The sequence below is a fragment of the Macaca mulatta genome, chromosome 5, assembly GCF_049350105.2.
Source record: "Macaca mulatta isolate MMU2019108-1 chromosome 5, T2T-MMU8v2.0, whole genome shotgun sequence".
Taxonomy (NCBI): Eukaryota; Metazoa; Chordata; class Mammalia; order Primates; family Cercopithecidae; genus Macaca; species Macaca mulatta.
This window is the reverse complement of record NC_133410.1, coordinates 86015434-86087522: the sequence shown is the minus strand read 5'-3', so window position 1 is coordinate 86087522 and position 72089 is coordinate 86015434.

The following is a 72089-nucleotide window of genomic DNA, read 5'->3' as shown; positions in this document are numbered from 1 at the left end:
TTTCCTTTTTCACCATAGTCCTCTATGGGCTTCCAAATATCACATTGCCAATTGCACAAGAACTGTCTTAGCGAGAGGCATCTTGAGGGGGAAAGCTGTAACTCTGTGAGATGATTTCACAGAACACAAAGAAGTTTCCAGAAAGCTTCTTTCTCTTTGTTATCGGAGGATATTTGCTTTGGCCCTATAGCCTTCAAAGGGATCCGAAACATCTGTTCTCAGATTCCACAGAAATAAGGCTAGCAAAGAGATCCACGAAATACTGATGTAACCCTGAGAGATGAATTAACAGAACACTAAGCAGTTTCTCAGAAAGCATCTATCCAGATTTCATCTGAGGATATTTCCTTTTTCACCTTTGCCCTCTAAGGGTTTCCAAATATGACTTTGCCAATTCCACAAGAACTGTCTTAGCGAAAGGCTTCTTGAGGGGAAAGCTGTAACTCTGTGAGATGATTTCACAGAACACAAAGAAGTTTCTCAGAAACCTTCTTTGTCTCTGTTATCGGAGGATATTTCCATTGGCCATATAGTCTTCAAAGGGATCCGAAATATCTGTTCTCAGATTCCACAGAAATAAGGCTAGCAAAGAGATCCAGGAAATACAGATGTAACTCTGTGAAATGAATCAACAGAACACTAAGCAGTTTCTCAGAAAGCTTCTTTCCAGATTTCATCTGAGGATATTTCCTTTTTCAACCTAGCCCTCTATGGGGTTCCAAATATCACTTTGCCAATTCCACAAGAACTGTCTTAGCGAAAGGCTTCTTGAGGGGAAAGCTGTAACTCTGTGAGATGATTTCACAGAACACAAAGAATTTTCTCAGAAAGTTTCTTTCTCTTTGTTATCAGAGGATATTTCTTTTGGCCCTATAGTCTTCAAAGGGATCCTTAATATCTGTTCTCAGATTCCACAGAAATAAGGCTAGCAAAGAGATCCACGAAATACAGATGTAACTCTGTGAGCGGAAGTCACAGAACACTAAGCAGTTTCTCAGAAAGCTTCTTTCCAGATTTCATCTGAGGATATTACCTTTTTCAACATAGCCCTCTATGGGCTTCCAATTATCACTTTGCCAATTCCACAAGAACTGTCTTAGCGAAAGGCTTCTTGAGGGGAAAGCTGTAACTCTGTGAGATGATTTCACAGAACACAAAGAAGTTTCTCAGAAAGCTTCTTTCTCTTTGTTATCGGAGGATATTTGCTTTGGCCCTATAGCCTTCAAAGTGATCCGAAATATCTGTTCTCAGATTCCACAGAAATAAGGCTAGCAAAGAGATCCACGAAATACTGATGTAACCCTGAGAGATGAATTAACAGAACACTAAGCAGTTTCTCAGAAAGCATCTATCCAGATTTCATCTGAGGATATTTCCTTTTTCACCTTTGCCCTCTAAGGGGTTCCAAATATGACTTTGCCAATTCCACAAGAACTGTCTTAGCGAAAGGCTTCTTGAGGGGAAAGCTGTAACTCTGTGAGATGATTTCACAGAACACAAAGAAGTTTCTCAGAAACCTTCTTTCTCTCTGTTATCGGAGGATATTTCCTTTGGCCATATAGTATTCAAAGGGATCCGAAATATCTGTTCTCAGATTCCACAGAAATAAGGCTAGCAAAGAGATCCACAAAATACAGATGTAACTCTGTGAGTGGAAGTCACAGAATACTAAGCAGTTTCTCAGAAAGCTTCTTTCCAGATTTCATCTGAGGATATTTCCTTTTTCACCATAGCCCTCTATGGGCTTCCAAATATCACTTTGCCAATTCCACAAGAACTGTCTTAGCGAAAGGCTTCTTGAGGTGAAAGCCGTAACTCTGTGAGATGATTTCACAGAACACAAAGAAGTTTCTCAGAAAGCTTCTTTCTCTTTGTTATCGGAGGATATTCCCTTTAGCCCTATAGTCTTCAAAGGGATCCGAAATATCTGTTCTCAGATTCCACAGAAATAAGGCTAGCAAAGAGATTCACGAAATGCAGATGTATCTCTGTGAGATGAATTAACAGAACACTAAGCAGTTTCTCAGAAAGCTTCTTTCCAGATTTCATCTGATGATATTTCCTTTTTCACCATAGCCCTCTATGGGCTTCCAGATATCACTTTGCCAATTCCACAAGAACTGTCTTAGCGAAAGGCTTCTTGAGGGGAAAGCTGTAACTCTGTGAGATGATTTCACAGAACACAAAGAAGTTTCTCAGACAGCTTCTTTCTCTTTGTTATCGGAGGATATTTCCTTTGGCCCTGTAGTCTTCCAAGGGATCCGAAATATCTGTTCTCAGAATCCACAGAAATAAGGCTAGCAAAGAGATCCACGAAATGCAGATGTATCTCTGTTAGATGAATTAACATAACACTAAGCAGTTTCTCAGAAAGTTTCTTTCCAGATTACATCTGAGGATATTTCCTTTTTCACCATAGCCCTCTATGTGCTCCCAAATATCAGTTTGCCTTTTCCTCAAGAAATTGGCGACAGGCATCTTGAGGGGAAAGCTGTAACTCTGTGGGATGATTTCACAGAACACAAAGAAGTTTCTCAGAAAGCTTCTTTCTCTTTGTTATCTCAGGATATTTCCTTTGGCCCTACAGTCTACAGAGGGATCCGAAATATCTGTTCTCAGATTCCACAGAAATAAGGCTAGCAAAGAGATCCACGAAAGACAGATGTAAATCGGTGAGTGGAAGTGACAGAACACTAAGCGGTTTCTCAGAAAGCTTCTTTCGAGATTTCATCTGAGGATATTTCCTTTTTCACCATAACCCTCTATGGGCTTCCAAATATCACTTTGCCAATTCCACAAGAACTGTCTTAGCGAAAGGCTTCTTGAGGGGAAAGCTGTAACTCTGTGAGATGATTTCACAGAACACAAAGAAGTTTCTCAGAAAGCTTCTTTCTCTTTGTTATCGGAGGATATTCCCTTTGGCCCTGTAGTCTTTGAAGGTATCCGAAATATCTGTTCTCAGATTCCACAGAAATAAGGCTAGCAAAGAGATCCACGAAATACAGATGTAACTCTGTGACTGGAAGTCACAGAACACTAAGCGGTTTCTCACAAAGCTTCTTTCCAGATTTCATCTGAGGATATTTCCTTTTTCACCATAACCCTCTATGGGCTTCCAAATATCACTTTGCCAATTCCACAAGAACTGTCATCGCGAAAGGCTTCTTGAGGGGAAAGCTGTAAATCTGTGAGATGATTTCACAGAACAGAAAGAAGTTTCTCAGAAAGCTTCTTTCTCTTTGTTATCGGAGGATATTTCCTTTGGCACTACAGTCTACAGAGGGATCCGAAATATCTCTTCTCAGATTCCACAGAAATAAGGCTAGCAAAGAGATCCACGAAATACAGATGTAACTCTGTGAGATGAATCAACAGAACACTAAGCAGTTTCTCAGAAAGCTTCTTTCCAGATTTCATCTGAGGATATTTCCTTTTTCACCATAGCCCTCTATGGGCTTCCAAATATCACCCTGCCAATTCCAGAAGAACTGTCTTAACGAAAGGCTTCTTGAGGGGAAAGCTGTAACTCTGTGAGATGATTTCACAGAACACAAAGAAGTTTCTCAGAAAGCCTCTTTCTCTTTGCTATCGGAGGATATTTCCTTTGGCCCTATATTCCTCAAAGGGATCCGATATATCTGTTCTCAGATTCCACAGAAATAAGGCTAGCAAAGAGATATACGAAATACAGATGTAACTCTGTGAGTGGAAGTCAGAGAACACTAAGCGGTTTCTCAGAAAGCTTCTTTCCAGATTTCATCTGAGGATATTTCCTTTTTCACCATAGCCCTCTATGGGCTTCCAAATATCACTTTGCCAATTCCACAAGAACTGTCTCAGCGAAATTCTTCTTGAGGGGAAAGCTGTAAGTCTGTGAGATGATTTCACAGAACACAAAGAAGTTTCTCAGAAAGCTTCTTTCTCTTTGTTATCGGAGGATATTTCCTTTGGCCCTATAGTCTTCAAAGGGATCCGAAATACCTGTTCTCAGATTCCACAGAAATAAGGCTAGCAAAGAGATCCACGAAATACAGATGTAACTCTGTGAGTGGAAGTCACAGAACACTAAGCAGTTTCTCAGAAAGCTTCTTTCCAGATTTCATCTGAGGATATTTCCTTTTTCACCATAGCCCTCTATGGACTTCCAAATATCACTTTGCCAATTCCACAAGAACTGTCTTAGCGAAAGTCTTCTTGAGGGGAAAGCTGTAACTCTGTGACATGATTTCACAGAACAAAAAGAAGTTTTTCAGAAAACCTCTTTCTCTTTGTTATCGGAGGATATTTCCTTTGGCCCTATAGTCTTCAAAGGGATCCGAAATATCTGTTCTCAGATTCCACAGAAATAAGGCTAGCAAAGAGATCCACGAAATACAGATGTAACTCTGTGAGTGGAAGTCAGAGAACACAAAGCACTTTCTCAGAAAGCTTCTTTCTAGATTTCATCTGAGGATATTTCCTTTTTGAACATAGCCCTCTATGGGCTTCCAAATATCACTTTGCCAATTCCACAAGAACTGTCTTAGAGAAAGGCTTCTTGAGGGGAAAGCTGTAACTCTGTGAGATGATTTCACAGAACACAAAGAAGTTTCTCAGAAAGCTTCTTTCTCTTTGTTATCGGAGGATATTTCCTTTGGCCCAATAGCCTTCAAAGGGATCCGAAACATCTGTTCTCAGATTCCACAGAAATAAGGCAAGCAAAGAAATCCACGAAATAGTGATGTAACACTGAGAGATGAATTAACAGAACACTAAGCAGTTTCTCAGAAAGCTTCTATCCAGATTTCATCTGAGGATATTTCCTTTTTCACGTTTGCCCTTTAAGGCGTACCAAGTATGACTTTGCCAATTCCCCAAGAACTGTCTTAGCGAAAGGCTTCTTGAGGGGAAAGCTGTAACTCTGTGAGATGATTTCACAGAACACAAAGAAGTTTCTCAGAAAGCTTCTTTCTCTTTGTTATCGGAGGATATTTCCTTTGGCCATATACTCTTCAATGGGATCCGAAATATCTGTTCTCAGATAACACAGAAATAAGGCTAGCAAAGAGATCCAAACTACAGACGTAAATCTGTGAGATGAATTAACAGAACACTAAGTAGTTTCTCAGAAAGCTTCTTTCCAGATTTCATCTGAGGATATTTCCTTTTTCAACGTAGCCCTTTATGGGCTTTCAATTATCACTTTGCCAATTCCACAAGGACTGTCATAGCCAAAGGCTTCTTGAGGGGAAAGCTGTAACTCTGTGAGATGATTTCACAGAACACAAAGAAGTTTCTCAGAAAGCTTCTTTCTCTTTGTTATCGGAGGATATTTCCTTTGGCCCTACAGTCCACAGAGGGATCCGAAATATCTGTTCTCAGATTCCACAGAAATAAGGCTAGCAAAGAGATCCACGAAATACAGATGTAACTCTGTGAGTGGAAGTCACAGAACACTAAGCAGCTTCTCAGAAAGCTTCTTTCGAGATTTCATCTTAGGATATTTCCTTTTTCACCATAGCCCTCTATGGGCTTCCAAATATCACTTTGCCAATTCCACAAGAACTGTCTTAGCGAAAGGCTTCTTGAGGGGAAAGCTGTAACTCTGTGAGATGATTTCACAGAACACTAAGAAGTTTCTCAGAAAGCTTCTTTCTCTTTGTTATCGGAGGATATTTCCTTTGGCCCTATAGTCTTCAAAGGGATCCAAAATATCTGTTCTCAGATTCCACAGAAATAAGGCAAGGAAAGAGATCCACTAAATACAGATGTAACTCTGTGAGATGAATTAACAGAACACTAAGCAGTTTCTCAGAAAGCTTCTTTCCTGATTTCATCTGAGGATATTTCGTTTTTCACCATAGCCCTCTATGGGCTTCCAAATATCACTTTGCCAATTCCACAAGAACTGTCTTAGCGAAAGGCTTCTTGAGGGGAAAGCTGTAACTCTGTGAGATGATTTCACAGAACACAAAGATGTTTCTCAGAAAGCTTCTTTCTCTTTGTTATCGGAGGATATTTCCTTTGGCCCTACAGTCTACAGAGGGATCCGAAATATCTGTTCTCAGATTCCACAGAAATAAGGCTAGCAAAGAGATCCACGAAATACAGATGTAACTCTGTGAGTGGAAGTCACAGAACACTAAGCAGCTTCTCTGAAAGCTTCTTTCGAGATTTCATATGAGGATACTTCCTTTTTCACCATAGCCCTCTAAGGGCTTCCAAATATCACTTTGCCAATTCCACAAGAACTGTCTTAGCAAAAGGCTTCTTGAGGGGTAAGCTGTAACTCTGTGAGATGATTTAACAGAACACAAAGAAGTTTCTCAGAAAGCTTCTTTCTCTTTGTTATCGGAGGATATTTCCTTTGGCCCTATAGTCTTCAAAGGGATCCGAAATATTTGTTCTCAGATTCCACAGAAATAAGGCTAGCAAAGAGATCCACGAAATGCAGATGTAACTCTGTGAGATGAATTAACAGAACACTAAGCAGTTTCTCAGAAAGCTTCTTTCCAGATTTCATCTGAGGATATTTCCTTTTTCACCATAGCCCTCTATGGGTTTCCAAATATCACTTTGCCAATTCCACAAGAACTGACTTAGCGAAAGGCTTCTTGAGGGGAAAGCTGTAAGTCTGTGAGATGATTTCACAGAACACAAAGAAGTTTCTCAGAAATCTTCTTTCTCTTTGTTATCGGAGGATATTTCCTTTGGCCCTATAGTCTTCAAAGGGATCCGAAATATCTGTTCTCAGATTCCACAGAAATAAGGCTAGCAAAGAGTTCCACGAAATGCAGATGTATCTCTGTGAGATGAATTAACAGAACAGTAAGCAGTTTCTCACAAAGCTTCTTTACAGATTTCATCTGAGGATATTTCCTTTTTCACCATAGCCCTCTAAGGGCTTCCAAATATCACTTTGCCAATTCCACAAGAACTGTCTTAGCGAAAGGCTTCTTGAGGGGAAAGCTGTAACTCTGTGAGATGATTGCACAGAACACAAAGAAGTTTCTCAGAAAGCTTCTTTCTCTTTGTTATCGGAGGATATTTCCTTTGGCCCTATACTCTTCAAAGGGATCCGAAATATCTCTTCTCAGTTTCCACAGAAATAAGGCTAGCAAGGGATCCACGAAATACAGATGTAACTCTGTCAGATGAATTAACAGAACACTAAGCAGTTTCTCAGAAAGCTTCTTTCCAGATTTCATCTGAGGATATTTCCTTTTTCACCATAGCCCTCTATGGGCTTCCAAATATCACTTTGCCAATTCCACAAGAACTGTATTAGCGAAAGACTTCTTGAGGGGAAATCTGTAACTCTGTGAGATGATTTCACAGAACACAAAGAAGTTTCTCAGAAAGCTTCTTTCTCTTTGTTATCGGAGGATATTTCCTTTGGCCCTACAGTCTTCGAAGGGATCCGAAATATCTGTTCTCAGATTCCACAGAAATAAGGCTAGCAAAGAGATCCACGAGAGACAGATGTAACTCTGTGAGTGGAAGTCAGAGAACACTTAGTGGTTTCTCAGAAAGCTTCTTTCCAGATTTCATCTGAGGATATTTCCTTTTTCACCATAGCCCTCTATGGGCTTCCAAATATCACTTTGCCAATTCCACAAGAACTGTCTTAGCGAAAGGCTGCTTGAAGGGAAAGCTGTAACTTTGTGAGATGATTTCACAGAACACAAAGAAGTTTCTCAGAAAGCTTCTTTCTCTTTGTTATCGGAGGATATTTCCTTTGGCCCTATAGTCTTCAAAGGGATCCGAAATATCTGTTCTCAGATTCCACAGAAATAAGGCTAGCAAAGAGATCCACGAAATACAGATGTAACTCTGTGAGTGGAAGTCACAGAACACTAACCAGCTTCTCAGAAAGCTTCTTTCGAGATTTCATCTGAGGATATTTCCTTTTTCACCATAGCCCTCTTTGGGCTTCAAACTATCACTTTGCCAATTCCACAAGAACTGTCTTAGCGAAAGGCTTCTTGAGGGGAAAGCTGTAACTCTGTGAGATGATTTCCAGAACACAAAGAAGTTTCTCAGAAAGCTTCTTTCTCTTTGTTATTGGAGGATATTTCCTTTAGCCCTAGAGTCTTCAAAGGGATCCGAAATATATGTTCTCAGATTCCACAGAAATACGACTAGCAAAGAGATCCACGAAATACAGATGTAACTCTGTGAGATGAATTAGCAGAAGACTAAGCAGTTTCTCAGAAAGCTTCTTTCCAGATTTCATCTGAGGATATTTCCTTTTTCACCATATCCCTCTATGGGCTTCCAAATATCACTTTGCCATTTCCAGAAGAACTTAGCGAAAGGCTTCTTGAGGTGAAAGCTGTAACTCTGTGAGATGATTTCACAGAACACAAAGAAGTTTCTCAGAAAGCTTCCTTCTCTTTGTTATCGGAGGATATTTCCTTTGGCCCTATAGTCTTCAAAGGGATCCTAAATATCTGTTCTCAGATTCCACAGAAATAAGGCTAGCAAAGAGATCCACGAAATACAGATGTAACTCTTTGAGTGAAAGTCACAGAACACTAAGCGGTTTCTCAGAAAGCTTCTTTCTAGATTTCATCCGAGGATATTTCCTTTTTCAACTTAGCCCTCTAGGGGCTTCCAAATATCACTTTGCCAATTCCACAAGAACTGTCTCAGCGAAATTCTTCTTGAGGGGAAAGCTCTAACTCTGTGAGATGATTTCACAGAACACAGAGATGTTTTTCAGAAAGCTTCTTTCTCTTTGTTATCGGAGGATATTTCCTTTGGCCTTATAATCTTCAATGGGATCCGAAATACCTGTTCTCAGATTCCACAGAAATAAGGCTAGCTAAGAGATCCACGAAATACAGATGTAACTCTGTGAGTGGAAGTCACAAAACACTTAGCAGCTTCTCAGAAAGCTTCTTTCCAGATTTCATCTGAGGATATTTCCTTTTTCACCATAGCCTTCTATGAGCTTACAAATATCACTTTGCCAATTCCACAAGTACTGTCTTAGTGAAAGGCTTCTTGAGGGGAAAGCTGTAACTCTGTGAGATGATTTCACAGAACACGAAGAAGTTTCTCAGAAAGCTTCTTTCTCTTTGTTATCGGAGGATATTTCCTTTGGCCCTATAGTATTCGAAGGGATCCGAAATATCTTTTCTCAGATTCCACAGAAATAAGGCTAGCAAAGAGATCCACGAAATACAGATATAACTCTGTGAGTGGAAGTCACAGAACACTAAGCGGTTTCTCAGACAGCTTCTTTCTAGATTTCATCCGAGGATATTTCCTTTTTCACCATAGCGCTCTATGGGCTTCCAAATATCACTTTGCCATTTCCACAAGAACTTAGCGAAAGGCATCTTGAGATGAAAGCTGTAACTTTGTGAGATGATTTCACAGAACAGAAAGAATTTTCTCAGAAAGCTTCTTTCTCTTTGTTATCGGAGGATATTTCCTTTGGCCCTATAGTCTTCAAAACTAACCGAAATATCTGTTCTCAGATTCCACAGAAATAAGGCTAGCAAAGAGATCCACGAAATACAGATGTAACTCTGTGAGTGGAAGTCACAGATAACTAAGCAGTTTCTCAGAAAGCTTCTTTCCAGATTTCATTCGAGGATGTTTCCTTTTTCACCATCGCCCTCTAGGGGCTTCCAAATATCACTTTGCCAATTCCACAAGAACTATCTCAGCGAAATTCTTCTTCAGGGGAAAGCTGGAACTCTTTGAGATGATTTCACAGAACACAAAGAAGTTTCTCGGAAACCTTCTTTCTCTTTGTTATCGGAGGATATTTCCTTTGGTCCTATAGTCTTCAAAGGGATCCGAAATATCTGTTCTCAGATTCCACAGAAATAAGGCTAGCAAAGAGATCCACGAAATACAGATGTAACTCTGTGAGTGGAAGTCACAGAACACTAAGCAGCTTCTCAGAAAGCTTCTTTCCAGATTCCAACTGAGGATATTTCCTTTTTCACCATAGCCCTCTATGGGCTTCCAAATATCACTTTGCTAATTCCACAAGAACTGTCTTAGCGAAAGGCTTCTTGAGGGGAAAGCTGTAACTCTGTGAGATGATTTCACAGAACACAAAGAAGTTTCTCAGAAAGCTTCTTTCTCTTTGTTATCGGAGCATATTTCCTTTGGCCCTACAGTCTAGAGAGGGATCCGAAATATCTGTTCTCAGATTCCACAGAAATAAGGCTAGCAAAGAGATCCACGAAATACAGATGTTACTCTGTCTGTGGAAGTCACAGAACACTAAGCAGCTTCTCAGAAAGCTTCTTTCCAGATTTCATCTGAGGATATTTCCTTTTTCACCATAGCCCTCTATGGGCTTCCAAATATCACTTTGCCAATTCCACAAGAACTGTCTTAGCGAAAGGCTGCTTGAAGGGAAAGCTGTAACTTTGTGAGATGATTTCACAGAACACAAAGAAGTTTCTCAGAAAGCTTCTTTCTCTTTGTTATCGGAGGATATTTCCTTTGGCCCTATAGTCTTCAAAGGGATCCGAAATATCTGTTCTCAGATTCCACAGAAATAAGGCTAGCAAAGAGATCCACGAAATACAGATGTAACTCTGTGAGTGGAAGTCACAGAACACTAACCAGCTTCTCAGAAAGCTTCTTTCGAGATTTCATCTGAGGATATTTCCTTTTTCACCATAGCCCTCTTTGGGCTTCAAACTATCACTTTGCCAATTCCACAAGAACTGTCTTAGCGAAAGGCTTCTTGAGGGGAAAGCTGTAACTCTGTGAGATGATTTCCAGAACACAAAGAAGTTTCTCAGAAAGCTTCTTTCTCTTTGTTATTGGAGGATATTTCCTTTAGCCCTAGAGTCTTCAAAGGGATCCGAAATATATGTTCTCAGATTCCACAGAAATACGACTAGCAAAGAGATCCACGAAATACAGATGTAACTCTGTGAGATGAATTAGCAGAAGACTAAGCAGTTTCTCAGAAAGCTTCTTTCCAGATTTCATCTGAGGATATTTCCTTTTTCACCATATCCCTCTATGGGCTTCCAAATATCACTTTGCCATTTCCAGAAGAACTTAGCGAAAGGCTTCTTGAGGTGAAAGCTGTAACTCTGTGAGATGATTTCACAGAACACAAAGAAGTTTCTCAGAAAGCTTCCTTCTCTTTGTTATCGGAGGATATTTCCTTTGGCCCTATAGTCTTCAAAGGGATCCTAAATATCTGTTCTCAGATTCCACAGAAATAAGGCTAGCAAAGAGATCCACGAAATACAGATGTAACTCTTTGAGTGAAAGTCACAGAACACTAAGCGGTTTCTCAGAAAGCTTCTTTCTAGATTTCATCCGAGGATATTTCCTTTTTCAACTTAGCCCTCTAGGGGCTTCCAAATATCACTTTGCCAATTCCACAAGAACTGTCTCAGCGAAATTCTTCTTGAGGGGAAAGCTCTAACTCTGTGAGATGATTTCACAGAACACAGAGATGTTTTTCAGAAAGCTTCTTTCTCTTTGTTATCGGAGGATATTTCCTTTGGCCTTATAATCTTCAATGGGATCCGAAATACCTGTTCTCAGATTCCACAGAAATAAGGCTAGCTAAGAGATCCACGAAATACAGATGTAACTCTGTGAGTGGAAGTCACAAAACACTTAGCAGCTTCTCAGAAAGCTTCTTTCCAGATTTCATCTGAGGATATTTCCTTTTTCACCATAGCCTTCTATGAGCTTACAAATATCACTTTGCCAATTCCACAAGTACTGTCTTAGTGAAAGGCTTCTTGAGGGGAAAGCTGTAACTCTGTGAGATGATTTCACAGAACACGAAGAAGTTTCTCAGAAAGCTTCTTTCTCTTTGTTATCGGAGGATATTTCCTTTGGCCCTATAGTATTCGAAGGGATCCGAAATATCTTTTCTCAGATTCCACAGAAATAAGGCTAGCAAAGAGATCCACGAAATACAGATATAACTCTGTGAGTGGAAGTCACAGAACACTAAGCGGTTTCTCAGACAGCTTCTTTCTAGATTTCATCCGAGGATATTTCCTTTTTCACCATAGCGCTCTATGGGCTTCCAAATATCACTTTGCCATTTCCACAAGAACTTAGCGAAAGGCATCTTGAGATGAAAGCTGTAACTTTGTGAGATGATTTCACAGAACAGAAAGAATTTTCTCAGAAAGCTTCTTTCTCTTTGTTATCGGAGGATATTTCCTTTGGCCCTATAGTCTTCAAAACTAACCGAAATATCTGTTCTCAGATTCCACAGAAATAAGGCTAGCAAAGAGATCCACGAAATACAGATGTAACTCTGTGAGTGGAAGTCACAGATAACTAAGCAGTTTCTCAGAAAGCTTCTTTCCAGATTTCATTCGAGGATGTTTCCTTTTTCACCATCGCCCTCTAGGGGCTTCCAAATATCACTTTGCCAATTCCACAAGAACTATCTCAGCGAAATTCTTCTTCAGGGGAAAGCTGGAACTCTTTGAGATGATTTCACAGAACACAAAGAAGTTTCTCGGAAACCTTCTTTCTCTTTGTTATCGGAGGATATTTCCTTTGGTCCTATAGTCTTCAAAGGGATCCGAAATATCTGTTCTCAGATTCCACAGAAATAAGGCTAGCAAAGAGATCCACGAAATACAGATGTAACTCTGTGAGTGGAAGTCACAGAACACTAAGCAGCTTCTCAGAAAGCTTCTTTCCAGATTCCAACTGAGGATATTTCCTTTTTCACCATAGCCCTCTATGGGCTTCCAAATATCACTTTGCTAATTCCACAAGAACTGTCTTAGCGAAAGGCTTCTTGAGGGGAAAGCTGTAACTCTGTGAGATGATTTCACAGAACACAAAGAAGTTTCTCAGAAAGCTTCTTTCTCTTTGTTATCGGAGCATATTTCCTTTGGCCCTACAGTCTAGAGAGGGATCCGAAATATCTGTTCTCAGATTCCACAGAAATAAGGCTAGCAAAGAGATCCACGAAATACAGATGTTACTCTGTCTGTGGAAGTCACAGAACACTAAGCAGCTTCTCAGAAAGCTTCTTTCCAGATTTCATCTGAGGATATTTCCTTTTTCACCATAGCCCTCTATGGGCTTGCAAACATCACTTTGCCAATTCCAGAAGAACTGTCTTAGCGAAAGGCTTCTTGAGGGGAAAGCTGTAACTCTGAGAGATGATTTCACAGAACACAAAGAAGTTTCTCAGAAAGCTTCTTTCTCTTTGGTATCGGAGGATATTTCCTTTGGCCCTATAGTCTTCAAAGGGATCCGAAATATCTCTTCTCAGAATCCACAGAAACAAGGCTAGCAAAGATATCCACGAAATACAGATGTAACTCTGAGAGATGAATTAACAGAACACTAAGCAGTTTCTCAGAAAGCTTCTTTCCAGATTTCATCTGAGGATATTTCCTTTTTCAACATAGCCCTCTATGGACTTCCAAATATCACTTTGCCAATTAAACAAGAACTGTCATAGCGAAAGGCTTCTTGAGGGGGAAGCTGTAACTCTGTGAGATGATTTCACAGAACACAAAGAAGTTTCTCAGAAAGCTTCTTTCTCTTTTTTATCGGAGGATATTTCCTTTGGCCCTATAGTCTTCAAAGGGATCCGAAATTTCTGTTCTCAGATTCCACAGAAATAAGGCTAGCAAAGAGATCCACGAAATACAGATGTAAGTCGTTGAGTGGAAGTCACAGAACACTAAGCAACTTCTCAGAAAGCTTCTTTCGATATTTCATCTGAGGATATTTCCTTTTTCACCATAGGCCTCTATGGGCTTCCAAATATCACTTTGCCAATTCCAGAAGAACTGTCTTAGCGAAAGGCTTCTTGAGGGGAAAGCTGTACCTCTGTGAGATGATTTCACAGAACACAAACATGTTTCTCAGAAAGCTTCTTTCTCTTTGTTATCGGAGGATATTTCATTTGGACCTACAGTCTACAGAGGGATCCGAAATATCTGTTCTCAGATTCCACAGAAATGAGGCTAGCAAAGAGATCCACGAATACAGATGTAACTCTGTGAGTGGAAGTCACAGAACACTAAGCAGCATCTCAGAAAGCTTCTTTCCAGATTTCATCTGAGGATATTTCCTTTTTCAACGTAGCCCTCTATGGACTTCCAAATATCACTTTGCCAATTCCACAAGAGCTGTCATAGCGAAAGGCTTCTTGAGGCGAAAGCTGTAACTCTGTGAGATGGTTTCACAGAACACAAAGAAGTTTCTCAGAAAGCTTCTTTCTCTTTGTTATCGGAGGATATTTCCTTTGGCCCTATAGTCTTCAAAGGGATCCGAAATATCTCTTCTCAGATTCCACAGAAATAAGGCCAGCAAAGATATACACGAAATACAGATGTAACTCTGTGAGTGTAAGTCACAGAACACTAAGCAGTTTCTCAGAAAGCTTCTTTCCAAATTTCATCTGAGGATATTTCCTTTTTCACCACATCCCTCTATGTGCTTCCAAATATCAGTTTGCCTTTTCCACAAGAACTTAGCGACAGGCATCTTGAGGGGAAAGCTGTTACTCTGCGGGATGATTTCACAGAACACAAAGAAGTTTCTCAGAAAGCTTCTTTCTCTTTGTTTTCGGAGGATATTTCCTTTGGCCCTATACTCTTCAAAGGGATCCGAAATATCTGTTCTCAGATTCCACAGAAATTAGGCTAGCAAAGAGATCCACGAAATACAGATGTAACTCTGTGAGTGGAAGTCACAGAACACTAAGCGGTTTCTCAGAAAGCTTCTTTTCAGATTTCATCTCAGGATATTTCCTTTTTCACCATAACCCTCTATGGGCTTCCAAATATCACTTTGCCAATTCCACAGGAACTGTCTTAGCGAAAGGCTTCTTGAGGCGAAATCTGTAACTCTGTGAGATGATTTCACAGAACACAAAGAAGTTTCTCAGAAAGCTTCTGTCTCTTTGTTATTGGAGGATATTTCCTTTGGCCGTATAGTCTTCAAAGGGAACCGAAATATCTGTTCTCAGATTCCACAGAAATAAGGCTAGCAAAGAGATCCATGAAATACAGATGTAACTCTGTGAGTGGAAGTCACAGAACACTAAGCGGTTTCTCAGAAAGCTTCTTTACAGATTTCATCTGAGGATATTTCCTTTTTCACCATAGCCCTCTATGGGCTTCCAAATATCACTTTGCCAATTCCACGAGAACTGTCTTAGCGAAAGGCTTCTTGAGGGGAAAGCTGTAACTCTGTGAGATGATTTCACAGAACACAAAGAAGTTTCTCAGAAAGCTTCTTTCTCTTTGTAATCGGAGGATATTTCCTTTGGCCCTAGAGTCTTCAAAGGGATCCGAAATATCTGTTCTCAGATTCCACAGAAATTAGGCTAGCAAAGAGATCCACGAAATACAGATGTAGCTCTGTGTGTGGAAATCAGGGAACACTAAGCGGTTTTTCAGAAAGCTTCTTTACAGATTTCATCTGAGGATATTTCCTTTTTCAACATAGCCCTCCATGGGCTTCCAAATATCACTTTGCCAATTCCCCAAGAACTGTCTTAGCGAAAGTCTTCTTGACGGGAACGCTGTAACTCTGTGAGATGATTTCACAGAACACAAAGAAGTTTCTCATAAAGCTTCTGTCTCTTTGTTATTGGAGGATATTTCCTTTGGCCCTATCGTCTTCAAAGGGATCCGAAATATCTGTTCTCAGATTCCACAGAAATAAGGCTAGCAAAGAGATCCACGAAAGACAGATGTAAATCGGTGAGTGGAAGTCACAGAACACTAAGCGGTTTCTCAGAAAGCTTCTTTCGAGATTTCATCTGAGGATATTTCCTTTTTCACCATAACCCTCTATGGGCTTCCAAATATCACTTTGCCAATTCCACAAGAACTGTCTTAGCGAAAGGCTTCTTGAGTGGAAAGCTGTAACTCTGTGAGATGATTTCACAGAACACAAAGAATTTTCACAGAAAGCTTCTTTCTCTTTGTTATCGGAGGATATTTCCTTTAGCCCTAGAGTCTTCAAAGGGATCCGAAATATCTGTTCTCAGATTCCACACAAATAAGGCTAGCAAAGAGATTCACGAAATACAGATGTAACTCTGTGAGATGAATGAACAGAACACTAAGCAGTTTCTCAGAAATCTTCTTTCCAGATTTCATCTGAGGATATTTCCTTTTTCACCATAGCCCTCTATGGGCTTCCAAATATCACTTTTCCAATTCCACAAGAACTGTCTTAGCAAAAGTCTCCTTGAGAGGAAAGCTGTAACTCTGTGAGATGATTTCACAGAACACAAAGAAGTTTCTCAGAAAGCTTCTTTCTCTTTGTTATCGGAGGATATTTCCTTTGGCCCTATAGTCTTCAAAGGGATCCGAAATATCTGTTCTCAGATTCCACAGAAATAAGGTAGCAAAGAGATCCACGAAATACAGATGTAACTCTGTGAGTGGAAGTCACAGAACACTAAGCGGTTTCTCAGAAAGCTTCTTTCCAGATTTCATCTGAGGATATTTCCTTTTTCACCATAGCCCTCTAAGCGGCTTCGAAATATCACTTTGACAATTCCACAAGAACTGCCTTAGCGAAAGGCTTCTTGAGGGGAAAGCTGTAACTCTGTGAGATGATTGCACAGAACACAAAGAAGTTTCTCAGAAAGCTTCTTTCTCTTTGTTATCGGAGGATATTTCCTTTGGCCCTATAGCCTTCAAAGGGATCTGAAATATCTGTTTTCAGATTCCACAGAAATAAGGCTAGCAAACAGATCCACGAAATACAGATGTAACTCTGTGAGATGAATGAACAGAACACTAAGCAGTTTCTCAGAAAGCTTCTTTCGAGATTTCATCTGAGGATATTGCCTTTTTCACCATAGCCCTCTATGGGCTTCCAAATATCACTTTGCCAATTCCAGAAGAACTTAGCGACAGGCTTCTTGAGGGGAAAGCTGTACCTCTGTGAGATGATTTCACAGAACACAAAGAAGCTTCTCTGAAAGCTTCTTTCTCTTTGTTATCGGAGGATATTTCCTTGGGCCCTATAGTCTCCAAAGGGATCCGAAATATCTGTTCTCAGATTCCACAGAAATAAGGCTAGCAAAGAGATCCACGAAATACAGATGTAACTCTGTGAGTGGAAGTCACAGAACACTAAGCGGTTTCTCAGAAAGCTTCTTTCCAGATTTCATCTGAGGATATTTCCTTTTTCAACATAGCCCTCTAAGGACTTCCAAATATCACTTTGCCAATTCCACAAGAACTGTCTTAGCGAAAGGTTTCTTGAGGGGAAAGGTGTAACTCTGTGAGATCATTTCACAGAACACAAAGAAGTTTCTCAGAAAGCTTCTTTCTCTTTGTTATCGGAGGATATTTCCTTTGGCCCTATAGTCTTCAAAGGGATCCGAAATATCTGTTCTCAGATTCCACAGAAATAAGGTAGCAAAGAGATCCGCGAAATACAGATGTAAGTCTGTGAGTGGAAGTCACAGAACACTAAGCGGTTTCTCAGAAAGCTTCTTTCCAGATTTCATCTGAGGATATTTCCTTTTTCACATAGCCCTCTAAACGGCTTCGAAATATCACTTTGACAATTCCACAAGAACTGCCTTAGCGAAAGGCTTCTTGAGGGGAAAGCTGTAACTCTGTGAGATGATTTCACAGAACACAAAGAAGTTTCTCAGAAAGCTTCTTTCTCTTTGTTATCGGAGGATATTTCCTTTGGCCCCATAGTCTTCAAAGGGATCTGAAATATCTGTTTTCAGATTCCACAGAAACAAGGCTAGCAAAGAGATCCACGAAATACAGATGTAACACTGTGAGATGAATGAACAGAACGCTAAGCAGTTTCTCAGAAAGCTTCTTTCCAGATTTCATCTGAGGATATTTCCTTTTTCACCATAGCCCTCTATGAACTTCCAAGTATCACTTTGTCAATTCCACGAGACCTGTCTTAGCGAAAGGCTTCTTGAGGGGAAAGGGGTAACTTTGTGCGATGATTTCACAGGACACAAAGAAGTTTCTCTGAAAGCTTCTTTCTCTTTGTTATCGGAGGATATTTCCGTGGGCCCTATAGTCTTCAAAGGGATCCGAAATATCTGTTCTCAGATTCCACAGAAATAAGGCTAGCAAAGAGATCCACGAAATACAGATGTAAATCAGTGAGTGGAGGTCACAGAACACTAAGCGGTTTCTCTAAAAGCTTCTTTCCAGATTTCATCCGAGGATATTTCCTTTTTCAACATAGCCCTCTATGGACTTCCAAATATCACTTTGCCAATTCCCCAAGAACTGTCTTAGCGAAAGGCTTCTTGAGGGGAATGCTGTGACTCTGTGAGATGATTTCACAGAACACAAAGAAGTTTCTCAGAAAGCTTCTTTCTCTTTGTTATCAGAGGATATTTCCTTTGGCCCTATTGTCTTGAAAGGGATCCGAAATGTCTGTACTGGATTCCACAGAAATAAGGCTAGCAAAGAGATCCACGAAATACAGATGTAACTCTGAGAGTAGAAATCAGGGAACACTAAGCGGTTTTTCAGGAAGCTTCTTTCCAGATTTCATCTGAGGATATTTCCTTTTTCACCATAGCCCTCTATGGGCTTCCAAATATCACTTTGCCAATTTCACAAGAACTGTCTTAGCGAAAGGCTTCTTGAGGGGAAAGCTGTAACTCTGTGAGATGATTTCACAGAACACAAAGAAGTTTCTCAGAAAGCTTCTTTCTCTTTGTTATCGGAGGATATTTCCTTTGGCCCTATAGTCTCCAAAGGGATCCGAAATATCTGTTCTCAGATTCCACAGAATTAAGGCTAGGAAAGGGATCCACGAAATACAGATGTAACTCTGTGAGTGGAAGTCACAGAACACTAAGCGGTTTCTCAGAAAACTTCTTTCCAGATTTCATCTGAGGATATTTCCTTTTTCACCATAGCCCTCTAAGGAATTCCAAATATCTCTTTGCCAATTCCAAAAGAACTGTCTTAGCGAAAGGTTTCTTGAGGGGAAAGGTGTAACTCTGTGAGATGATTTCACAGAACACAAAGAAGTTTCTCAGAAAGCTTCTTTCTCTTTGTTATCGGATTATATTTCCTTTGGCCCTGTAGTCTTCAAAGGGATCCGAAATATCTGTTCTCAGATTCCACAAAATTAAGGCTAGCAAAGAGATCCACGAAATACAGATGTAACTCTGTGAGTGGAAGTCACAGAACACTAAGCGATTTCTCAGAAAGCTTCTTTCCAGATTTCATCTGAGGATATTTCCTTTTTCACCATAGCCCTCAAAGGGCTTCCAAATATCACTTTGCCAATTCCACAAGAATTGTCTTAGCGAAAGGTTTCTTGATGGGAAAGGTGTAACTCTGTGAGATGATTTCACAGAACACAAAGAAGTTTCTCAGAAAGCTTCTTTCTCTTTGTTATCGGAGGATATTTCCTTTGGCCCTATAGTCTTCAAAGGGATCCGAAATATCTGTTCTCAGATTCCACAGAAATAAGGCTAGCAAAGAGATCCACGAAATACAGATGCAACTCTGTGAAATGAGTGAACAGAACACTAAGCAGTTTCACAAAAATCTTCTTTCCAGATGTCATCTGAGGATATTTCCTTTTTCACCGCAGCCCTCTATGGGCTTCCAAATATCACTTTGCCAATTCCACAAGAACTGTCTTAGCGAAAGGCTTCTTGAGGGGAAAGCTGTAACTCTGTGAGATAATTTCACAGAACACAAAGAAGTTTCTCAGAAAGCTTCTTTCTCTTTGTTATCGGAGGATATTTCCTTTGGCCCTATAGTCTTCAAAGGGATCCGAAATATCTGTTCTCAGATTCCACAGAATTAAGGCTAGCAAATAGATCCACGAAATACAGATGTAACTCTGTGAGTGGAAGTCACAGAACACTAAGCGGTTTCTCAGAAAGCTTCTTTCCAGATTTCATCTGAGGATATTTCCTTGTTCACCATAGCCCTCTATGGGCTTCCAAATATCACTTTGCCAATTCCACAAGAACTATCTTGGCGAAAGGTTTCCCGAGTGGAAAGGTGTAACTCTGTAAGATGATTTCACAGAACACAAAGAAGTTTCTCAGAAAGCTTCTTTCTCTTTGTTATCGGAGGATGTTTCCTTTGGCTCAATAGTCTTCAAAAGGATCCGAAATATCTGTTCTCACATTCCACAGAAATAAGGCTAGCAAAGAGATCCACGAAATACAGATGTAACTCTGTGAGATGAATGAACAGAACCCTAAGCAGTTTCTCAGAAAGCTTCTTTCCAGATTTCATCTGAGGATATTTCCTTTTTCACCATAGCCCTCTATGGGCTTCCAAATATCACTTTGCCATTTCCAGAAGAACTTAACGAAAAGCTTCTTGAGGGGAAAGCTGTAACTCTGTGAGATGATTTCACAGAACACAAAGAAGTTTCTCAGAAAGCTTCTTTCTCTTTGTTATCGGAAGATATTTCCTTTTGCCTTATAGTCTTAAAAGGGATCCAAAATATCTGTTCACAGATTCCACAGAAATAAGGCTAGCAAAGAGATGCACGAAATACAGATGTAACTCTGTGAGTGGAAGTCACAGAACACTAAGCGGTTTCTCAGAAAGCTTCTTTCCAGATTTCCTCCGAGGATATTTCCTTTTTCACCATAGCCCTGTATGGGCTTCCAAATATCAGTTAGCCATTTCCACAAGAACTTAGCAAAAGGCTTCTTGAGGGGAAAGCTGTAACTCTGTGAGATGATTTCACAGAACACAAAGAAGTTTCTCAGAAAGCTTCTTTCTCTTTGTTATCGGAGGATATTTCCTTTGGCCCTATAGTCTTCAAAGGGATCCGAAATATCTGTTCTCAGATTCCACAGAAATAAGGCTAGCAAAGAGATCCACGAAATACAGACGTAACTCTGTGAGTGGAAGTCACAGAACACCAAGCGGTTTCTCAGAAAGATTCTTTCCAGATTTCATCGGAGGATATTTCCTTTTTCAACATAGCCCTCTATGGGCTTCCAAATATCACTTTGCCAATTCCACAAGACCTGTCTTAGCGAAAGGCTTCTTGAGGGGAAAGCTGTAACTCTGTGAGATGATTTCACAGAACACAAAGAAGTTTCTCAGAAAGCTTCTTTCTCTTTGTAATCGGAGGATATTTCCTTTGGCCCTATAGTCTTCAAAGGGATCCGAAATATCTGTTCTCAGATTCCACAGAAATAAGACTAGCAAAGAGATCCACGAAATACAGGTGTAACTCTCTGAGGGGAAGTCAGAGAACACTAAGCGGTTTCTCAGAATGCTTCTTTCCAGATTTCATCCGAGGATATTTCCTTTTTCACCATAGCCCTCTATGGGCTTCCAAATATCACTTTGCCATTTCCAGTAGAACTTAGCGAAAAGCTTCTTGAGGGGAAAGCTGTAACTCTGTGAGATGATTTCACAGAACACAAAGAAGTTTCTCAGAAAGCTTCTTTCTCTTTGTTATCGGAGGATATTTCCTTTGGCCCTATAGTCTTCAAAGGGATCCGAAATATCTGTTCTCAGATTCCACAGAAATAAGGCTAGCAAAGAGATCCACGAAATACAGAGGTAACTCTGTGAGTGGAAGTCACAGAACACTAAGCGGTTTCTCAGAAAGCTTCTTACCAGATTTCATCTGAGGATATTTCCTTTTTCACCCTAACCCTCTGTGGGCTTCCAAATACCACTTTGCCAATTCCACAAGAACTGTCTTAGCGAAAGGCTTCTTGAGGGGAAAGCTGTAACTCTGTGAGATGATTTCACAGAACACAAAGAAGTTTCTCAGAAAGCTTCTTTCTCTTTGTTATCGGAGGATATTTCCTTTGGCCCTAGTGTCTTCAAAGGGATCCGAAATATCTGTTCTCAGATTCCACAGAAATAAGGCTAGCAAAGAGATCCACGAAATAGAGATGTAACTCTGTAAGTGGAACTCACAGAACACTAAGGGGTTTCTCAGAAAGCTTCTTTCCAGATTTCATCCGAGGATATTTCCTTTTTCACCATAGCCCTCTATGGGCTTCCAAATATCACTTTGCCATTTCCAGTAGAACTTAGCGAAAAGCTTCTTGAGGGGAAAGCTGTAACTCTGTGAGATGATTTAACAGAACACAAAGAAGTTTCTCAGAAAGCTTCTTTCTCTTTGTTATCGGAAGATATTTCCTTTTGCCTTATAGTCTTAAAAGGGATCCGAAATATCTGTTCTCAGATTCCACAGAAATAAGGCTAGCAAAGAGATGCACGAAATACAGATGTAACTCTGTGAGTTGAAGTCACAGAACACTAAGCGGTTTCTCAGAAAGCTTCTTTCCAGATTTCATCCGAGGATATTTCCTTTTTTCAGCATAGCCCTCTAGGGGCTTCCAAATATCACTTTGCCAATTCCACAAGAACTGTCTCAGCGAAAGGCTTCTTGAGGGGAAAGCTGTAACTTTGTGAGATGATTAGACGGAACACAAAGAAGTTTCTCAGAAAGCTTCTTTCTCTTTGTTATCGGAGGATATTTCCTTTGGCCCTATAGTCTTCAAAGGGATCGGAAATATCTCTTCTCAGATACCACAGAAATAAGACGAGCAAAGAGATCCACGAAATACTGATGTAACTCTGTGAGTGGAAGTCACAGAACACTAAGCGGTTTTCAGAAAGCTTCTTTCCAGATTTCATCCGAGGGTATTTCCTTTTTCACCATAGCCCTGTATGGGCTTCCAAATATCAGTTTGCCATTTCCACAAGAACTTAGCGAAAGGCTTCTTGAGGGGAAAGCTGTAACTCTGTGAGATGATTTCACAGAACACAAAGAAGTTTCTCAGAAAGCTTCTTTCTCTTTGTTATCGGAGGATATTTCCTTTGGCCCTATAGTCTTCAAAGGGATCCGAAATATCTGTTCTCAGATTCCACAGAAATAAGGCTAGCAAAGAGATCCACGAAATACAGATGTAACTCTGTGAGTGGAAGTCACAGAACACCAAGCGGTTTCTCAGAAAGCTTCTTTCCAGATTTCATCCGAGGATATTTCCTTTTTCACCATAGCCCTCTATGGGCTTCCAAATATCACTTTGCCAATTCCACAAGACCTGTCTTAGCGAAAGGCTTCTTGAGGGGAAAGCTGTAACTCTGTGAGATGATTTCACAGAACACAAAGAAGTTTCTCAGAAAGCTTCTTTCTCTCTGTAATCAGAGGATATTTCCTTTGGCCCTATAGTCTTCAAAGGGATCCGAAATATCTGTTCTCAGATTCCACAGAAATAAGACTAGCAAAGAGATCCACGAAATACAGATGTAACTTTCTGAGATGAATGAACAGAACACTAAGCAGTTTCTCAAAAAGCTTCTTTCCAGATTTCATCTGAGGATATTTCCTTTTTTACCATAGCCCTCTTTAGGCTTTCAAATATCACTTTGCCATTTCCACAAGAACTGTCTTAGCGAAAGGCTTCTTGAGGGGAAAGCTGTAACTCTGTGAGATGATTTCACAGAACACAAAGAAGTTTCTCAGAAGGCTTCTTTCTCTTTGTTATCAGAGGATATCTCCATTACCCTATAGTCTTCAAAGGGATCCGAAATATCTGTTGTCAGATTCCACAGAAATAAGGCTAGCAAAGAGATCCACGAAATACAGATGTAACTTTCTGAGATGAATGAACAGAACACTAAGCAGTTTCTCAAAAAGCTTCTTTCCAGATTTCATCTGAGGATATTTCCTTTTTTACCATAGCCCTCTATGGGCTTCCAAATATCACTTTGACAACTGCACAAAAACTGTCTTAGCGAAAGGCTTCTTGAGGGGAAAGCTGTAACTCTGTGAGATGATTTCACAGAACACAAAGAAGTTTCTCAGAAAGCTTCTTTCTCTTTGTTATCGGAGGATATTTCCTTTGGCCCTAGAGTCTTCAAAGGGATCCGAAATATCTGTTCTTAGATTCCACAGAAATAAGGCTAGCAAAGAGATCCACGAAACACAGATGTAACTCTGTGAGTGGAAGTCAGAGAACACTAAGCGGTTTCTCAGAAAGCTTCTTTCGAGATTTCATCTGAGGATATTTCCTTTTTCTCCATAGCCCTCTATGGGCTTCCAAATATCACTTTGCCAATTCCAGAAGAACTGTCTTAGCGAAAGGCTTCCTCAGGGGAAAGCTGTAACTCTGTGAGATGATTTCACAGAACACAAAGAAGTTTCTCAGAAAGCTTCTTTCTCTTTGTAATCGGAGAATATTTCCTTTGGCCCTATAGTTTCCAAAGGGATCCGAAATATCTGTTCTCAGATTCCACAGAAATAAGGCTAGCAAAGAGATCCACGAAATACAGATGTAACTCTGTGAGATGAATGAACAGAACACTAAGCAGTTTCTCTGAAAGCTTCTTTCCAGATTTCATCTGAGGATATTTCCTTTTTCACCATAGCCTTCTATGGGTTTCCAAATATCACTTTGCCAATTCCACAAGAAATGTCTTAGCGAAAGGCTTCTTGAGGGGAAAGCTGTAACTCTGTGAGATGATTGCACAGAACACAAAGAAGTTTCTCAGAAAGTTTCTTTCTCTTTGTTATCGGAGGATATTTCCTTTGTCCCTATAGTCTGCAAAGAGATCCGAAATATCTGTTCTCAGATTCCACAGAAATAAGGCTAGCAAAGAGATCCACGAAATACAGATGTAACTCTGTGAGATGAATTAACAGAACACTAAGGAGTTTCTCAAGAAGCTTCTTTCCTGATTTCATCTGAGGATATTTCCTTTTTCACCGTAGCCCTCTATGGGCTTCCAAATATCTCTTTGCCAATTCCACAAGAACTGTCTTAGCGAAAGGCTTCTTGAGGGGAAAGCTGTAACTCTGTGAGATGATTTCACAGAACACAAAGAAGTTTCTCAGAAAGCTTCTTTCTCTTTGTTATCGGAGGATATTTCCTTTGGCCCTATAGTCTTCAAAGGGATCCGAAATATTTGTTCTCAGATTCCACAGAAATAAGGCTAGCAAAGAGATCCACGAAATGCAGATGTAACTCTGTGAGATGAATTAACAGAACACTAAGCAGTTTCTCAGAAAGCTTCTTTCCAGATTTCATCTGAGGATATTTCCTTTTTCACCATAGCCCTCTATGGGTTTCCAAATATCACTTTGCCAATTCCACAAGAACTGACTTAGCGAAAGGCTTCTTGAGGGGAAAGCTGTAAGTCTGTGAGATGATTTCACAGAACACAAAGAAGTTTCTCAGAAATCTTCTTTCTCTTTGTTATCGGAGGATATTTCCTTTGGCCCTATAGTCTTCAAAGGGATCCGAAATATCTGTTCTCAGATTCCACAGAAATAAGGCTAGCAAAGAGTTCCACGAAATGCAGATGTATCTCTGTGAGATGAATTAACAGAACAGTAAGCAGTTTCTCACAAAGCTTCTTTACAGATTTCATCTGAGGATATTTCCTTTTTCACCATAGCCCTCTAAGGGCTTCCAAATATCACTTTGCCAATTCCACAAGAACTGTCTTAGCGAAAGGCTTCTTGAGGGGAAAGCTGTAACTCTGTGAGATGATTGCACAGAACACAAAGAAGTTTCTCAGAAAGCTTCTTTCTCTTTGTTATCGGAGGATATTTCCTTTGGCCCTATACTCTTCAAAGGGATCCGAAATATCTCTTCTCAGTTTCCACAGAAATAAGGCTAGCAAGGGATCCACGAAATACAGATGTAACTCTGTCAGATGAATTAACAGAACACTAAGCAGTTTCTCAGAAAGCTTCTTTCCAGATTTCATCTGAGGATATTTCCTTTTTCACCATAGCCCTCTATGGGCTTCCAAATATCACTTTGCCAATTCCACAAGAACTGTATTAGCGAAAGACTTCTTGAGGGGAAATCTGTAACTCTGTGAGATGATTTCACAGAACACAAAGAAGTTTCTCAGAAAGCTTCTTTCTCTTTGTTATCGGAGGATATTTCCTTTGGCCCTACAGTCTTCGAAGGGATCCGAAATATCTGTTCTCAGATTCCACAGAAATAAGGCTAGCAAAGAGATCCACGAGAGACAGATGTAACTCTGTGAGTGGAAGTCAGAGAACACTTAGTGGTTTCTCAGAAAGCTTCTTTCCAGATTTCATCTGAGGATATTTCCTTTTTCACCATAGCCCTCTATGGGCTTCCAAATATCACTTTGCCAATTCCACAAGAACTGTCTTAGCGAAAGGCTGCTTGAAGGGAAAGCTGTAACTTTGTGAGATGATTTCACAGAACAGAAAGAAGTTTCTCAGAAAGCTTCTTTCTCTTTGTTATCGGAGGATATTTCCTTTGGCCCTATAGTCTTCAAAGGGATCCGAAATATCTGTTCTCAGATTCCACAGAAATAAGGCTAGCAAAGAGATCCACGAAATACAGATGTAACTCTGTGAGTGGAAGTCACAGAACACTAACCAGCTTCTCAGAAAGCTTCTTTCGAGATTTCATCTGAGGATATTTCCTTTTTCACCATAGCCCTCTTTGGGCTTCAAACTATCACTTTGCCAATTCCACAAGAACTGTCTTAGCGAAAGGCTTCTTGAGGGGAAAGCTGTAACTCTGTGAGATGATTTCCAGAACACAAAGAAGTTTCTCAGAAAGCTTCTTTCTCTTTGTTATTGGAGGATATTTCCTTTAGCCCTAGAGTCTTCAAAGGGATCCGAAATATATGTTCTCAGATTCCACAGAAATACGACTAGCAAAGAGATCCACGAAATACAGATGTAACTCTGTGAGATGAATTAGCAGAAGACTAAGCAGTTTCTCAGAAAGCTTCTTTCCAGATTTCATCTGAGGATATTTCCTTTTTCACCATATCCCTCTATGGGCTTCCAAATATCACTTTGCCATTTCCAGAAGAACTTAGCGAAAGGCTTCTTGAGGTGAAAGCTGTAACTCTGTGAGATGATTTCACAGAACACAAAGAAGTTTCTCAGAAAGCTTCCTTCTCTTTGTTATCGGAGGATATTTCCTTTGGCCCTATAGTCTTCAAAGGGATCCTAAATATCTGTTCTCAGATTCCACAGAAATAAGGCTAGCAAAGAGATCCACGAAATACAGATGTAACTTTTTGAGTGAAAGTCACAGAACACTAAGCGGTTTCTCAGAAAGCTTCTTTCTAGATTTCATCCGAGGATATTTCCTTTTTCAACTTAGCCCTCTAGGGGCTTCCAAATATCACTTTGCCAATTCCACAAGAACTGTCTCAGCGAAATTCTTCTTGAGGGGAAAGCTCTAACTCTGTGAGATGATTTCACAGAACACAGAGATGTTTTTCAGAAAGCTTCTTTCTCTTTGTTATCGGAGGATATTTCCTTTGGCCTTATAATCTTCAATGGGATCCGAAATACCTGTTCTCAGATTCCACAGAAATAAGGCTAGCTAAGAGATCCACGAAATACAGATGTAACTCTGTGAGTGGAAGTCACAAAACACTTAGCAGCTTCTCAGAAAGCTTCTTTCCAGATTTCATCTGAGGATATTTCCTTTTTCACCATAGCCTTCTATGAGCTTACAAATATCACTTTGCCAATTCCACAAGTACTGTCTTAGTGAAAGGCTTCTTGAGGGGAAAGCTGTAACTCTGTGAGATGATTTCACAGAACACGAAGAAGTTTCTCAGAAAGCTTCTTTCTCTTTGTTATCGGAGGATATTTCCTTTGGCCCTATAGTATTCGAAGGGATCCGAAATATCTTTTCTCAGATTCCACAGAAATAAGGCTAGCAAAGAGATCCACGAAATACAGATATAACTCTGTGAGTGGAAGTCACAGAACACTAAGCGGTTTCTCAGACAGCTTCTTTCTAGATTTCATCCGAGGATATTTCCTTTTTCACCATAGCGCTCTATGGGCTTCCAAATATCACTTTGCCATTTCCACAAGAACTTAGCGAAAGGCATCTTGAGATGAAAGCTGTAACTTTGTGAGATGATTTCACAGAACAGAAAGAATTTTCTCAGAAAGCTTCTTTCTCTTTGTTATCGGAGGATATTTCCTTTGGCCCTATAGTCTTCAAAACTAACCGAAATATCTGTTCTCAGATTCCACAGAAATAAGGCTAGCAAAGAGATCCACGAAATACAGATGTAACTCTGTGAGTGGAAGTCACAGATAACTAAGCAGTTTCTCAGAAAGCTTCTTTCCAGATTTCATTCGAGGATGTTTCCTTTTTCACCATCGCCCTCTAGGGGCTTCCAAATATCACTTTGCCAATTCCACAAGAACTATCTCAGCGAAATTCTTCTTCAGGGGAAAGCTGGAACTCTTTGAGATGATTTCACAGAACACAAAGAAGTTTCTCGGAAACCTTCTTTCTCTTTGTTATCGGAGGATATTTCCTTTGGTCCTATAGTCTTCAAAGGGATCCGAAATATCTGTTCTCAGATTCCACAGAAATAAGGCTAGCAAAGAGATCCACGAAATACAGATGTAACTCTGTGAGTGGAAGTCACAGAACACTAAGCAGCTTCTCAGAAAGCTTCTTTCCAGATTCCAACTGAGGATATTTCCTTTTTCACCATAGCCCTCTATGGGCTTCCAAATATCACTTTGCTAATTCCACAAGAACTGTCTTAGCGAAAGGCTTCTTGAGGGGAAAGCTGTAACTCTGTGAGATGATTTCACAGAACACAAAGAAGTTTCTCAGAAAGCTTCTTTCTCTTTGTTATCGGAGCATATTTCCTTTGGCCCTACAGTCTAGAGAGGGATCCGAAATATCTGTTCTCAGATTCCACAGAAATAAGGCTAGCAAAGAGATCCACGAAATACAGATGTTACTCTGTCTGTGGAAGTCACAGAACACTAAGCAGCTTCTCAGAAAGCTTCTTTCCAGATTTCATCTGAGGATATTTCCTTTTTCACCATAGCCCTCTATGGGCTTGCAAACATCACTTTGCCAATTCCAGAAGAACTGTCTTAGCGAAAGGCTTCTTGAGGGGAAAGCTGTAACTCTGAGAGATGATTTCACAGAACACAAAGAAGTTTCTCAGAAAGCTTCTTTCTCTTTGGTATCGGAGGATATTTCCTTTGGCCCTATAGTCTTCAAAGGGATCCGAAATATCTCTTCTCAGAATCCACAGAAACAAGGCTAGCAAAGATATCCACGAAATACAGATGTAACTCTGAGAGATGAATTAACAGAACACTAAGCAGTTTCTCAGAAAGCTTCTTTCCAGATTTCATCTGAGGATATTTCCTTTTTCAACATAGCCCTCTATGGACTTCCAAATATCACTTTGCCAATTAAACAAGAACTGTCATAGCGAAAGGCTTCTTGAGGGGGAAGCTGTAACTCTGTGAGATGATTTCACAGAACACAAAGAAGTTTCTCAGAAAGCTTCTTTCTCTTTTTTATCGGAGGATATTTCCTTTGGCCCTATAGTCTTCAAAGGGATCCGAAATTTCTGTTCTCAGATTCCACAGAAATAAGGCTAGCAAAGAGATCCACGAAATACAGATGTAAGTCGTTGAGTGGAAGTCACAGAACACTAAGCAACTTCTCAGAAAGCTTCTTTCGATATTTCATCTGAGGATATTTCCTTTTTCACCATAGGCCTCTATGGGCTTCCAAATATCACTTTGCCAATTCCAGAAGAACTGTCTTAGCGAAAGGCTTCTTGAGGGGAAAGCTGTACCTCTGTGAGATGATTTCACAGAACACAAACATGTTTCTCAGAAAGCTTCTTTCTCTTTGTTATCGGAGGATATTTCATTTGGACCTACAGTCTACAGAGGGATCCGAAATATCTGTTCTCAGATTCCACAGAAATGAGGCTAGCAAAGAGATCCACGAATACAGATGTAACTCTGTGAGTGGAAGTCACAGAACACTAAGCAGCATCTCAGAAAGCTTCTTTCCAGATTTCATCTGAGGATATTTCCTTTTACAACGTAGCCCTCTATGGACTTCCAAATATCACTTTGCCAATTCCACAAGAGCTGTCATAGCGAAAGGCTTCTTGAGGCGAAAGCTGTAACTCTGTGAGATGGTTTCACAGAACACAAAGAAGTTTCTCAGAAAGCTTCTTTCTCTTTGTTATCGGAGGATATTTCCTTTGGCCCTATAGTCTTCAAAGGGATCCGAAATATCTCTTCTCAGATTCCACAGAAATAAGGCCAGCAAAGATATACACGAAATACAGATGTAACTCTGTGAGTGTAAGTCACAGAACACTAAGCAGTTTCTCAGAAAGCTTCTTTCCAAATTTCATCTGAGGATATTTCCTTTTTCACCACATCCCTCTATGTGCTTCCAAATATCAGTTTGCCTTTTCCACAAGAACTTAGCGACAGGCATCTTGAGGGGAAAGCTGTTACTCTGCGGGATGATTTCACAGAACACAAAGAAGTTTCTCAGAAAGCTTCTTTCTCTTTGTTTTCGGAGGATATTTCCTTTGGCCCTATACTCTTCAAAGGGATCCGAAATATCTGTTCTCAGATTCCACAGAAATTAGGCTAGCAAAGAGATCCACGAAATACAGATGTAACTCTGTGAGTGGAAGTCACAGAACACTAAGCGGTTTCTCAGAAAGCTTCTTTTCAGATTTCATCTCAGGATATTTCCTTTTTCACCATAACCCTCTATGGGCTTCCAAATATCACTTTGCCAATTCCACAGGAACTGTCTTAGCGAAAGGCTTCTTGAGGCGAAATCTGTAACTCTGTGAGATGATTTCACAGAACACAAAGAAGTTTCTCAGAAAGCTTCTGTCTCTTTGTTATTGGAGGATATTTCCTTTGGCCGTATAGTCTTCAAAGGGAACCGAAATATCTGTTCTCAGATTCCACAGAAATAAGGCTAGCAAAGAGATCCATGAAATACAGATGTAACTCTGTGAGTGGAAGTCACAGAACACTAAGCGGTTTCTCAGAAAGCTTCTTTACAGATTTCATCTGAGGATATTTCCTTTTTCAACATAACCCTCTATGGGCTTCCAAATATCACTTTGCCAATTCCACGAGAACTGTCTTAGCGAAAGGCTTCTTGAGGGGAAAGCTGTAACTCTGTGAGATGATTTCACAGAACACAAAGAAGTTTCTCAGAAAGCTTCTTTCTCTTTGTAATCGGAGGATATTTCCTTTGGCCCTAGAGTCTTCAAAGGGATCCGAAATATCTGTTCTCAGATTCCACAGAAATTAGGCTAGCAAAGAGATCCACGAAATACAGATGTATCTCTGTGTGTGGAAATCAGGGAACACTAAGCGGTTTTTCAGAAAGCTTCTTTCCAGATTTCATCTGAGGATATTTCCTTTTTCAACATAGCCCTCCATGGGCTTCCAAATATCACTTTGCCAATTCCCCAAGAACTGTCTTAGCGAAAGTCTTCTTGACGGGAACGCTGTAACTCTGTGAGATGATTTCACAGATCACAAAGAAGTTTCTCATAAAGCTTCTGTCTCTTTGTTATTGGAGGATATTTCCTTTGGCCCTATCGTCTTCAAAGGGATCCGAAATATCTGTTCTCAGATTCCACAGAAATAAGGCTAGCAAAGAGATCCACGAAAGACAGATGTAAATCGGTGAGTGGAAGTCACAGAACACTAAGCGGTTTCTCAGAAAGCTTCTTTCGAGATTTCATCTGAGGATATTTCCTTTTTCACCATAACCCTCTATGGGCTTCCAAATATCACTTTGCCAATTCCACAAGAACTGTCTTAGCGAAAGGCTTCTTGAGTGGAAAGCTGTAACTCTGTGAGATGATTTCACAGAACACAAAGAATTTTCACAGAAAGCTTCTTTCTCTTTGTTATCGGAGGATATTTCCTTTAGCCCTAGAGTCTTCAAAGGGACCCGAAATATCTGTTCTCAGATTCCACACAAATAAGGCTAGCAAAGAGATTCACGAAATACAGATGTAACTCTGTGAGATGAATGAACAGAACACTAAGCAGTTTCTCAGAAATCTTCTTTCCAGATTTCATCTGAGGATATTTCCTTTTTCACCATAGCCCTCTATGGGCTTCCAAATATCACTTTTCCAATTCCACAAGAACTGTCTTAGCAAAAGTCTCCTTGAGAGGAAAGCTGTAACTCTGTGAGATGATTTCACAGAACACAAAGAAGTTTCTCAGAAAGCTTCTTTCTCTTTGTTATCGGAGGATATTTCCTTTGGCCCTATAGTCTTCAAAGGGATCCGAAATATCTGTTCTCAGATTCCACAGAAATAAGGTAGCAAAGAGATCCACGAAATACAGATGTAACTCTGTGAGTGGAAGTCACAGAACACTAAGCGGTTTCTCAGAAAGCTTCTTTCCAGATTTCATCTGAGGATATTTCCTTTTTCACCATAGCCCTCTAAGCGGCTTCGAAATATCACTTTGACAATTCCACAAGAACTGCCTTAGCGAAAGGCTTCTTGAGGGGAAAGCTGTAACTCTGTGAGATGATTGCACAGAACACAAAGAAGTTTCTCAGAAAGCTTCTTTCTCTTTGTTATCGGAGGATATTTCCTTTGGCCCTATACTCTTCAAAGGGATCCGAAATATCTCTTCTCAGTTTCCACAGAAATAAGGCTAGCAAGGGATCCACGAAATACAGATGTAACTCTGTCAGATGAATTAACAGAACACTAAGCAGTTTCTCAGAAAGCTTCTTTCCAGATTTCATCTGAGGATATTTCCTTTTTCACCATAGCCCTCTATGGGCTTCCAAATATCACTTTGCCAATTCCACAAGAACTGTATTAGCGAAAGACTTCTTGAGGGGAAATCTGTAACTCTGTGAGATGATTTCACAGAACACAAAGAAGTTTCTCAGAAAGCTTCTTTCTCTTTGTTATCGGAGGATATTTCCTTTGGCCCTACAGTCTTCGAAGGGATCCGAAATATCTGTTCTCAGATTCCACAGAAATAAGGCTAGCAAAGAGATCCACGAGAGACAGATGTAACTCTGTGAGTGGAAGTCAGAGAACACTTAGTGGTTTCTCAGAAAGCTTCTTTCCAGATTTCATCTGAGGATATTTCCTTTTTCACCATAGCCCTCTATGGGCTTCCAAATATCACTTTGCCAATTCCACAAGAACTGTCTTAGCGAAAGGCTGCTTGAAGGGAAAGCTGTAACTTTGTGAGATGATTTCACAGAACACAAAGAAGTTTCTCAGAAAGCTTCTTTCTCTTTGTTATCGGAGGATATTTCCTTTGGCCCTATAGTCTTCAAAGGGATCCGAAATATCTGTTCTCAGATTCCACAGAAATAAGGCTAGCAAAGAGATCCACGAAATACAGATGTAACTCTGTGAGTGGAAGTCACAGAACACTAACCAGCTTCTCAGAAAGCTTCTTTCGAGATTTCATCTGAGGATATTTCCTTTTTCACCATAGCCCTCTTTGGGCTTCAAACTATCACTTTGCCAATTCCACAAGAACTGTCTTAGCGAAAGGCTTCTTGAGGGGAAAGCTGTAACTCTGTGAGATGATTTCCAGAACACAAAGAAGTTTCTCAGAAAGCTTCTTTCTCTTTGTTATTGGAGGATATTTCCTTTAGCCCTAGAGTCTTCAAAGGGATCCGAAATATATGTTCTCAGATTCCACAGAAATACGACTAGCAAAGAGATCCACGAAATACAGATGTAACTCTGTGAGATGAATTAGCAGAAGACTAAGCAGTTTCTCAGAAAGCTTCTTTCCAGATTTCATCTGAGGATATTTCCTTTTTCACCATATCCCTCTATGGGCTTCCAAATATCACTTTGCCATTTCCAGAAGAACTTAGCGAAAGGCTTCTTGAGGTGAAAGCTGTAACTCTGTGAGATGATTTCACAGAACACAAAGAAGTTTCTCAGAAAGCTTCCTTCTCTTTGTTATCGGAGGATATTTCCTTTGGCCCTATAGTCTTCAAAGGGATCCTAAATATCTGTTCTCAGATTCCACAGAAATAAGGCTAGCAAAGAGATCCACGAAATACAGATGTAACTCTTTGAGTGAAAGTCACAGAACACTAAGCGGTTTCTCAGAAAGCTTCTTTCTAGATTTCATCCGAGGATATTTCCTTTTTCAACTTAGCCCTCTAGGGGCTTCCAAATATCACTTTGCCAATTCCACAAGAACTGTCTCAGCGAAATTCTTCTTGAGGGGAAAGCTCTAACTCTGTGAGATGATTTCACAGAACACAGAGATGTTTTTCAGAAAGCTTCTTTCTCTTTGTTATCGGAGGATATTTCCTTTGGCCTTATAATCTTCAATGGGATCCGAAATACCTGTTCTCAGATTCCACAGAAATAAGGCTAGCTAAGAGATCCACGAAATACAGATGTAACTCTGTGAGTGGAAGTCACAAAACACTTAGCAGCTTCTCAGAAAGCTTCTTTCCAGATTTCATCTGAGGATATTTCCTTTTTCACCATAGCCTTCTATGAGCTTACAAATATCACTTTGCCAATTCCACAAGTACTGTCTTAGTGAAAGGCTTCTTGAGGGGAAAGCTGTAACTCTGTGAGATGATTTCACAGAACACGAAGAAGTTTCTCAGAAAGCTTCTTTCTCTTTGTTATCGGAGGATATTTCCTTTGGCCCTATAGTATTCGAAGGGATCCGAAATATCTTTTCTCAGATTCCACAGAAATAAGGCTAGCAAAGAGATCCACGAAATACAGATATAACTCTGTGAGTGGAAGTCACAGAACACTAAGCGGTTTCTCAGACAGCTTCTTTCTAGATTTCATCCGAGGATATTTCCTTTTTCACCATAGCGCTCTATGGGCTTCCAAATATCACTTTGCCATTTCCACAAGAACTTAGCGAAAGGCATCTTGAGATGAAAGCTGTAACTTTGTGAGATGATTTCACAGAACAGAAAGAATTTTCTCAGAAAGCTTCTTTCTCTTTGTTATCGGAGGATATTTCCTTTGGCCCTATAGTCTTCAAAACTAACCGAAATATCTGTTCTCAGATTCCACAGAAATAAGGCTAGCAAAGAGATCCACGAAATACAGATGTAACTCTGTGAGTGGAAGTCACAGATAACTAAGCAGTTTCTCAGAAAGCTTCTTTCCAGATTTCATTCGAGGATGTTTCCTTTTTCACCATCGCCCTCTAGGGGCTTCCAAATATCACTTTGCCAATTCCACAAGAACTATCTCAGCGAAATTCTTCTTCAGGGGAAAGCTGGAACTCTTTGAGATGATTTCACAGAACACAAAGAAGTTTCTCGGAAACCTTCTTTCTCTTTGTTATCGGAGGATATTTCCTTTGGTCCTATAGTCTTCAAAGGGATCCGAAATATCTGTTCTCAGATTCCACAGAAATAAGGCTAGCAAAGAGATCCACGAAATACAGATGTTACTCTGTCTGTGGAAGTCACAGAACACTAAGCAGCTTCTCAGAAAGCTTCTTTCCAGATTTCATCTGAGGATATTTCCTTTTTCACCATAGCCCTCTATGGGCTTGCAAACATCACTTTGCCAATTGCAGAAGAACTGTCTTAGCGAAAGGCTTCTTGAGGGGAAAGCTGTAACTCTGAGAGATGATTTCACAGAACACAAAGAAGTTTCTCAGAAAGCTTCTTTCTCTTTGGTATCGGAGGATATTTCCTTTGGCCCTATAGTCTTCAAAGGGATCCGAAATATCTCTTCTCAGATTCCACAGAAACAAGGCTAGCAAAGATATCCACGAAATACAGATGTAACTCTGAGAGATGAATTAACAGAACACTAAGCAGTTTCTCAGAAAGCTTCTTTCCAGATTTCATCTGAGGATATTTCCTTTTTCAACGTAGCCCTCTATGGACTTCCAAATATCACTTTGCCAATTAAACAAGAACTGTCATAGCGAAAGGCTTCTTGAGGGGGAAGCTGTAACTCTGTGAGATGATTTCACAGAACACAAAGAAGTTTCTCAGAAAGCTTCTTTCTCTTTTTTATCGGAGGATATTTCCTTTGGCCCTATAGTCTTCAAAGGGATCCGAAATTTCTGTTCTCAGATTCCACAGAAATAAGGCTAGCAAAGAGATCCACGAAATACAGATGTAAGTCGTTGAGTGGAAGTCACAGAACACTAAGCAACTTCTCAGAAAGCTTCTTTCGATATTTCATCTGAGGATATTTCCTTTTTCACCATAGGCCTCTATGGGCTTCCAAATATCACTTTGCCAATTCCAGAAGAACTGTCTTAGCGAAAGGCTTCTTGAGGGGAAAGCTGTACCTCTGTGAGATGATTTCACAGAACACAAACATGTTTCTCAGAAAGCTTCTTTCTCTTTGTTATCGGAGGATATTTCATTTGGACCTACAGTCTACAGAGGGATCCGAAATATCTGTTCTCAGATTCCACAGAAATGAGGCTAGCAAAGAGATCCACGAATACAGATGTAACTCTGTGAGTGGAAGTCACAGAACACTAAGCAGCATCTCAGAAAGCTTCTTTCCAGATTTCATCTGAGGATATTTCCTTTTTCAACGTAGCCCTCTATGGACTTCCAAATATCACTTTGCCAATTCCACAAGAGCTGTCATAGCGAAAGGCTTCTTGAGGCGAAAGCTGTAACTCTGTGAGATGGTTTCACAGAACACAAAGAAGTTTCTCAGAAAGCTTCTTTCTCTTTGTTATCGGAGGATATTTCCTTTGGCCCTATAGTCTTCAAAGGGATCCGAAATATCTCTTCTCAGATTCCACAGAAATAAGGCCAGCAAAGATATACACGAAATACAGATGTAACTCTGTGAGTGTAAGTCACAGAACACTAAGCAGTTTCTCAGAAAGCTTCTTTCCAAATTTCATCTGAGGATATTTCCTTTTTCACCACATCCCTCTATGTGCTTCCAAATATCAGTTTGCCTTTTCCACAAGAACTTAGCGACAGGCATCTTGAGGGGAAAGCTGTTACTCTGCGGGATGATTTCACAGAACACAAAGAAGTTTCTCAGAAAGCTTCTTTCTCTTTGTTTTCGGAGGATATTTCCTTTGGCCCTATACTCTTCAAAGGGATCCGAAATATCTGTTCTCAGATTCCACAGAAATTAGGCTAGCAAAGAGATCCACGAAATACAGATGTAACTCTGTGAGTGGAAGTCACAGAACACTAAGCGGTTTCTCAGAAAGCTTCTTTTCAGATTTCATCTCAGGATATTTCCTTTTTCACCATAACCCTCTATGGGCTTCCAAATATCACTTTGCCAATTCCACAGGAACTGTCTTAGCGAAAGGCTTCTTGAGGCGAAATCTGTAACTCTGTGAGATGATTTCACAGAACACAAAGAAGTTTCTCAGAAAGCTTCTGTCTCTTTGTTATTGGAGGATATTTCCTTTGGCCGTATAGTCTTCAAAGGGAACCGAAATATCTGTTCTCAGATTCCACAGAAATAAGGCTAGCAAAGAGATCCATGAAATACAGATGTAACTCTGTGAGTGGAAGTCACAGAACACTAAGCGGTTTCTCAGAAAGCTTCTTTACAGATTTCATCTGAGGATATTTCCTTTTTCAACATAACCCTCTATGGGCTTCCAAATATCACTTTGCCAATTCCACGAGAACTGTCTTAGCGAAAGGCTTCTTGAGGGGAAAGCTGTAACTCTGTGAGATGATTTCACAGAACACAAAGAAGTTTCTCAGAAAGCTTCTTTCTCTTTGTAATCGGAGGATATTTCCTTTGGCCCTAGAGTCTTCAAAGGGATCCGAAATATCTGTTCTCAGATTCCACAGAAATTAGGCTAGCAAAGAGATCCACGAAATACAGATGTAGCTCTGTGTGTGGAAATCAGGGAACACTAAGCGGTTTTTCAGAAAGCTTCTTTCCAGATTTCATCTGAGGATATTTCCTTTTTCAACATAGCCCTCCATGGGCTTCCAAATATCACTTTGCCAATTCCCCAAGAACTGTCTTAGCGAAAGTCTTCTTGACGGGAACGCTGTAACTCTGTGAGATGATTTCACAGAACACAAAGAAGTTTCTCATAAAGCTTCTGTCTCTTTGTTATTGGAGGATATTTCCTTTGGCCCTATCGTCTTCAAAGGGATCTGAAATATCTGTTCTCAGATTCCACAGAAATAAGGCTAGCAAAGAGATCCACGAAAGACAGATGTAAATCGGTGAGTGGAAGTCACAGAACACTAAGCGGTTTCTCAGAAAGCTTCTTTCGAGATTTCATCTGAGGATATTTCCTTTTTCACCATAACCCTCTATGGGCTTCCAAATATCACTTTGCCAATTCCACAAGAACTGTCTTAGCGAAAGGCTTCTTGAGTGGAAAGCTGTAACTCTGTGAGATGATTTCACAGAACACAAAGAATTTTCACAGAAAGCTTCTTTCTCTTTGTTATCGGAGGATATTTCCTTTAGCCCTAGAGTCTTCAAAGGGATCCGAAATATCTGTTCTCAGATTCCACACAAATAAGGCTAGCAAAGAGATTCACGAAATACAGATGTAACTCTGTGAGATGAATGAACAGAACACTAAGCAGTTTCTCAGAAATCTTCTTTCCAGATTTCATCTGAGGATATTTCCTTTTTCACCATAGCCCTCTATGGGCTTCCAAATATCACTTTTCCAATTCCACAAGAACTGTCTTAGCAAAAGTCTCCTTGAGAGGAAAGCTGTAACTCTGTGAGATGATTTCACAGAACACAAAGAAGTTTCTCAGAAAGCTTCTTTCTCTTTGTTATCGGAGGATATTTCCTTTGGCCCTATAGTCTTCAAAGGGATCCGAAATATCTGTTCTCAGATTCCACAGAAATAAGGTAGCAAAGAGATCCACGAAATACAGATGTAACTCTGTGAGTGGAAGTCACAGAACACTAAGCGGTTTCTCAGAAAGCTTCTTTCCAGATTTCATCTGAGGATATTTCCTTTTTCACCATAGCCCTCTAAGCGGCTTCGAAATATCACTTTGACAATTCCACAAGAACTGCCTTAGCGAAAGGCTTCTTGAGGGGAAAGCTGTAACTCTGTGAGATGATTGCACAGAACACAAAGAAGTTTCTCAGAAAGCTTCTTTCTCTTTGTTATCGGAGGATATTTCCTTTGGCCCTATAGCCTTCAAAGGGATCTGAAATATCTGTTTTCAGATTCCACAGAAATAAGGCTAGCAAACAGATCCACGAAATACAGATGTAACTCTGTGAGATGAATGAACAGAACACTAAGCAGTTTCTCAGAAAGCTTCTTTCGAGATTTCATCTGAGGATATTGCCTTTTTCACCATAGCCCTCTATGGGCTTCCAAATATCACTTTGCCAATTCCAGAAGAACTTAGCGACAGGCTTCTTGAGGGGAAAGCTGTACCTCTGTGAGATGATTTCACAGAACACAAAGAAGCTTCTCTGAAAGCTTCTTTCTCTTTGTTATCGGAGGATATTTCCTTGGGCCCTATAGTCTCCAAAGGGATCCGAAATATCTGTTCTCAGATTCCACAGAAATAAGGCTAGCAAAGAGATCCACGAAATACAGATGTAACTCTGTGAGTGGAAGTCACAGAACACTAAGCGGTTTCTCAGAAAGCTTCTTTCCAGATTTCATCTGAGGATATTTCCTTTTTCAACATAGCCCTCTAAGGACTCCCAAATATCACTTTGCCAATTCCACAAGAACTGTCTTAGCGAAAGGTTTCTTGAGGGGAAAGGTGTAACTCTGTGAGATCATTTCACAGAACACAAAGAAGTTTCTCAGAAAGCTTCTTTCTCTTTGTTATCGGAGGATATTTCCTTTGGCCCTATAGTCTTCAAAGGGTTCCGAAATATCTGTTCTCAGATTCCACAGAAATAAGGTAGCAAAGAGATCCGCGAAATACAGATGTAAGTCTGTGAGTGGAAGTCACAGAACACTAAGCGGTTTCTCAGAAAGCTTCTTTCCAGATTTCATCTGAGGATATTTCCTTTTTCACATAGCCCTCTAAACGGCTTCGAAATATCACTTTGACAATTCCACAAGAACTGCCTTAGCGAAAGGCTTCTTGAGGGGAAAGCTGTAACTCTGTGAGATGATTTCACAGAACACAAAGAAGTTTCTCAGAAAGCTTCTTTCTCTTTGTTATCGGAGGATATTTCCTTTGGCCCCATAGTCTTCAAAGGGATCTGAAATATCTGTTTTCAGATTCCACAGAAACAAGGCTAGCAAAGAGATCCACGAAATACAGATGTAACACTGTGAGATGAATGAACAGAACGCTAAGCAGTTTCTCAGAAAGCTTCTTTCCAGATTTCATCTGAGGATATTTCCTTTTTCACCATAGCCCTCTATGAACTTCCAAGTATCACTTTGTCAATTCCACGAGACCTGTCTTAGCGAAAGGCTTCTTGAGGGGAAAGGGGTAACTTTGTGCGATGATTTCACAGGACACAAAGAAGTTTCTCTGAAAGCTTCTTTCTCTTTGTTATCGGAGGATATTTCCGTGGGCCCTATAGTCTTCAAAGGGATCCGAAATATCTGTTCTCAGATTCCACAGAAATAAGGCTAGCAAAGAGATCCACGAAATACAGATGTAAATCAGTGAGTGGAGGTCACAGAACACTAAGCGGTTTCTCTAAAAGCTTCTTTCCAGATTTCATCCGAGGATATTTCCTTTTTCAACATAGCCCTCTATGGACTTCCAAATATCACTTTGCCAATTCCCCAAGAACTGTCTTAGCGAAAGGCTTCTTGAGGGGAATGCTGTGACTCTGTGAGATGATTTCACAGAACACAAAGAAGTTTCTCAGAAAGCTTCTTTCTCTTTGTTATCAGAGGATATTTCCTTTGGCCCTATTGTCTTGAAAGGGATCCGAAATGTCTGTACTGGATTCCACAGAAATAAGGCTAGCAAAGAGATCCACGAAATACAGATGTAACTCTGAGAGTAGAAATCAGGGAACACTAAGCGGTTTTTCAGGAAGCTTCTTTCCAGATTTCATCTGAGGATATTTCCTTTTTCACCATAGCCCTCTATGGGCTTCCAAATATCACTTTGCCAATTTCACAAGAACTGTCTTAGCGAAAGGCTTCTTGAGGGGAAAGCTGTAACTCTGTGAGATGATTTCACAGAACACAAAGAAGTTTCTCAGAAAGCTTCTTTCTCTTTGTTATCGGAGGATATTTCCTTTGGCCCTATAGTCTCCAAAGGGATCCGAAATATCTGTTCTCAGATTCCACAGAATTAAGGCTAGGAAAGGGATCCACGAAATACAGATGTAACTCTGTGAGTGGAAGTCACAGAACACTAAGCGGTTTCTCAGAAAACTTCTTTCCAGATTTCATCTGAGGATATTTCCTTTTTCACCATAGCCCTCTAAGGAATTCCAAATATCTCTTTGCCAATTCCAAAAGAACTGTCTTAGCGAAAGGTTTCTTGAGGGGAAAGGTGTAACTCTGTGAGATGATTTCACAGAACACAAAGAAGTTTCTCAGAAAGCTTCTTTCTCTTTGTTATCGGATTATATTTCCTTTGGCCCTGTAGTCTTCAAAGGGATCCGAAATATCTGTTCTCAGATTCCACAAAATTAAGGCTAGCAAAGAGATCCACGAAATACAGATGTAACTCTGTGAGTGGAAGTCACAGAACACTAAGCGATTTCTCAGAAAGCTTCTTTCCAGATTTCATCTGAGGATATTTCCTTTTTCACCATAGCCCTCAAAGGGCTTCCAAATATCACTTTGCCAATTCCACAAGAATTGTCTTAGCGAAAGGTTTCTTGATGGGAAAGGTGTAACTCTGTGAGATGATTTCACAGAACACAAAGAAGTTTCTCAGAAAGCTTCTTTCTCTTTGTTATCGGAGGATATTTCCTTTGGCCCTATAGTCTTCAAAGGGATCCGAAATATCTGTTCTCAGATTCCACAGAAATAAGGCTAGCAAAGAGATCCACGAAATACAGATGCAACTCTGTGAAATGAGTGAACAGAACACTAAGCAGTTTCACAAAAATCTTCTTTCCAGATGTCATCTGAGGATATTTCCTTTTTCACCGCAGCCCTCTATGGGCTTCCAAATATCACTTTGCCAATTCCACAAGAACTGTCTTAGCGAAAGGCTTCTTGAGGGGAAAGCTGTAACTCTGTGAGATAATTTCACAGAACACAAAGAAGTTTCTCAGAAAGCTTCTTTCTCTTTGTTATCGGAGGATATTTCCTTTGGCCCTATAGTCTTCAAAGGGATCCGAAATATCTGTTCTCAGATTCCACAGAATTAAGGCTAGCAAATAGATCCACGAAATACAGATGTAACTCTGTGAGTGGAAGTCACAGAACACTAAGCGGTTTCTCAGAAAGCTTCTTTCCAGATTTCATCTGAGGATATTTCCTTGTTCACCATAGCCCTCTATGGGCTTCCAAATATCACTTTGCCAATTCCACAAGAACTATCTTGGCGAAAGGTTTCCCGAGTGGAAAGGTGTAACTCTGTAAGATGATTTCACAGAACACAAAGAAGTTTCTCAGAAAGCTTCTTTCTCTTTGTTATCGGAGGATGTTTCCTTTGGCTCAATAGTCTTCAAAAGGATCCGAAATATCTGTTCTCACATTCCACAGAAATAAGGCTAGCAAAGAGATCCACGAAATACAGATGTAACTCTGTGAGTGGAAGTCACAGAACACTAAGCGGTTTCTCAGAAAGCTTCTTTCCAGATTTCATCTGAGGATATTTCCTTTTTCACCATAGCCCTCTATGGGCTTCCAAATATCACTTTGCCATTTCCAGAAGAACTTAGCGACAGGCTTCTTGAGGGGAAAGCTGTAACTCTGTGAGATGATTTCACAGAACACAAAGAAGTTTCTCAGAAAGCTTCTTTCTCTTTGTTATAGGAGGATATTTCCCTTGGCCCTAAAGTCTTCAAAGGGATCCAAAATATCTGTTCTCAGATTCCACAGAAAAAAGGCTAGCAATGGGATCCAAGAAATACAGATGTAACTCTGTGAGATGAATGAACAGAACCCTAAGCAGTTTCTCAGAAAGCTTCTTTCCAGATTTCATCTGAGGATATTTCCTTTTTCACCATAGCCCTCTATGGGCTTCCAAATATCACTTTGCCATTTCCAGAAGAACTTAACGAAAAGCTTCTTGAGGGGAAAGCTGTAACTCTGTGAGATGATTTCACAGAACACAAAGAAGTTTCTCAGAAAACTTCTTTCTCTTTGTTATCGGAAGATATTTCCTTTTGCCTTATAGTCTTAAAAGGGATCCAAAATATCTGTTCACAGATTCCACAGAAATAAGGCTAGCAAAGAGATGCACGAAATACAGATGTAACTCTGTGAGTGGAAGTCACAGAACACTAAGCGGTTTCTCAGAAAGCTTCTTTCCAGATTTCCTCCGAGGATATTTCCTTTTTCACCATAGCCCTGTATGGGCTTCCAAATATCAGTTAGCCATTTCCACAAGAACTTAGCAAAAGGCTTCTTGAGGGGAAAGCTGTAACTCTGTGAGATGATTTCACAGAACACAAAGAAGTTTCTCAGAAAGCTTCTTTCTCTTTGTTATCGGAGGATATTTCCTTTGGCCCTATAGTCTTCAAAGGGATCCGAAATATCTGTTCTCAGATTCCACAGAAATAAGGCTAGCAAAGAGATCCACGAAATACAGACGTAACTCTGTGAGTGGAAGTCACAGAACACCAAGCGGTTTCTCAGAAAGATTCTTTCCAGATTTCATCGGAGGATATTTCCTTTTTCAACATAGCCCTCTATGGGCTTCCAAATATCACTTTGCCAATTCCACAAGACCTGTCTTAGCGAAAGGCTTCTTGAGGGGAAAGCTGTAACTCTGTGAGATGATTTCACAGAACACAAAGAAGTTTCTCAGAAAGCTTCTTTCTCTTTGTAATCGGAGGATATTTCCTTTGGCCCTATAGTCTTCAAAGGGATCCGAAATATCTGTTCTCAGATTCCACAGAAATAAGACTAGCAAAGAGATCCACGAAATACAGGTGTAACTCTCTGAGGGGAAGTCAGAGAACACTAAGCGGTTTCTCAGAATGCTTCTTTCCAGATTTCATCCGAGGATATTTCCTTTTTCACCATAGCCCTCTATGGGCTTCCAAATATCACTTTGCCATTTCCAGTAGAACTTAGCGAAAAGCTTCTTGAGGGGAAAGCTGTAACTCTGTGAGATGATTTCACAGAACACAAAGAAGTTTCTCAGAAAGCTTCTTTCTCTTTGTTATCGGAGGATATTTCCTTTGGCCCTATAGTCTTCAAAGGGATCCGAAATATCTGTTCTCAGATTCCACAGAAATAAGGCTAGCAAAGAGATCCACGAAATACAGAGGTAACTCTGTGAGTGGAAGTCACAGAACACTAAGCGGTTTCTCAGAAAGCTTCTTACCAGATTTCATCTGAGGATATTTCCTTTTTCACCCTAACCCTCTGTGGGCTTCCAAATACCACTTTGCCAATTCCACAAGAACTGTCTTAGCGAAAGGCTTCTTGAGGGGAAAGCTGTAACTCTGTGAGATGATTTCACAGAACACAAAGAAGTTTCTCAGAAAGCTTCTTTCTCTTTGTTATCGGAGGATATTTCCTTTGGCCCTAGTGTCTTCAAAGGGATCCGAAATATCTGTTCTCAGATTCCACAGAAATAAGGCTAGCAAAGAGATCCACGAAATAGAGATGTAACTCTGTAAGTGGAACTCACAGAACACTAAGGGGTTTCTCAGAAAGCTTCTTTCCAGATTTCATCCGAGGATATTTCCTTTTTCACCATAGCCCTCTATGGGCCTCCAAATATCACTTTGCCATTTCCAGTAGAACTTAGCGAAAAGCTTCTTGAGGGGAAAGCTGTAACTCTGTGAGATGATTTAACAGAACACAAAGAAGTTTCTCAGAAAGCTTCTTTCTCTTTGTTATCGGAAGATATTTCCTTTTGCCTTATAGTCTTAAAAGGGATCCGAAATATCTGTTCTCAGATTCCACAGAAATAAGGCTAGCAAAGAGATGCACGAAATACAGATGTAACTCTGTGAGTTGAAGTCACAGAACACTAAGCGGTTTCTCAGAAAGCTTCTTTCCAGATTTCATCCGAGGATATTTCCTTTTTTCAGCATAGCCCTCTAGGGGCTTCCAAATATCACTTTGCCAATTCCACAAGAACTGTCTCAGCGAAAGGCTTCTTGAGGGGAAAGCTGTAACTTTGTGAGATGATTAGACGGAACACAAAGAAGTTTCTCAGAAAGCTTCTTTCTCTTTGTTATCGGAGGATATTTCCTTTGGCCCTATAGTCTTCAAAGGGATCGGAAATATCTGTTCTCAGATACCACAGAAATAAGACGAGCAAAGAGATCCACGAAATACTGATGTAACTCTGTGAGTGGAAGTCACAGAACACTAAGCGGTTTTCAGAAAGCTTCTTTCCAGATTTCATCCGAGGGTATTTCCTTTTTCACCATAGCCCTGTATGGGCTTCCAAATATCAGTTTGCCATTTCCACAAGAACTTAGCGAAAGGCTTCTTGAGGGGAAAGCTGTAACTCTGTGAGATGATTTCACAGAACACAAAGAAGTTTCTCAGAAAGCTTCTTTCTCTTTGTTATCGGAGGATATTTCCTTTGGCCCTATAGTCTTCAAAGGGATCCGAAATATCTGTTCTCAGATTCCACAGAAATAAGGCTAGCAAAGAGATCCACGAAATACAGATGTAACTCTGTGAGTGGAAGTCACAGAACACCAAGCGGTTTCTCAGAAAGCTTCTTTCCAGATTTCATCCGAGGATATTTCCTTTTTCACCATAGCCCTCTATGGGCTTCCAAATATCACTTTGCCAATTCCACAAGACCTGTCTTAGCGAAAGGCTTCTTGAGGGGAAAGCTGTAACTCTGTGAGATGATTTCACAGAACACAAAGAAGTTTCTCAGAAAGCTTCTTTCTCTCTGTAATCAGAGGATATTTCCTTTGGCCCTATAGTCTTCAAAGGGATCCGAAATATCTGTTCTCAGATTCCACAGAAATAAGACTAGCAAAGAGATCCACGAAATACAGATGTAACTTTCTGAGATGAATGAACAGAACACTAAGCAGTTTCTCAAAAAGCTTCTTTCCAGATTTCATCTGAGGATATTTCCTTTTTTACCATAGCCCTCTTTAGGCTTTCAAATATCACTTTGCCATTTCCACAAGAACTGTCTTAGCGAAAGGCTTCTTGAGGGGAAAGCTGTAACTCTGTGAGATGATTTCACAGAACACAAAGAAGTTTCTCAGAAGGCTTCTTTCTCTTTGTTATCAGAGGATATCTCCATTACCCTATAGTCTTCAAAGGGATCCGAAATATCTGTTGTCAGATTCCACAGAAATAAGGCTAGCAAAGAGATCCACGAAATACAGATGTAACTTTCTGAGATGAATGAACAGAACACTAAGCAGTTTCTCAAAAAGCTTCTTTCCAGATTTCATCTGAGGATATTTCCTTTTTTACCATAGCCCTCTATGGGCTTCCAAATATCACTTTGACAACTGCACAAAAACTGTCTTAGCGAAAGGCTTCTTGAGGGGAAAGCTGTAACTCTGTGAGATGATTTCACAGAACACAAAGAAGTTTCTCAGAAAGCTTCTTTCTCTTTGTTATCGGAGGATATTTCCTTTGGCCCTAGAGTCTTCAAAGGGATCCGAAATATCTGTTCTTAGATTCCACAGAAATAAGGCTAGCAAAGAGATCCACGAAACACAGATGTAACTCTGTGAGTGGAAGTCAGAGAACACTAAGCGGTTTCTCAGAAAGCTTCTTTCGAGATTTCATCTGAGGATATTTCCTTTTTCTCCATAGCCCTCTATGGGCTTCCAAATATCACTTTGCCAATTCCAGAAGAACTGTCTTAGCGAAAGGCTTCCTCAGGGGAAAGCTGTAACTCTGTGAGATGATTTCACAGAACACAAAGAAGTTTCTCAGAAAGCTTCTTTCTCTTTGTAATCGGAGAATATTTCCTTTGGCCCTATAGTTTCCAAAGGGATCCGAAATATCTGTTCTCAGATTCCACAGAAATAAGGCTAGCAAAGAGATCCACGAAATACAGATGTAACTCTGTGAGATGAATGAACAGAACACTAAGCAGTTTCTCTGAAAGCTTCTTTCCAGATTTCATCTGAGGATATTTCCTTTTTCACCATAGCCTTCTATGGGTTTCCAAATATCACTTTGCCAATTCCACAAGAAATGTCTTAGCGAAAGGCTTCTTGAGGGGAAAGCTGTAACTCTGTGAGATGATTGCACAGAACACAAAGAAGTTTCTCAGAAAGTTTCTTTCTCTTTGTTATCGGAGGATATTTCCTTTGTCCCTATAGTCTGCAAAGAGATCCGAAATATCTGTTCTCAGATTCCACAGAAATAAGGCTAGCAAAGAGATCCACGAAATACAGATGTAACTCTGTGAGATGAATTAACAGAACACTAAGGAGTTTCTCAAGAAGCTTCTTTCCTGATTTCATCTGAGGATATTTCCTTTTTCACCGTAGCCCTCTATGGGCTTCCAAATATCTCTTTGCCAATTCCACAAGAACTGTCTTAGCGAAAGGCTTCTTGAGGGGAAAGCTGTAACTCTGTGAGATGATTTCACAGAACACAAAGAAGTTTCTCAGAAAGCTTCTTTCTCTTTGTTATCGGAGGGTATTTCCTTTGGCCCTAGAGTCTTCAAAGGGATCCGAAATATCTGTTCTCAGATTCCACAGAAATATGGCTAGCAAAGAGATCCACGAAATACAGATGTAACTCTGTGAGATGAATGAACAGAACACTAAGCAGTTTCTCAGAAAGCTTCTTTCCAGATTTCATCTGAGGATATTTCCTTTTTCACCGTAGCCCTCTATGGGCTTCCATATATCACTTTGCCAATTCCACAAGAACTGTCTTAGCGAAAGGCTTCTTGAGGGGAAAGGTGTAACTCTGTGAGATGATTTCACAGAACACAAAGAAGTTTCTCAGAAAGCTCTTTCTCGTTGTTATCGGAGGATAATTCCTTTACCCTATAGTCTTCAAAGGGATCCGAAATATCTGTTCTCAGATTCCACAGAAATAAGGCTAGCAAAGAGATCCACGAAATACAGATGTAACTCTGTGAGTGGAAGACAGAGAACACTAAGCGGTTTCTCAGAAATCTTCTTTCCAGATTTTATCTGAGGATATTTCCTTTTTCACCATAGCCCTCTATGGGCTTCTAAATATCATTGGCTAATTCCAGAAGAACTGTCTTAGCGACAGGCTTCTTCAGGGGAAAGCTGTAACTCTGTGAGATGATTTCACAGAACACAAAGAAGTTTCTCAGAGAGCTTCTTTCTTTTGTTATCGGAGGATAATTCCTTTGGCCCTATAGTCTTCAAAGGGATCCGAAATATCTGTTCTCAGATTCCACAGAAATAAGGCTAGCAAAGAGATCCACGAAACACAGATGTAACTCTGTGAGATGAATGAACAGAACACTAAGCAGTTTCTCAGAAAGCTTCTTTCCTGATTTCATCTGAGGATATTTCCTTTTTCACCATAGCCCTCGATGGGCTTCCAAATATCACCCTGCCAATTCCAAAAGAACCGGCTCAGCGAAAGGCTTGTTGAGATGAAAGCTGAAACTCTGTGAGATGATTTCACAGAACACAAAGAAGTTTCTCAGAAAGCTTCTTTCTCTTTGTTATTGGAGGATATTTCCTTTGGCCCTATAGTCTTCAAAGGGATCCGAAATAATTGTTCTCAGATTCCACTGAAATAAGGCTAGCAAAGAGATCCACGAAATACAGATGTAAATCTGTGAGATGAATGAACAGAACACTAAGCAGTTTCTCAAGAAGCTTCTTTCCTGATTTCATCTGAGGATATTTCCTTTTTCAACATAGACCTCTATGGGCTTCGAAATATCACTTTGCCAATTCCACAAGAACTGTCTTAGCGAAAGGCTTCTTGCGGGGAAAGCTGTAACTCTGTGAGATGATTTCACAGAACACTAAGAAGTTTCTCAGAAAGCTTCTTTCTCTTTTTTATCGGAGGATATTTCCTTTGGCCCTATAGTTTTCAAAGGGATCCGAAATATCTGTTCTCAGATTCCACAGAAAAAAGGGTAGCATAGAGATCCACGAAACACAGATGTAACTCTGTGAATGGAAGTCAGGAAACACTAAGCGGTTTCTCAGAAACTTTCTTTCCACATTTCATCTGAGGATATTTCCTTTTTCACCATAGCCCTCTATGGGCTTCCAAATATCACTTTGCCAATTCCACAAGAACTGTCTTAGCGAAAGGCTTCTTGAGGGGAAGGTGTAACTCTGTGAGATGATTTCAGAGAACACAAAGAAGTTTCTCAGAAAGCTTCTTTCTCTTTGTTATCGGAGGATATTTCCTTTGGCCCTATAGTTTTCAAAGGGATCCGAAATATCTGTTGTCAGATTCCACAGAAATAAGGCTAGCAAAGAGATCCCCGAAATACAGATATAACACGGTGAGATGAATGAACAGAACACTAAGCAGTTTCTCTGAAAGCTTCTTTCCAGATTTCATCTGAGGATATTTCCTTTTTCACCATAGCCCTCTATGGGTTTCCAAATATCACTTTGCCAATTCCACAAGAACTCTCTTAGCGAAAGGCTTCTTGAGGGGAAAGCTGTAACTCTGTGAGATGATTTCAGAGAACACAAAGAAGTTTCTCAGAAAGTTTCTTTCTCTTTTTTATCGGAGGATATTTCCTTTGGCCCTATAGTCTGCAAAGGGATCCGAAATATCTGTTCTCAGATTCCACAGAAATAAGGCTAGCAAAGAGATCCACGAAATACAGATGTAACTCTGTGAGATGAATTAACAGAACACAAAGCAGTTTCTCAAGAAGCTTCTTTCCTGATTTCATCTGAAGATATTTCCTTTTTCAACATAGCCCTCTATGGGCTTCCAAATATCACTTTGCCAATTCCAGAAGAACTGTCTTAGCGAAAGGCTTCCTCAGGGGAAAGCTGTAACTCTGTGAGATGATTTCACAGAACACAAAGAAGTTTCTCAGAAAGCTTCTTTCTCTTTGTTATTTTAGGATATTTCCTTTGGCCCTATAGTTTTCAAAGGGATCCGAAATATCTGTTCTCAGATTCCACAGAAATAAGGCTAGCAAAGAGATCCACGAAATACAGATGTAACACTGTGAGATGAATGAACAGAACACTAAGCAGTTTCTCTGAAAGCTGCTTTCCAGATTTCATCTGAGGATATTTCCTTTTTCACCATAGCCTTCTATGGGTTTCCAAATATCACTTTGCCAATTCCACAAGAAATGTCTTAGCGAAAGGCTTCTTGAGGGGAAAGCTGTAACTCTGTGAGATGATTGCACAGAACACAAAGAAGTTTCTCAGAAAGTTTCTTTCTCTTTGTTATCGGAGGATATTTCCTTTGTCCCTATAGTCTGCAAAGGGATCCGAAATATCTGTTCTCAGATTCCACAGAAATAAGGCTAGCAAAGAGATCCACGAAATACAGATGTAACTCTGTGAGATGAATTAACAGAACACTAAGGAGTTTCTCAAGAAGCTTCTTTCCTGATTTCATCTGAGGATATTTCCTTTTTCACCATAGCCCTCTATGGGCTTCCAAATATCTCTTTGCCAATTCCACAAGAACTGTCTTAGCGAAAGGCTTCTTGAGGGGAAAGCTGTAACTCTGTGAGATGATTTCACAGAACACAAAGAAGTTTCTCAGAAAGCTCTTTCTCGTTGTTATCGGAGGATAATTCCTTTAACCTATAGTCTTCAAAGGGATCCGAAATATCTGTTCTCAGATTCCACAGAAATAAGGCTAGCAAAGAGATCCACGAAACACAGATGTAACTCTGTGAGTGGAAGTCAGAGAACACTAAGCGGTTTCTCAGAAAGCTTCTTTCCAGATTTCATCTGAGGATATTTCCTTTTTCACCATAGCCCTCTATGGGCTTCCAAATATCACTTTGCCAATTCCAGAAGAACTGTCTTAGCGAAAGGCTTCCTCAGGGGAAAGCTGTAACTCTGTGAGATGATTTCACAGAACACAAAGAAGTTTCTCAGAAAGCTTCTTTCTCTTTGTTATTTTAGGATATTTCCTTTGGCCCTATAGTTTTCAAAGGGATCCGAAATATCTGTTCTCAGATTCCACAGAAATAAGGCTAGCAAAGAGATCCATGAAATACAGATGTAACACTGTGAGATGAATGAACAGAACACTAAGCAGTTTCTCTGAAAGCTTCTTTCCAGATTTCATCTGAGGATATTTCCTTTTTCACCATAGCCTTCTATGGGTTTCCAAATATCAGTTTGCCAATTCCACAAGAAATGTCTTAGCGAAAGGCTTCTTGAGGGGAAAGCTGTAACTCTGTGAGATGATTGCACAGAACACAAAGAAGTTTCTCAGAAAGTTTCTTTCTCTTTGTTATCGGAGGATATTTCCTTTGTCCCTATAGTCTGCAAAGGGATCCGAAATATCTGTTCTCAGATTCCACAGAAATAAGGCTAGCAAAGAGATCCACGAAATACAGATGTAACTCTGTGAGATGAATTAACAGAACACTAAGGAGTTTCTCAAGAAGCTTCTTTCCTGATTTCATCTGAGGATATTTCCTTTTTCACCATAGCCCTCTATGGGCTTCCAAATATCTCTTTGCCAATTCCACAAGAACTGTCTTAGCGAAAGGCTTCTTGAGGGGAAAGCTGTAACTCTGTGAGATGATTTCACAGAACACAAAGAAGTTTCTCAGAAAGCTCTTTCTCGTTGTTATCGGAGGATAATTCCTTTAACCTATAGTCTTCAAAGGGATCCGAAATATCTGTTCTCAGATTCCACAGAAATAAGGCTAGCAAAGAGATCCACGAAATACAGATGTAACTCTGTGAGTGGAAGACAGAGAACACTAAGCGGTTTCTCAGAAATCTTCTTTCCAGATTTTATCTGAGGATATTTCCTTTTTCACCATAGCCCTCTAAGGGCTTCTAAATATCATTTGGCTAATTCCAGAAGAACTGTCTTAGCGACAGGCTTCTTCAGGGGAAAGCTGTAACTCTGTGAGATGATTTCACAGAACACAAAGAAGTTTCTCAGAGAGCTTCTTTCTCTTTGTTATCGGAGGATAATTCCTTTGGCCCTATAGTCTTCAAAGGGATCCGAAATATCTGTTCTCAGATTCCACAGAAATAAGGCTAGCAAAGAGATCCACGAAACACAGATGTAACTCTGTGAGATGAATGAACAGAACACTAAGCAGTTTCTCAGAAAGCTTCTTTCCTGATTTCATCTGAGGATATTTCCTTTTTCACCATAGCCCTCGATGGGCTTCCAAATATCACCCTGCCAATTCCAAAAGAACCGGCTTAGCGAAAGGCTTGTTGAGATGAAAGCTGAAACTCTGTGAGATGATTTCACAGAACACAAAGAAGTTTCTCAGAAAGCTTCTTTCTCTTTGTTATTGGAGGATATTTCCTTTGGCCCTATAGTCTTCAAAGGGATCCGAAATAATTGTTCTCAGATTCCACTGAAATAAGCCTAGCAAAGAGATCTACGAAATACAGATATAACTCTGTGAGATGAATTAACAGAACACTAAGCAGTTTCTCAGAAAGCTTCTTTCCAGATTTCATCTGAGGATATTTCCTTTTTCACCATAACCCTCTATGGGCTTCCAAATATCACTTCGCCAATTCCACAAGAACTGTCTTAGCGAAAGGCTTCTTGAGTGGAAAGCTGTAACTCTGTGAGATGATTTCACAAAACACAAAGAAGTTTCTCAGAAAGCTTGTTTCTCTTTGTTATCGGAGGATATTTCTTTGGCCCTAGAGTCTTCAAAGGGATCCAAAATATCTGTTCTCAGATTTCACAGAAATAAGGCTAGCAAAGAGATCCACGAAATACAGATGTAACTCTGTGAGATGAATGAACAGAACACTAAGCAGTTTCTCAGAAATCTTCTTTCCAGATTTCATCTGAGGATATTTCCTTTTTCACCGTAGCCCTCTATGGGCTTCCAAATATCACTTTGCCAATTCCACAAGAACTGTCTTAGCGAAAGGCTTCTTGAGGGGAAAGATGTAACTCTGTGAGATGATTTCACAGAACACTAAGAAGTTCCTCAGAAAGCTTCTTTCTCTTTGTTATCGGAGGATATTTCCTTTGGCCCTATAGTCTTCAAAGGGATTCGAAATATCTGTTCTCAGATTCCACAGAAATAAGGCTAGCAAAGAGATCCACGAAATACAGATGTAACTCTGTGAGATGAATGAACAGAACACTAAGCAGTTTCTCAGAAAGCCTCTTTCCAGATTTCAACAGAGGATATTTCCTTTTTCACCGTAGCCCTCTGTGGGCTTCCATATATCACTTTGCCAATTCCACAAGAACTGTCTAAGCGAAAGGCTTCTTGAGGGGAAAGCTGTAACTCTGTGAGATGATTTCACAGAACACAAAGAAGTTTCTCAGAAAGCTCTATCTCGTTGTTAGCGGAGCATATTTCCTTTACCCTATAGTCTTCAAAGGGATCCGAAATATCTGTTCTCAGATTCCACAGAAATAAGGCTACCAAAGAGATCCACGAAACACAGATGTAACTCTGTGAGATGAATTAACAGAACACTAAGTAGTTTCTAAGAAAGATTCTTTCCAGATTTCCTCTGAGGATATTACGTTTTTCACCATAGCCCTCTATGGGCTTCCAAATATCACTTTGCCAATTCCACAAGAACTGTCTTAGCGAAAGGCTTCTTGAGGGGAAAGGTGTAACTCTGTGAGATGATTTCACAGAACACAAAGAAGTTTCACAGAGAGCTTCTTTCTCTTTGTTATCGGAGGATAATTCCTTTGGCCCTATACCTTCTAAGGGATCCGAAATATCTGTTCTCAGATTCCACAGAAATAAGGCTAGCAAAGAGATCCACGAAATACTGATGTAACTCTCTGAGATGAATGAACAGAACACTAAGCAGCTTCTCAGAAAGCTTCTTTCCAGATTTCATCTAAGGATATTTCCTTTTTCACCATAGCCCTCTATGGGCTTCCAAATATCACTTTGCCAATTCCACAAGAACTGTATTAGCAAAAGGCTTCTTGAGGGGAAAGCTGTAACTCTGTGAGATGATTTCACAGAACACTAAGAAGTTTCTCAGAAAGCTTCTTTCCTTTTGTTATCGGAGGATATTTCCTTTGGCCCTATAGTCTTCAAAGGGATCCGAAGTAACTGTTCTCAGATTCCACAGAATTAAGGCTAGGAAAGAGATCCACGAAATACAGATGTAACTCTGTGAGTGGAAGTCACAGAACACTAAACGGTTTCTCAGAAAGATTCTTTCCAGATTTCATCTGAGGATATTTCCTTTTTCACCTTAGCCCTCTAAGGGCTTCCAAATATCACTTTGCCAATTCCACAAGAACTGTCTTAGCGAAAGGCTTCTTGAGGGGAAAAGTGTAACTATGTTAGATGATTTCACAGAACGCAAAGAAGTTTCTCAGAAAGCTTCTTTATCTTTGTTATCGGAGGATATTTCCTTTGGCCATATAGTCTTCAAAGGGATCCGAAATATCTGTGCTCAGATTCCACAGAAATAAGGCTAGCAAAGAGATCCACGAAATACAGATGTAACTCTGTGAGTGGAAGTCACAGAACAGTAAGCGGTTTCTCAGAAAGCTTCTTTCCAGATTTCATCTGAGGATATTTCCTTTTTCACCATAGCCCTCTAAGCAGCTTCGAAATATCACTTTGACAATTCCACAAGAACTGCCTTAGCGAAAGGTTTCTTGAGGGGAAAGCTGTAACTCTGTGAGATGATTGCACAGAACACAAAGAAGTTTCTCAGAAAGCTTGTTTATCTTCGTTATCAGAGGATATTTCCTTTGGCCCTATAGTCTTCAAAGGGATCTGAAATATCTGTTTTCAGATTCCACAGAAATAAGGCTAGCAAAGAGATCCACGAAATACAGATGTAACTCTGTGAGATGAATGAACAGAACACTAAGCAGTTTGTCAGAAAGATTCTTTCGAGTTTTCATTTGAGGATATTTCCTTTTTCACCATAGCCCTCTATGGGCTTCCAAATATCACTTTGCCAATTCCAGAAGAACTTAGCGACAGGCTTCTTGAGGGAAAAGCTGTAACTCTGTGAGATGATTTCACAGAACACAAAGAAGTTTCTCAGAAAGCTTCTTTCTCTTTGTTATCGGGGGATATTTCCTTGGTCGTATAATCTTCCAAGGGATCCGAAATATCTGTTCTCAGATTCCACAGAAATAAGGCTAGCAAAGAGATCCACGAAATACAGATGAAACTCTGTGAGTGGAAGTCACAGAACAATAAGCGGTTTCTCAGAAAGCTTCTTTCCAGATTTCATCTGAGGATATTTCCTTTTTCACCATAACCCTCTATGGGCTTCAAAATATGACTTTGCCATTTCCAGAAGAACTGTCTTAGCGAAAGGCTTCTTGAGGGGAAAGCTGTAACTCTGTGAAATGATTTCACAGAACACAAAGAAGTTTCTCAGAAACCTTCTTTCTCCTGTTTTCGGAGGATATTTCCTTTGGCTCTAGAGTCTTCAAAGGGATCCGAAATATCTGTTCTCAGATTCCACAGAAATAAGCTATCAAAGAAATCCACGAAATACAGATGTAACACTGTTAGATGAATGAACAGAACACTAAGCAGTTTCTCAAGAAGCCACTTTCCTGATTTCATCTGAGGATATTTCCTTTTTCAACATAGCCCTCTGAGGGCTTCGGAATATCACTTTGCCAATTCCACAAGAACTGTCTTAGCGAAAGCTTCTTGAGGGGAATGCTGTAACTCTGTGAGATGATTTCACAGTACACAAAGAAGTTTCTCAGAAAGCTTCTTTGTCTTTGTTATCAGAGGATATTTCCTTTGGCCCTATAGTCTTCAAAGGGATCCGAAATATCTGTTCTCAGATTCCACAGAAATAAGGCTACCAAAGAGATCCACGAAATACAGATGTAACTCTGTGAGCTGAGTGAACAGAACACTAAGCAGTTTCTCAGAAATCTTCTTTCCAGATTTCATCTGAGGATATTTCCTTTTTCACCATAGCCCTCTATGGGCTTCCAAATATCACTTTGCCAATTCCACTAGAACTGTCTTAGCGAAAGGCTTCTTGAGGGGAAAGCTGTAACTCTGTGAGATGATTTCACAGAACACAAAGAAGTTTCTCAGAAAGCTTCTTTCTCTTTGTTATCGGAGGATATTTCCTTTGGCCCTATAGTCTTCAAAGGGATCCGAAATATCTTTTCTCAGATTCCACAGAATTAAGGCTAGCAAAGAGATTCACGAAATACAGATGTAACTCTGTGAGTTGAAGTCAAAGAACACTAAGCGGTTTCTCAGAAAGCTTCTTTCCAGATTTCATCAGAGGATATTTCCTTGTTCACCATAGCCCTCTAAGGACTTCCAAATATCACTTTGCCAATTCCACAAGAAATGTCTTAGCGAAAGGTTTCCTGAGGGGAAAGGTGTAACTGTGTGAGATGATTTCACAGAACACAAAGAAGTTTCTCAGAAAGCTTCTGTCTCTTTGTTATCGGAGGATATTTCCTTTGGCCCTATAGTCTTCAAAAGGATCCGAAATATCTGTTCTCACATTCCACAGAAATAAGGCTAGCAAAGAGATCCACGAAATACAGATGTAACTCTGTGAGTGGAAGTCTCAGAACACTAAGCGGTTTCTCAGAAAGCCTTTTTTCCAGATTTCATATGAGGATATTTCCTTTTTCAACATGGCCCTCTATGGGCTTCCAAATATCACTTTGCCAATTCCACAAGAACTGTCTTAGCGAAAGGCTTCTTGAGGGGAAAGCTGTTACTCTCTGAGATGATTTCACAGAACACAAAGAAGTTTCTCAGAAAGCTTCTTTCTCTTTGTTATTTTAGGATATTTCCTTTGGCCCTATAGTTTTCAAAGGGATCCGAAATATCTGTTCTCAGATTCCACAGAAATAAGGCTAGCAAAGAGATCCATGAAATACAGATGTAACACTGTGAGATGAATGAACAGAACACTAAGCAGTTTCTCTGAAATCTTCTTTCCAGATTTCATCTGAGGATATTTCCTTTTTCACCATAGCCCTCTAGGGGCTTCCAAATATCACTTTGTCAATTCCACAAGAACTGTCTCAGCGAAAGGCTTCTTGAGGGGAAAGCTGTAACTTTGTGAGATGATTTCACAGAACACAAAGAAGTTTATCAGAAAGCTTCTTTCTCTTTCTTATCGTAGGATATTTACTTTGGCCCTATAGTCTTCACAGGGATCCGAATTATCTGTTCTCAGATTCCACAGAAATAAGGCTATCAAAGAGATCCACGAAATACAGATGTAACTCTGTGAATGGAAGTCACAGAACACTAAGCGGTTTCTCAGAAAGCTTCTTTACAGATTTCATCCGAGGATATTTTCTTTTTCACAATAACCCTCTATGGGCTTCCAAATATCACTTTCCCAAGTGCACAAGAACTGTCTTAGTGAAAGGATTCTTGAGGGGAAAGCTGTAACTCTGTGAGATGATTTCACAGAACACAAAGAAGTTTCTCAGAAAGCTTCTTTGTCTTTGTTTTCAGAGGATATTTTCTTTGGCCCTATAGTCTTCAAAGGCATCCGAAATATCTGTTCTCAGATTCCACAGAAATAAGGCTACCAAAGAGATCCATGAAATACAGATGTAACTCTGTGAGATGAATTAACAGAACACTAAGTAGTTTCTAAGAAAGATTCTTTCCAGATTTCATCTGAGGATATTACGTTTTTCACCATAGCCCTCTATGGGCTTCCAAATATCACTTTGCCAATTCCACAAGAACTGTCTTAGCGAAAGCTTCTTGAGGGGAAAGCTGTAACTCTGTGAGATGATTTCACAGAACACAAAGAAATTTCTCAGAAAGCTTCTTTGTCTTTGTTATCAGAGGATATTTCCTTTGGCCCTATAGTCTTCAAAGGGATCCGAAATATCTGTTCTCAGATTCCACAGAAATAAGGCTACCAAAGAGATCCACGAAAAACAGATGTAACTCTGTGAGATGAATTAACAGAACACTAAGTAGTTTCTAAGAAAGATTCTTTCCAGATTTCATCTGAGGATATTACGTTTTTCACCATAGCCCTCTATGGGCTTCCAAATATCACTTTGCCAATTCCACCAGAACTGTCTTAGCGAAAGGCTTCTTGAGGGGAAAGGTGTAACTCTGTGAGATGATTTCACAGAACACAAAGAAGTTTCTCAGAGAGCTTCTTTCTCTTTGTTATCGGAGGATAATTCCTTTGTCCCTATAGTCTTCAAAGGGATCCGAAATATCTGTTCACAGTTTCCACAGAAATAAGGCTAGTAAAGAGATCCACGAAATAGAGATGTAACTCTGTGAGTGGAAGTCACAGAACACTAAGCGGTTTCTCAGAAAGCTTCTTTCCAGATTTCATCTGAGGATATTTCCTTTTTCACCATAATCCTCTAAGGGCTTCCAAATATCACTTCGCCAATTCCACAAGAACTGTCTTAGCGAAAGGCTTCTTGAGTGGAAAGCTGTAACTCTGTGAGATGATTTCACAAAACACAAAGAAGTTTCCCAGAAAGCTTGTTTCTCTTTGTTATCGGAGGATATTTCTTTGGCCCTAGAGTCTTCAAAGGGATCCGAAATATCTGTTCTCAGATTTCACAGAAATAAGGCTAGCAAAGAGATCCACGAAATACAGATGTAACTCTGTGAGATGAATGAAAAGAACACTAAGCAGTTTCTCAGAAATCTTCTTTCCAGATTTCATCTGAGGATATTTCCTTTTACACCATAGCCCTCTATGGGCTTCCAAATATCACTTTGCCAATTCCAAAAGAACTGTCTTAGCGAAAGGCTTCTTGAGGGGAAAGCTGTAACTCTGTGAGATGATTTCACAGAACACAAAGAAGTTTCTCTGTAAGCTTCTTTCTCTATGTTATCGGAGGATATTTCCTTTGGCCCAGGAGTCTTCAAAGGGATCCGAAATATCTGTTCTCAGATTCCACAGAAATAAGGCTAGCAAAGACATCCACGAAATACAGATGTAACTCGGTGAGATGAATGAAGAGAACACTAAGCAGTTTTTCTGAAATCTTCTTTCCAGATTTCATCTGAGGATATTTCCTTTTTCACCATAGCCCTCTATGGGCTTCCAAATATCACTTTGCCAATTCCACAAGAACTGTCTTAGCGAAAGGCTTCTTGAGGGGAAAGCTGTAACTCTGTGAGATGATTTCACAGAACACAAAGAAGTTTCTCAGAAAGCTTCTTTCTCTTTGTTATCGGAGGATATTTCCTTTGGCCCTACAGTCTTCAAAGGGATCCGAAATATCTGTTCTCAGATTCCACAAAATTAAGGCTAGCAAAGAGATCCACGAAATACAGATGTAACTCTGTGAGTGGAAGTCACAGAACACTAAGCGATTTCTCAGAAAGCTTCTTTCCAGATTTCATCTGAGCATATTTCCTTTTTCACCATAGCCCTCTAAGGGCTTCCAAATATCACTTTGCCAATTCCACAAGAACTGTCTTAGCGAAAGGTTTCTTGAGGGGAAAGGTCTAACTCTATGAGATGATTTCACAGAACAAAAAGAAGTTTCTCAGAAAGCTTCCTTCTCTTTGTAATCGGAGGATATTTCCTTTGGCCCTATAGTCTTCAAAGGGATCCGAAATATCTGTTCTCAGATTCCACAGAAATAAGGCTAGCAAAGAGATCCACGAAATGCAAATGTAACTCTGTGAGCTGAGTGAACAGAACACTAAGCAGTTTCTTAGAAATCTTCTTTCCAGATTTCATCTGAGGATATTTCCTTTTTCAACATAGCCCTCTATGGGCTTCCAAATATCACTTTGCGAATTCCACAAGAACTGTCTTAGCGAAAGGCTACTTGAGGGGAAAGGTGTTACTCTGTGAGATGATTTCACAGAACACAAAGAAGTTTCTCTGAAAGCTTCTTTCTCCATGTTATCGGAGGATATTTCCTTTGGCCCTAGAGTCTTCAAAGGGATCCGAAATATCTGTTCTCAGATTCCACAGAAATAAGGCTAGCAAAGACATCCACGAAATACAGATGTAACTCGGTGAGATGAATGAAGAGAACACTAAGCAGTTTCTCTGAAATCTTCTTTCCAGATTTCAACTGAGGATATTTCCTTTTTCACCATAGCCCTCTATGGGCTTCCAAATATCACTTTGCCAATTCCACTAGAACTGTCTTAGCGAAAGGCTTCTTGAGGGGAAAGCTGTAACTCTGTGAGATGATTTCACAGAACACAAAGAAGATTCTGAGAAAGCTTCTTTCTCTTTGTTATCGGAGGATATTTCCTTTGGCCCTATAGTCTTCAAAGGGATCCGAAATATCTGTTCTCAGATTCCACAGAAATAAGGCTAGCAAAGAGATCCACGAAATACAGACGTAACTCTGTGAGTGGATGTCACAGAACACCAAGCGGTTTCTCAGAAAGCTTCTTTCCAGATTTCATCTGAGGATATTTCCTTTTTCACCATAGCTCTCTAAGCGGCTTCGAAATATCACTTTGACAATTCCACAAGAACTGTCTTAGGGAAAGGCTTCTTGAGGAGAAAGCTGTAACTCTGTGAGATGATTTCACAGAACACAAAGAAGATTCTGAGAAAGCTTCTTTCTCTTTGTTATCGGAGGAAATTTGCTTTGGCCCTATAGTCTTCAAAGGGATCCGAAATATCTGTTCTCAGATTCCACAGAATTAAGGGTATCAAAGATATCCACGAAATACAGGTGTATCTCTCTGAGGGAAGTCAGAGAACACTAAGCGTTTTCTCAGAATGCTTCTTTCCAGATTTCATCTGAGGATATTTCCTTTTTCACCATAGCCCTCTATGGGCTTTCAATTATCACTTTGCCAATTCCACAAGAACTGTCATAGCGAAAGGCTCCTTGACGGGGAAAGCTGTAACTCTGTGAGATGATTTCACAGAACACAAAGAAGTTTCTCAGAAAGCTTCTTTCTCTTTGTTATCGGAGGATATTTCCTTTGGCCCCATAGTCTTCAAAGGGATCCGAAATATCTGTTCTCAGATTAAACAGAAATAAGGCTAGCAAAGAGATCCACGAAATACAGATGTAACTCTGTGTGTGGAACTCACAGAAAACTAAGCCGTTTCTCAGAAAGCTTCTTTCTAGATTTCATCCGAGGATATTTCCTTTTTCACCATATCCCTCTATGGGCTTCCAAATATCACTTTGCCATTTCCACAAGAACTTAGCGAAAGGCTTCTTGAGGGGAAAGCTGTAACTTTGTGAGATGATTTCAGAGAACACAAAGAAGTTTCTCAGAAAGCTTCTTTCTCTTTGTAATCGGAGGATATTTCCTTTGGCCCTCTAGTCTTCAAAGGGATCCGAAATATCTGTTCTCAGATACCACAGAAATAACGCTAGCAAACAGATCCACGAAATACAGATGTAACTCTGTGAGTGGAAGTCACAGAACACTAAGCGGTTTCTCAGAACACTTCTTTCCAGATTTCATCCGAGGATATTTCCTTTTTCACCATAGCCCTTTATGGGCTTCCAAATATCACTTTGCCAATTCCACAAGAACTGTCTTAGCGAAAGGGTTCTTGAGGGGAAAGCTGTAACTCTGTGAGTTGATTTCACAGAACACAAAGAAGTTTCTCAGAAAGCTTCTTTCTATTTGTTATTGGAGGATATTTCCTTTGGCCCTAGAGTCTTCAAAGGGATCCGAAATATCTGTTCTCAGATTCCAAAGAAATAAGGCTAGCAAAGAGATCCACGAAATACAGATGTAACTCTGTGAGTGGAAGACACAGAACACTAAGCGGTTTCTCAGAAAGCTTCTTTCCAGATTTCATCCGAGGATATTTCCTTTTTCACCATAGCCCTCCATGGGCTTCCAAATATCACTTTGCCATTTCCACAAGAACTTAGCGAAAGGCTTCTTTAGGGGAAAGCTGTAACTCTGTGAGATGATTTCAGAGAACACAAAGAAGTTTCTCAGAAAGCTTCTTTCTATTTGTTATCGGAGGATATTTCCTTTGGCCCTATAGTCTTCAAAGGGATCCGAAATATCTGTTCTCAGATTCCACAGAAATAAGGCTAGCAAAGACATCCACGAAATACAGATGTAACTCTGTGAGTGGAAGTCACAGAACACTAAGCGGTTTCTCCGAAAGCTTCTTTCCAGATTTCATCCGAGGATATTACCTTTTTCACCATAGCCCTCTATGGGCTTCCAAATATCACTTTGCCAATTCCACAAGAACTGTCTTAGCGAAAGGCTTCTTGAGGGGAAAGCCTTGACTCTGCGAGATGATTTCACAGAACACAAAGAAGTTTCTCAGAAAGCTTCTTTCTCTTTGTTATCGGAGGATATTTCCTTTGGCCCTATAGTCTTCAAAGTGATCTGAAATATCTGTTCTCAGATTCCACAGAAATAAGGCTGGCAAAGAGATCCACGAAATACAGATGTGACTCTGAGAGATGAATTAAAAGAACACTAAGCAGTTTCTCAGAAAGCTTTTTCCAGATTATATCTGAGGATATTTCCTTTTTCACCATAGCCCTCTAGGGGCTTCCAAATATCACTTTACCAATTCCACAAGAACTGTCTTAGCGAAAGGCTTCTTGAGGGGAAAGCTGTAACTCTGTGAGATGATTTCACAGAACACAAAGAGGTTTCTCAGAAAGCTTGTTTCTCTTTGTTATCGGAGGATATTTCCTTTGGCCCTATAGTCTTCAAAGGGATCCGAAATATCTGTTCTGAGATTCCACAGAAATAAGGCTAGCAAAGAGATCCACGAAATAGAGATGTAACTCTGTGAGTGGAAGTCACAGAACACTAAGCGGTTTCTCAGAAAGCTTCTTTCCAGATTTCATCCAAGGATATTTCCTTTTTCACCATATCCCTCTATGGGCTTCCAAATATCACTTTGCCATTTCCACAAGAACTTAGCGAAAGGCTTCTTGAGGGGAAAGCTGTGACTCTGCGAGGTGATTTCACAGAACACAAAGAAGTTTCTCAGAAAGCTTCTTTCTCTTTGTTATCGTAGGATATTTCCTTTAGCCCTATAGTCTTCAAAGTGATCCGAAATATCTGTTCTCAGATTCCACAGAAAAAAGGCTGACAAAGAGATTCACGAATTACAGATGTAACTCTGAGAGATGAATTAAGAGAACACTAAGCAGTTTCTCAGAAAGCTTTTTCCAGATTTCATCTGAGGATATTTCCTTTTTCACCATAGCCCTCGATGGGCTTCCAAATATCACTTTTCCAATTCCACAAGAACTGTCTTAGCGAAAGGCTTCTTGAGGGGAAAGCTGTAACTCTGTGAGATGATTTCACAGAACACAAAGAAGTTTCTCATAAAGCTTCTTTCTCTTTGTAATGGGAGGATATTTCCTTTGGCCCTATAGTCTTCAAAGGGATCCGAAATATCTGTTCTCAGATTCCACAGAAATAAGGCTAGCAAAGAGATCCACGAAATGCAGGTGTAACTCTCTGAGGGGAAGTCAGAGAACACTAAGCGGTTTCTCAGAATGCTTCTTTCCAGATTTCATCTGAGGATATTTCCTTTTTCACCATACCCCTCTATGGGCTTTCAAATATCACTTTGCCAATTCCACAAGAACTGTTTTAGCGAAAGGCTTCTTGAGGGGAAAGCTGAAACTCTGTGAGATGATTTCACAGAACACAAAGAAGTTTCTCAGAATGCTTCTTTCTCTTTGTTATCGGAGGATATTTCCTTTGGCCCTATAGTCTTCAAAGGGATCCGAAATATCTGTTCTCACATTCCACAGAAATAAGGCTAGCAAAGAGATCCACGAAATACAGATGTAACTCTGTGACTGGAAGTCACAGAACACTAAGCGGTTCCACAGAAAGCTTCTTTCCAGATTTCATCTGGGGATATTTCCTTTTTCACCATAGCCCTATATGGGCTTCCAAATATCACTTTGCCAATTCCACAAGAACTGTCTTAGCGAAAGGCTTCTTGAGGGGAAAGTTGTAACTCTGTGAGATGATTTCACAGAACACAAAGAAGTTCCTCAGAAAGCTTCTTTCTCTTTGTTATCGGAGGATATTTCCTTTGGCCTTATAGTCTTCAAAGGGATCCGAAATATCTGTTCTCAGATTCCACAGAAATAAGGCTAGCAGGGAGATCCACGAAATATAGATGTAACTCTGTGAGTGGAAGTCACAGAACACTAAGCGGTTTCTCAGAAAGCTTCTTTCCAGATTTCATCCGAGGATATTTCCTTTTTCAACATAGCTCTCTATGGGCTTCCAAATATCACTTTGCCAATTCCACAAGAACTGTCTTAGCGAAAGGTTTCTGGAGGGGAAAGGTGTAACTCTATGAGATGATTTCACAGAACAAAAAGAAGTTTCTCAGAAAGCTTCCTTCTCTTTGTTATCGGAGGATATTTCCTTTGGCCCTATAGTCTTCAAAGGGATCCGAAATATCTGTTCTCAGATTCCACAGAAATAAGGCTAGCAAAGAGATCCACGAAATATAAATGTAACTCTGTGAGCTGAGTGAACAGAACACTAAGCAGTTTCTCAGAAATCTTCTTTCCAGATTTCATCTGAGGATATTTCCTTTTTCCACATAGCCCTCTATGGGCTTCCAAATATCACTTTGCCAATTCCACAAGAACTGTCTTAGCGAAAGGCTTCTTGAGGGGAAAGCTGTAACTCTGTGAGATGATTTCACAGAACACAAAGAAGTTTCTCAGAAAGCTTCTTTCTATTTGTTATCGGAGGATATTTCCTTTGGCCCTATAGTCTTCAAAGGGATCCGAAATATCTATTCTCAGATTCCACAGAATTAAGGCTAGCAAAGAGATCCACGAAATACAGATGTAACTCTGTGAGGGAAAGTCACAGAACACTAAGCGGTTTCTCAGAAAGCTTCTTTCCAGATTTCATCAGAGGATATTTCCTTGTTCACCATAGCCCTCTAAGGGCTTCCAAATATCACTTTGCCAATTCCACAAGAAATGTCTTAGCCAAAGGTTTCCTGAGGGGAAAGGTGTAACTGTGTGAGATGATTTCGCAGAACACAAAGAAGTTTCTCAGAAAGCTTCTTTCTCTTTGTTATCGGAGGATATTTCCTTTGGCCCTATAGTCTTCAAAAGGATCCGAAATATCTGTTCTCACATTCCACAGAAATAAGGCTAGCAAAGAGATCCACGAAATACAGATGTAACTCTGTGAGTGGAAGTCTCAGAACACTAAGCGGTTTCTCAGAAAGCTTCTTTCCAGATTTCATCTGAGGATATTTCCTTTTTCAACATAGCCCTCTATGGGCTTCCAAATATCACTTTGCCAATTCCACAAGAACTGTCTTAGCGAAAGGCTTCTTGAGGGGAAAGCTGTAACTCTGTGAGATGATTTCACAGAACACAAAGAAGTTTCTCAGAAAGCTTCTTTCTCTTAGTTATCGGAAGATATTTCCTTTGGCCCTATAGTCTTCAAAGGGAACCGAAATATCTGTTCTCAGATTCCACAGAAATAAGGCTAGCAAAGAGATCCACGAAATATAGAAGTAACTCTGTGAGATGAATTAACAGAACACTAAGCAGTTTCTCAGAAAGCTTCTTTCCAGATTTCATCTGAGGATATTTCCTTTTTCACCATAGCCCTCTATGGGCTTCCAAATATCACTTGGCCAATTCCACAAGAACTGTCTTAGCGAAAGGCTTCTTGAGGGGAAAGCTGTAACTCTGTGAGATGATTTCACAGAACACAAAGAAGTTTCTCAGAAAGCTTCTTTCTTTTGTTAACGGAGGATATTTCCTTTGGCCCTATAGTCTTCAAAGGGATCCGAAATATCTGTTCTCAGATTCCACAGAAATAAGGCTGGCAAAGAGATCCACGAAATACAGATGTGACTCTGAGAGACGAATTAAAAGAACACTAAGCAGTTTCTCAGAAAGCTTTTTCCAGATTATATCTGAGGATATTTCCTTTTTCACCATAGCCCTCTATGGGCTTCCAAATATCACTTTACCAATTCCACAAGAACTGTCTTAGCGAAAGGCTTCTTGAGGGGAAAGCTGTAACTCTGTGAGATGATTTCACAGAACACAAAGAGGTTTCTCAGAAAGCTTGTTTCTCTTTGTTATCGGAGGATATTTCCTTTGGCCCTATAGTCTTCAAAGGGATCCGAAATATCTGTTCTGAGATTCCACAGAAATAAGGCTAGCAAAGAGATCCACGAAATACAGATGTAACTCTGTGAGTAGAAGTCACAGAACACTAAGCGGTTTCTCAGAAAGCTTCTTTCCAGATTTCATCCAAGGATATTTCCTTTTTCACCATATCCCTCTATGGGCTTCCAAATATCACTTTGCCATTTCCACAAGAACTTAGCGAAAGGCTTCTTGAGGGGAAAGCTGTGACTCTGCGAGGTGATTTCACAGAACACAAAGAAGTTTCTCAGAAAGCTTCTTTCTCTTTGTTATCGTAGGATATTTCCTTTAGCCCTATAGTCTTCAAAGTGATCCGAAATATCTGTTCTCAGATTCCACAGAAAAAAGGCTGACAAAGAGATCCACGAATTACAGATGTAACTCTGAGAGATGAATTAAGAGAACACTAAGCAGTTTCTCAGAAAGCTTTTTCCAGATTTCATCTGAGGATATTTCCTTTTTCACCATAGCCCTCGATGAGCTTCCAAATATCACTTTTCCTATTCCACAAGAACTGTCTTAGCGAAAGGGTTCTTGAGGGGAAAGCTGTAACTCTGTGAGATGATTTCACAGAACACAAAGAAGTTTCTCAGAAAGCTTCTTTCTCTTTGTAATCGGAGGATATTTCCTTTGGCCCTATAGTCTTCAAAGGGATCCGAAATATCTGTTCTCAGATTCCACAGGAATAAGGCTATCAAAGATATCCACGAAATACAGGTGTATCTCTCTGAGGGAAGTCAGAGAACACTAAGCGTTTTCTCAGAATGCTTCTTTCCAGATTTCATCTGAGGATATTTCCTTTTTCACCATAGCTCTCTATGGGCTTTCAATTATCACTTTGCCAATTCCACAAGAACTGTCATAGCGAAAGGCTCCTTGATGGGGAAAGCTGTAACTCTGTGAGATGATTTCACAGAACACAAAGAAGTTTCTCAGAAAGCTTCTTTCTCTTTGTTATCGGAGGATATTTCCTTTGGCCCCATAGTCTTCAAAGGGATCCGAAATATCTGTTCTCAGATTAAACAGAAATAAGGCTAGCAAAGAGATCCACGAAATACAGATGTAACTCTGTGAGTGGAACTCACAGAAAACTAAGCCGTTTCTCAGAAAACTTCTTTCTAGATTTCATCCGAGGATATTTCCTTTTTCACCATATCCCTCTATGGGCTTCCAAATATCACTTTGCCATTTCCACAAGAACTTAGCGAAAGGCTTCTTGAGGGGAAAGCTGTAACTTTGTGAGATGATTTCACAGAACACAAAGAAGTTTCTCAGAAAGCTTCTTTCTATTTGTTATCGGAGGATACTTCCTTTGGCCCTATAGTCTTCAAAGGGATCCGAAATATCTATTCTCAGATTCCACAGAATTAAGGCTAGCAAAGAGATCCACGAAATACAGATATAACTCTGTGAGGGAAAGTCACAGAACACTAAGCGGTTTCTCAGAAAGCTTCTTTCCAGATTTCATCAGAGGATATTTCCTTGTTCACCATAGCCCTCTAAGGGCTTCCAAATATCACTTTGCCAATTCCACAAGAAATGTCTTAGCGAAAGGTTTCCTGAGGGGAAAGGTGTAACTGTGTGAGATGATTTCGCAGAACACAAAGAAGTTTCTCAGAAAGCTTCTTTCTCTTTGTTATCGGAGGATATTTCCTTTGGCCCTATAGTCTTCAAAAGGATCCGAAATATCTGTTCTCACATTCCACAGAAATAAGGCTAGCAAAGAGATCCACGAAATACAGATGTAACTCTGTGAGTGGAAGTCTCAGAACACTAAGCGGTTTCTCAGAAAGCTTCTTTCCAGATTTCATCTGAGGATATTTCCTTTTTCAACATAGCCCTCTATGGGCTTCCAAATATCACTTTGCCAATTCCACAAGAACTGTCTTAGCGAAAGGCTTCTTGAGGAGAAAGCTGTAACTCTGTGAGATGATTTCACAGAACACAAAGAAGTTTCTCTGAAAGCTTCTTTCTCTTTGTTATCGGAGGATATTTCCTTCGGCCCTAGAGTCTTCAAAGGGATCCGAAATATCTGTTCTCAGATTCCATAGAAATAAGGCTAGCAAAGACATCCACGAAATACAGATGTAACTCTGTGAGATGAATGAACAGAACACTAAGCAGTTTCTCTGAAATCTTCTTTCCAGATTTCATCTGAGGATATTTCCTTTTTCACCATAGCCCTCTATGGGCTTCCAAATATCACTTTGCCAATTCCACTAGAACTGTCTTAGCGAAAGGCTTCCTCAGGGGAAAGCTGTAACTCTGTGAGATGATTTCACAGAACACAAAGAAGTTTCTCAGAAAGCTTGTTTCTCTTTGTTATCGGAGGATATTTCCTTTGGCTCTATAGTCTTCAAAGGATCCGAAATATCTGTTCTCAGATTCCACAGAAATAAGGCTAGCAAAGAGATCCACGAAATACAGATGTAACTCTGTGAGTGGAAGTCACAGAACACTAAGCGGTTTCTCAGAAAGCTTCTTTCCAGATTTCATCCGAGGATATTTCCTTTTTCACCATATCCCTCTATGGGCTTCCAAATATCACTTTGCCATTTCCAGAAGAACTTAGCGAAAATCTTCTTAAGGGGAAAGCTGTAACTCTGTGAGATGATTTCACAGAACACAAAGAAGTTTCTCAGAAAGCTCCTTTCTCTTTGTTATCGGAAGATATTTCCTTTTGCCTTATAGTCTTAAAAGGGATCCGAAATATCTGTTCCAGATTCCACAGAAATAAGGCTAGCAAAGAGATGCACGAAATACAGATGTAACTCTGTGAGTGGAAGTCACAGAACACTAAGCGGTTTCTCAGAAAGCTTCTTTCCAGATTTCATCCGAGGATATTTTCTTTTTCACCATAGCCCTCTAGGGGCTTCCATATATCACTTTGCCAATTCCACAAGAACTCTCTCAGCGAAAGGCTTCTTGAGGGGAAAGCTGTAACTTTGTGAGATGATTTCACAGAACACAAAGAAGTTTATCAGAAAGTTTCTTTCTCTTTGTTATCGGAGGATATTTACTTTGGCCCTATAGTCTTCAAATGGATCCGAATTATCTGTTCTCAGATTCCACAGAAATAAGGCTAGCAAAGAGATCCACGAAATACAGATGTAACTCTGTGAGTGGAAGTCACAGAACACTAAGCGGTTTCTCAGAAAGTTTCTTTCCAGATTTCATCCGAGGATATTTTCTTTTTCACAATAACCCTCTATGGGCTTCCAAATATCACTTTCCCAAGTCCACAAGAACTGTCTTAGTGAAAGGCTTCTTGAGGGGAAAGCTGTAACTCTGTGAGATGATTTCACAGAACACAAAGAAGTTTCTCAGAAAGCTTCGTTCTCTTTGTTATCGGAGGATATTTCCTTTGGCCCTATAGCCTTCAAAGGGATCCGAAATATCTGTTCTCAGTTCCACAGAAATAAGGCTAGCGAAGAGATTCACGAAATACAGATGTAACTCTGTGAGTGGAAGTCACAGAACCCAAGCGGTTTCTCAGAAAGCTTCTTTCCAGATTTCATCCGAGGATATTTCCTTTTTCACCATAGCCCTCTATGGCTTCCAAATATCACTTTGCCAATTCCACAAGGACTGTCTCAGCGAAAGGCTTCTTGAGGGGAAAGCTGTAACTTTGTGAGATGATTTCACAGAACACAAAGAAGTTTATCAGAAAGCTTCTTTCTCTTTGTTAACGGAGGATATTTCCTTTGGCCCTATAGTCTTCAAAGGGATCCGAATTATCTGTTCTCAGATTCCACAGAAATAAGGCTAGCAAAGAGATCCACGAAATACAGATGTAACTCTGTGAGTGGAAGTCACAGAACACTAAGCGGTTTCTCAGAAAGCTTCTTTCCAGATTTCATCTGAGGATATTTCCTTTTTCACCGTAGCCCTTTATGGGCTTCCAAATATCACTTTGCCAATTCCACAAGAACTGTCTTAGCGAAAGGCTTCTTGAGGGGAAAGTTGTAACTCTGTGAGATGATTTCACAGAACACAAAGAAGTTCCTCAGAAAGCTTCTTTCTCTTTGTTATCGGAGGATATTTCCTTTGGCCTTATAGTCTTCAAAGGGATCCGAAATATCTGTTCTTAGATTCCACAGAAATAAGGCTAGCAGGGAGATCCACGAAATATAGATGTAACTCTGTGAGTGGAAGTCACAGAACACTAAGCGGTTTCTCAGAAAGCTTCTTTCCAGATTTCATCCGAGGATATTTCCTTTTTCATCATAGCTCTCTAAGGGCTTCCAAATATCACTTTGCCAATTCCACAAGAACTGTCTTAGCGAAAGGTTTCTTGAGGGGAAAGCTGTAACTCTGTGAGATGATTTCACAGAACACAAAGAAGTTTCTCAGAAAGCTTCTTTCTCTTTGTTATCGGAGGATTTTTCCTTAGGCCGTATAGTCTTCAAAGGGATCCGAAATATCTGTTCTCAGATTCCACAGAAATAAGGCTAGAAAGAGATCCAGGAAATACAGATGTAACTCTGTGAGATGAATGAACAGAACACTTATCAGTTTCTCAAGAAGCTTCTTTCCTGATTTCATCTGAGGATAATTCCTTTTTCAACATAGCCCTCTATGGGCTTCCAAATATCACTTTGCCAATTCCACAAGAACTGTCTTAGCGAAAGGCTTCTTGAAGGAAAGATGTAACTCTGTGAGATTATTTCACAGAACACAAAGAAGTTTCTCAGAAAGCTTCTTTCTCTTTGTTATCAGAGGATATTTCCTTTGGCCCTATAGTCTTCAAAGGGATCCGAAATATCTGTTCTCAGATTCCACAGAAATAAGGCTAGCAAAGAGATCCACGAAATACAGATACAACTCTGTGAGTGGAAGTCAGAGAATACTAAGCAGTTTCTCGGAAAGCTTCTTTCCAGATTTCATCTGAGGATATTTCCTTTTTCACCATAGCCCACTATGGGCTTCCAAATATCACTTTGCCATTTAGACAAGAACTGTCTTAGCGAAAGGCTGCTTGAGGGGAAACCTGTAACTCTGTGAAATGATTTCACTGAACACAAAGAAGTTCCTTAGACAGATTCTTTCTCTTTGTTATCGGAGGATATTTCCTTTGTCCCTATAGTCTTCAAAGGGATCCGAAATATCTCTTCTCAGATTCCACAGAAAAAGGCTAGCAAAGAGATCCACGAAATACAGATGTAACTCTGTGAGATGAATTAACAGAACACTAAGCAGTTTCTCAGAAAGCTTCTTTCCAGATTTCATCTGAGGATATTTCCCTTTTCACCATAGCCCTCTATGGGCTTCCAAATATCACTTTGCCAATTCCACAAGAACTGTCTTAGAGAAAGGCTTCTTGAGGGGAAAGCTGTAACTCTGTGAGATGATTTCACAGAACACAAAGAAGTTTCTCTGAAATCTTCTTTCTCTTTGTTATCGGAGGATATATCCTTTGGCCCTATAGTCTTCAAAGAGATCCGAAATATCTGTTCTCAGATTCCACAGAAATAAGGCTAGCAAAGAGATCCAGGAAATACAGATGTAACTCTGTGAGTAGAAGTCAGAGAACACTAAGCGGTATCTCAGAAAGCTTCTTTCCAGATTTCATCTGAGGATATTTCCTTTTTCACCATAGCCCTCTAAGGGTTTCCAAATATCACTTTGCCAATTCCACAAGAACTGTCTTAGCGAAAGGCTTCTTGAGCGGAAAGCTGGAACTCTGTGAGATGATTTCAGAGAACACAAAGAAGTTTCCCAGAAAGCTTCTTTCTCTTTGTTATTGGAGGATATTTCCTTTGGCCCTATAGTCTTCAAAGGGATCTGAAATATCTGTTGTCAGATTCCACAGAAACAAGGCTAGCAAAGAGACCCACGAAATACAGATGCAACTCTGTGAGATGAATTAACAGAGCACTAAGCAGTTTCTCAGATAGCTTCTTTCCAGATTTCATCTGAGGATATTTCCTTTTTCACCGAAGCCCTCTATGGGCTTCCATATATCACTTTGCCAATTCCACAAGAACTGTCTTAGCCAAAGGCTTCTTGAGGGGAAAGCTGTAATTCTGTTAGATGATTTCACAGAACACAAAGAAGTTTCTCAGAAAGCTTCTTTCTCTTTGTTATCGGAGGATATTTCCTATAGCCCTATAGTCTTCAAAAGGATCCGAAATATCTCTTCTCAGATTCCACAGAAA